General features: G+C 40.0%; 1 protein-coding gene and 2 long non-coding RNA genes across 5 annotated transcripts; all 3 read left to right on the top strand.

Moving 5' to 3' along the window:
- Positions 1–14,248: 14,248 nt before the first annotated feature.
- Positions 14,249–25,050, top strand: LOC125262793. 3 transcript variants are annotated; one of them, XR_007183610.1, is made up of 5 exons: positions 14,249–15,404; positions 16,368–16,453; positions 16,542–16,654; positions 24,305–24,379; positions 24,468–25,042. It is a non-coding gene; the product is annotated as an uncharacterized LOC125262793 (long non-coding RNA). The 3 variants fall into 3 exon arrangements; XR_007183609.1 differs by lacking the exon at positions 14,249–15,404 and having other exon boundaries at positions 16,200–16,453; positions 24,468–25,050; XR_007183612.1 differs by lacking the exons at positions 14,249–15,404; positions 24,305–24,379; positions 24,468–25,042 and adding an exon at positions 23,546–23,653 and having other exon boundaries at positions 16,221–16,453.
- An 8,990-nt stretch (positions 25,051–34,040) lies between these two features.
- Positions 34,041–59,910, top strand: LOC125262776 (eukaryotic translation initiation factor 2 subunit 2-like). The gene is made up of 9 exons (XM_048181662.1): positions 34,041–34,221; positions 34,511–34,688; positions 34,898–34,998; positions 35,896–36,028; positions 37,029–37,123; positions 37,238–37,386; positions 52,857–52,913; positions 53,000–53,085; positions 59,079–59,910. Exons 1-9 carry the CDS (start codon positions 34,207–34,209, stop codon positions 59,252–59,254), a joined length of 990 nt encoding a protein of 329 aa, XP_048037619.1. The 5' UTR covers positions 34,041–34,206; the 3' UTR covers positions 59,255–59,910.
- LOC125262787 lies at positions 41,579–43,603 on the top strand. The gene is made up of 2 exons (XR_007183608.1): positions 41,579–42,397; positions 42,689–43,603. It is a non-coding gene; the product is annotated as an uncharacterized LOC125262787 (long non-coding RNA).
- Positions 59,911–72,089: the final 12,179 nt, after the last annotated feature.

The following is a 72,089-nucleotide window of genomic DNA, read 5'->3' as shown; positions in this document are numbered from 1 at the left end:
GGCAAAGGGGGAGGTGTTGCTGTAATTTATAGTAATATATTCAGAATCATTCAAAAGAATTTCAAATATAACTCCTTTGAAGTGATGGTGCTTTATGTAACATTATGTAAGTTGACATTTGTGCTGGCTACTGTATACAGGCCACCAGGACACCATACTGACTTTATCAAAGAATTTGCTGATTTTCTATCAGAGTTAGTACTGGCTGCGGATAAAGTCCTTGTTGTTGGTGATTTTAATATCCATGTAGATAATAATAAAGACGCATTTGGATTGGCATTTGCAGACATTTTAAACTCTATTGGAGTTAGACAACACGTGTCAGGACCCACTCATTGTCGTAATCATACCTTAGATCTAATACTGTCGCATGGAATTGATATTGATGCTGTTGAAATTCTACAGCAGAGCGATGATATATCAGATCATTATTTAGTGTCGTGTATAATACAATTAGCCAAGGCTACAAAACCACCACCCAGCCATAAATATTGTAGAACCATCACGTCTACCACTAAAGATTGCTTTATAAATAATCTCCCCGAGCAGTTTCATCGCCTTAGTATACCTGACAACTTAGAAGAACTCGATGCTGCAACAGAAACTATTGGCTCTCTCTTTTCCAGCACATTAGATGCAGTCGCTCCTTTACGTCTAAAGAAGATTAAGGAAACTAATCCAACGCCGTGGTATGATGAGCACACTCGGGCTCTAAAACGAGCTGTTAGAAAAACTGAACGTAGTTGGAAGAAAACAAAACTAGAAGTTTTTCGCCTTTCGTGGAAAGAAAAAATGATTGAGTACAGAACGGCTATAAGAAATGCTAGATCTACTTATTTTTCAAATCTCTTAATAGAAAACAAACATAATCCTAGGTATTTATTTGACACAGTGGCTAAATTAACTAGAAACAGAGATTCAACTGCTGACGTTTCCATAGAGCACAGCAGTAATGACTTTATGAACTTCTTTACTTGCAAGATTGATAATATTAGAGAGAAAATTAAAAACATGCAACCGTCCACAGTTTCGCTTCAGACAGTGCACTGTAGTGTCCCTGAGGTAAAACTAGAATCATTCGCCGCTATAGGAGAGGAAGAATTATCTAAACTTATCAAATCATCAAAATCAACGACATGTATGTTAGACCCAATGCCGACTAAACTACTGAAAGAAATGCTTCCAGAGGTCGTAGGTCCACTTCTTGATATAATTAATTCATCCTTAACACTAGGATACGTGCCAAAAACCTTTAAGCAGGCTATTATTAAACCTCTTATTAAAAAACCTCAACTAGATCCGAGAGATTTAGTAAATTACAGGCCAATCTCGAATCTACCTTTTCTGTCAAAGATACTAGAAAAGGCAGTTTCAACACAACTGTGCTCCTTTTTAGAAAGAAATGGAATCTGTGAGGATTTCCAGTCAGGATTTAGACCATACCATAGTACTGAGACTGCTCTCGTTAGAGTTACAAATGATCTACTCTTATCATCCGATCGTGGCTGTATTTCTCTATTAGTGTTATTAGATCTCAGTGCTGCTTTTGACACTATCGATCACAACATTCTTTTAAAAAGACTTGAAAACTATATTGGCATTAGTGGAATTGCTTTGGCATGGTTCAAATCGTACTTATCTGACCGTTATCAGTCTGTAGTAGTTAATGAAGAGATGTCGTATCGCTCACAAGTTCAATATGGAGTACCACAAGGCTCAGTACTAGGACCGTTGCTTTTCACTCTGTACATGCTGCCCTTAGGAGAGATAATTAGGAAGCATGGTGTTAGTTTTCACTGCTACGCTGATGATACTCAGCTCTATATTTCCTCGCGCCCTGACGAAACCTACAAATTCACAAAACTAACAGAATGCATAGCTGACATTAAAAACTGGATGACAAGAAATTTCTTATTATTAAATTCAGAAAAAACTGATATCCTAATCTTTGGACCAAAAACTTCCTCACGAAAAAACCTTGAATACTCCCTAACGCTTGACGGGTGCTCCATTAAACCTTCGTCCTCAGTTAGGAACCTGGGTGTGCTCTTCGATACCAATCTTTCATTTGAAAGTCATGTTTCTAGTATCTGTAAAACCGCCTTCTTCCATCTAAAAAATATATCTAAATTACGACATATGCTCTCAATGACAAATGCGGAACAGTTGGTTCATGCATTCATGACCTCAAGACTAGATTATTGTAACGCTCTACTGGGTGGTTGTTCTGCTCGGCTTTTAAACAGACTACAGTTGGTCCAAAATGCGGCAGCTAGAGTTCTTACTAGAACCAGAAAGTATGACCATATTAGTCCAGTTCTGTCAACATTACATTGGCTCCCTATTAAACATCGTATAGATTTTAAAATCTTGCTACTTACTTATAAAGCTCTAAATGGTTTAGCTCCCCAGTACCTAAGTGAGCTCTTAATGCATTATAGTCCTTCACGTTTATTGCGATCTCAGAATTCAGGCCAGTTGATAATACCCAGAATATCAAAATCAACTGAAGGCGGCAGATCCTTTTCCTATTTAGCACCTAAACTCTGGAACAATCTTCCTAGCATTGTTCGGGAAGCAGACACACTCTGTCAGTTTAAATCTAGACTAAAAACACATCTCTTTGCTCTTGCATACACATAACACATTATCAATACATTAACATTTTTCAAATCCGTTAAAGGATTGTTACGCTGCAATAATTAGGTCGGCCGGAACCGAGAACATTTCCTATAACACTAGATATACCTGTACATCAGAATAAGAATGGCATCTACGCTAATATCTGTCTCTCTGCTTATCCTGAGGTTTGCCGGGTGCTGGATCCAGGCCGTATCCAGATCAGATGGAGAACCTGTGTCTGGACCTGACTACAACGTAGCCCAGGAGACAATGGGCCTACAGATCCAGTTCTGGCTGCATCTATAATTCAGATTTTTAATCCCCGTATCCGCTTACATATATTTATATATAATCTATTTTTAATCTCTATAATAAAAATGTATAATTCAGATTTTGATCTCCATATCCATTTACATATATTATATATATCTTCCAAGGGGTTTTTTCCCTCCTAGGACTTTTTTCCCAGTGTTAGCACGCTGGGTTTTTCTCCTAGGGGGTTTTTTCCACCCCTGGGAGTCAGCCGACATTGGCTTAATGTAGCACCATCTTGTATATGTTACATATTACCACGCTTGTTTGTACAGCTTATTTTTAACCACTTCCCTTTTTTCTGTGCTTCTAATATGTAAAGCTGCTTTGAAACAATTACCAATTGTAAAAGCGCTATATAAATAAATTTGACTTGACTTGACTTGACTCTGATAGGGGGTATTTGTTCATGTTATTTTTATCTAATTTTCATTTTATTTATTTTCATTTCATTTTAAATTTCATTTTATCACAGGTCAAGCAGATATATTTTGGTTTTGCAAAACATATTACTTTACTTTACTATTACATATTACACACCACTTTTTCAATAGATTATGGATAAATTCAAAATTATATCAATCAAAATCAGAGGTCTTAATAGTCCAAACAAGAGAGCCAAATTCTTGATTTATCTGCGTAGGAAAGCAATTGATATTGCTCTAATTCAGGAAACCCATCTAAAGAGAGCAGATGTTCAAAGATTACAGAATAAATTTTATAGAGTTGCAGCTTTTTCTACTGATAATACAAAAAAAAACTAAAGGTACTATTGTTTTGATTTCTCGTAGCTGTAACCTTAAGATTGACAGAGAAAGTCAAGATCAATCTGGGGTGAGTTTCCCGAAAGCATCGTTGGTGAACCATGGTCGCAAGTCCCATTGAACTCTATTGGTAACAACGGAACTTGCGACCATAGTTCGCTTTGGGAAACGCACCCCTGGTAGGCTTGCTTATTTCTGTACAAACATTAAGGGAAAGAACATAGAATTTGTATCAATCTACGCCCCTACAATTTTTGAGGCAAATTTTTTTCCACAGGTAACTAATCATTTGCTTTCATTGATAGACTATTTTTTGATTATCGGGGGGGATATGAATGCAGTGATAGACCCGCTGTTGGATAGATCTTCCGCCTGCAATCAGGATCAGCTCAATTCCTCTGCTGACTTTGTAAAAGCGCTAAATTTGGCTGATGTATGGAGATCTGGGAACCCCTTAAGTAGAAACTTTGCCTTTTTCTCAACACGACATCTCTCATATTCAAGAATAGACTTCTTATAGGAAATAGCAACTTTTGAACTCTTTTGATCAGACAACGATACTACCAGCAATACTTTCAGATCACAATCCTATAATGGTAGATTTTGAACGTAATTGGTTTGCTGAAAGATCTCCACGGTGGCATTTTAACATCTCTCTTTTACAGAATAACCAGTTCAATGAAGATTTCAAAGCCGGCTTGTCTGAATTCCTCTCATTTAATGTCTGGGAAGCTACGAAAGGTTTTATCAAAGATTTCTCCATAGCTTTTGCCACTAATGTAAAAAAGATGCAGAATCAGAGAATTGACCACTTAGAAAAAGAATGTCAATCAACTGAACTGTTGCTTAAACAGTTCTCACTCGCTATTTGAGACACTTCAGACCCTTAAGACAGAACTGAATGACCTTCTGAGAAGGAAAGCCGAATTTGTGATTCACAGAACCAGACAGACCTATTACTTCAGAATCAATCAAATACTTTGATTTACTCGGTCCTGTCTTCCTGACAGCCATCCACGCGGCAGTAGAGGTGGGTGCCTTTTACCCACAGATGAATACAGCACTTATATCATTGATACCCAAAAAAGGGAAAGATCATTCAGACTGTGCAAATTACAGACCCATTAATTTGTTAAATACAGCTATAAAAATGTATGCCAGAATTATGGCCTTACGATTGCAGCGGTATATTAATAAATTAGTGCATCCGGACCAGACAGGGTTCATGTCGGAGACTACTGCATGTCATACATGAATCCTGGGCTTGTCCCACTCCAGCTGCAGTTCTTTCTTTGGACGCAGAGAAGGCGATTGATAGGCTGGAGTGGGATTACCTCTGGTCTGTTTTGGATGCGTATGGCTTTGGCAAAGGCTTTGTGAATATGATAAAGGTTTTATATAAAAACCCCACTGCTTCTGTTATAACTAATGGAGTGCACTCTCTGCCTTTTAACTTACAAAGAGGTACAAGACAGGGGTGTCCTTTATCCCCAATGCTGTTTGCGCTGTCACTCGAGCCCCTAGCCCAACTGATAAGACAGGAAAATGTCGGTTCAATTTCAGTTAACTCTTACAAACAACACATATCGCTCTATGCGGATGATATATTACTGTTTATTTCGGATCTTCAAGTTTCATTCCCCCAGATACTGAAGGTATTTGGAAAGTTCAGTACGTTCTCCGGGTACAAAATCAATTGGGGTAAATCCTCTTTGCTTCCACTTAACCCTCTACCGCATAGTGTTGCCATATGGCAACATACTCTTTGTGTTCATTTCCTTGCCACCGTCTCTTTAAGAGAACATTCTAGTTTTTTTTTGTTGGTAAGAGAAGACCTTAGTTTAGCCAATGATGTGCTTTGGTTAAGTCACATGACATGCAATTTTTTTTCTGTGACGCGATATCTGACAGACTGCCGTCTCTTGTCGGTAGTTGCTGAAAGCAAACTAAAACGTCAGTAACAAACAAGGACCCGCCCATGTCACATTCACAAAATTTTTTTTAACATCATCTCAGGTAAGGTATGATGACATATTCACCACTCAAAAAAGTTTTTATGAAATTAGTTTTTGGTAAATTGAGAAAATGTCTGTGTTGCCATATGGCAACACTGCGCAATAATGGAATGACATTATTATAATACGTTAGATAGCTAGCAAATGTTAGCTGCAGTCTGTTAAGCTGTAACAATAACAACATTAATGCTAGTGATATAATGTTGATTAGTCGTATGTTATGGACTGCCATGGCATTTGTATTATGGATTAAATCAACATCAGAGATCTGCCATCACAGCCAGTATACTGGCCCAGACCAACCACTGGCCTACCATGGTGTCTCAAAAAGGCAGGTGTAAGTGGATGTAAGTGTATTGTTAGGGTGAAGACCACCAAATATGATGTCTACATGTGTCTCACCTCTGAAAAAAAAATGCTTTTTGAAGTTTCGTACAGAAAAAAGGTGAAGTTTCAAGGATTATGGGGGTTCATGTTCATAACCTTCCTCTCATAAGATTGCGTAATGTTGAATTTTCATGAACTGCAATGTTTTTGGTTTTATGTCAATGTTTTATGATACATGATGAACAGTATTAGATTTGTTTTTAAGTGTCTACATTTGCAATTTAAATAATATTCATGAAAAATGTAATGAAATTTAAAGAATATAAAGCATTATTTAGCAAAAGAGAATGGAAAAGCACAAGATGTTGGAAAATAAGTATAAGGTATTGTTTATAATTACTGCTAAAGCTTATAATAGCACCAATTGATTCAATACAAACAACATTTCTGAGGAAAAATATTAACTATATACACTTACACTTATTCTAAGTTATTTCCACTATTGTACGTTGTTGCCATATGGCAACATATCATAAAGTACCTTAAAATAATATTTTTTTCCAAATTTTTTTTTACAGCACTTTAAGTTAAGCCATTCTAAGAAAAGAAAAAGAGTCAAATATTTTTTTTTATAGATTTATCATAATGCGTGCGGTAGAGGGTTAATAGTATGGCTAAGAAAGTTAAACTGCCTTGTGATATTCCCGTACAAACTTCAATCTGTTACTTAGGCATTGTTGTTCATTCATCCCTCCATGTTATACCTGATGCCAACTATCTACAAATTCAAGCAAGGGTCGAACAAGATCTCAGAAAATGGACCTCGATGCCACTATCATTACATGCCAGAATAGCGTGTGTTAAAATAAATATGTTGCCGCGAATCAATTTTCTTAGCCCCATGATTCCGCTGCCTGCTCCTAAAATTTTTTGGCACAAACTTAATTCTACAATTCGTAAATTTGGAACGGTAAACAACCCAGATTAAAATTTGGAACACTGCAGCATGAAAAACATAATGGGGGATTAGCACTTCCAAATTTTGATTGTATCATAGGGCCTTTCAAATAAAATGCATTAAGGTTTGGCTTAACCCGCTCTCTAAGGTCTCTTGGCAAGAGATAGAAGAGAGCCAAGCAGGCAAATATAGGTTACAAGATATACTGTTCTCTGGGCTAAATAACAATCAATGTATGCAAGCTTTCGGTCCAATCATCGCCAATACGATAGTCAATTTTAAACTGATGGAAAAATGTATTAAATATTCACATAATTGGCACACCTACACTCCCATTTGGTATAATAATAAAATTTGTTCAGGAGGTGCACCATTTTTCTCCAGAGACTGGATGCAGAAGGGCATTTATACACTGAAAGATATTTCAGGTCCTAAATGCATGTTAAGCTTTCAAGAACTGTGTGAGCTGTCACGGGCACACAAGAACAAGATGTTGAGATCCAGTTGCAGCGTTAGCATTTAATGGAGAGTCCAGAAACGTAAATCCAAAGGCAGGCAAGGGGTCAAAATCCAGATAATCAGTCCACAAAAACAAAAGCCAGAAATACAAAAGTGCACATCACAATACAACAAACCACAACCAAGGACAGAAACAACTGAGTATAAATAGACAGACACTAATGATGAAACACAAAACAGCTGGGTGCAATGACAATGAGATAATGAGTCCAGGGAAGTGTCTTATGGGTAATGTAGTAGACAGGTGACAAAAGTCCTTGTTGGAGTGCCCTCTGGTGGCTAAACTTGGCACTCCAACTCATGATCATGACAGTACCCCCTCCTTACGGAGCGGCTACCAGACGCTCCAAGAAAAAAAACAAAAAACAAAAACACAACTCTCAGGAGGGAGGTGGACTGGAGGAGGACCGGGGGGGGGGACGGCGGGCCAGGACCAGAGCCCCCAACCGAAGGCCAGGGGGGAGCCGGAGGAACAGACCAGGCGGGTACACTGGGGTCTGAAGTCCTGGCTGGTTGCCAAGGCGGCGCTGGAGGAACTGACCAGGCGGGTTCCCGCGGTTCAAACGGCCGAGGCAGTGGCAGCAGGGCAGAAAGCCTGGACGACGGTGGCAGGACAGAAGGATTGGTTGGCGGCGGCAGGGCTGGCGGCCTGGGCGGCGGCGGCAGCACAGTGACGGCCTCCGTGGCCGAATCAGGGAGAGCAGGCAGCTCGGTGATGGCAGAGGGCTTCCGGCGCCACCGAAGCGCCTTGCCCTTATGTAGTGGACCCATAATGAGACTCATTATGAGATAATGAGTCCAGGGAAGTGTCTTATGGGTAATGTAGTAGACAGGTGACAAAAGTCCTTGTTGGAGTGCCCTCTGGTGGCTAAACTTGGCACTCCAACTCATGATCATGACATGAGCAGTATGGAACAGAACACTCTTCTCTGTTTTTATATTTGCGCTTAAGGTCGGCCATGAAGGCCTATGGGGTGCCCTGGGGGGAAACTCTTCCCAAACATCCGATCATCGCTTGGTTTGATTTGTCCTCTTCTAGTCACTTCACTTCATGGATGTACAGGAAGGCCTTAGAGGCTACAGCAAGTCGTTTAGCTATACAGCATACATGGGAAAGAGACTGTGAACAAGAGGAAGGTATTATGGATTGGGAAAGAGTGTTTTTACTTCATCTAGAAATCCCAATCACCAAATGATCCATTATAACTTCTGTCACAGAACTTATTGGACCCCACTCAAAAAATATCATATTGACTCCACTTTTAATCCCTTCTGTGATAAGTGTCCTGACCAACAGCTTGGATCCTTTTTCCATATGATGTGGGAATGTGAAAAAGTTCAAAAATTTTTGGAAGGAAGTATGTGCTATTTTATCAAAAATGCTTCAATGTCCTATATCAATGTATTATTACTGAATGACGACTCTCAGTTGAATTTCTCTAAGCTGCAAAAAATTGTCTGGCTGGCCAGTTTAACATCTGCAAAAAAAATGCTAGCACAAGATTGGCTAGTGGTTGTTTCAACTTTGGGACATTATAATGTTGGAATTATTGGTATGTTTTCATACTTTTGTCTGTTGTAAAAAATTTAAAAATGCAATAAAAAAAATTAAAAAAAAGATTGTGATGTCACTGCAAATTGCGTTTAATAGAGTACCTTTTTGTAGGCCAAGCCGGAAGTTAGCGGCGCACAGGTTCCCTCAATCGAAAGCCTATGCATTTTTCCCATAGATTTTTGGAAAATCGCAAAAAATAAGCTCTATGTTTAACAAAGGGTTATGACACTTACACATTTTGTCTATCCAGATAATCTTTACATTTATACATTTTGAAGCCTAAATATAGTCGTCAGATATAAAAAGCTAACAGTAGGCTATAAACGGACTACAGCACACCATGGTTGCGGATCAACGTCACCACCACCAAGCTTCCTCAAACTTTATTTGAAAAATAACTTTATTTAAAAACATACTCGCTGATTATGATCTGCGCTGTGTATGAATACTTATCCACTTTTTCATGAGAAATGCTGTACAAATGTCCTGTTTGTCATGATGACGTCTAAAGTCCCCGCCAAAGGAAGTAGTCCCTTTTAGCAATTTGTTAGAAACCGTCGTTTTTAAGACACAATAAAGGTTTAAAAAATCACAAGTGGATTATAAATGGTGTGTTTTATGTCATAGATCAAAACGTAAAAATATTTAATCACAGACCATATTTCAGGCGATCCATAGACTTTAGGGCGATGGAACCGGAAGTCCTAAAATGCTAACTCACTTCCGGGTTTTGCCTACAAAAACATGTCATCCCTGAGGTACTCTATTTACCCCACCACAAACAACTCTATGATATATTAATTCTTTTTTTTAAATATCTAAGACAACCCAAACACACCTGTATACATATAGAATGCTGCATTAAACAGTTTTGTAAGGGGAAAAAAATTAAATAATAAATCAACTCCATAGCAGATTCCAAGTGGTCAAGGGCATAGGACGAGACTGAGGTAAGTTAGCGAGGAAAGGGGATAAAAAACGAACTGGGCTGCGTTCCAGTTCATTTTTTTTTTTTATGCCCATCCCTCGCTAACCTCCCTCAGTAACGCAGCCTGAGACGCAGAGCAAAGAATATATACAATAACAAGAATCGAAACTCAATAGAACGTTCCTTTGCAACCCCGGCGCCCAGCAGCATCTGTGCATTTCCGCCATTTTGGCGTGAAAGCAACTCGTCGGTCCACTAGTTTTTATGGCAATATCAGCTGCTTTGTTAAAAAAAATGTACATTAAAGTTAAAATCCAACCTGAATGATGACAACACAGAATACAATACTATCACTACTAATCATCAAATCCTTTTAACAGTTTATTTTACAGACTTTGTGTTTAAGTCTTCCAATTTTTTTCACAAAACCTTTGCTCTATAGAAACCCAGTCAGTTTGGGTTAAAATTCTTTGAAGTTCAAGTATTAGCATTATAAACACTGAATTATTACCAACATATGAAATTAAACTAAGGACATGCATCAGAAAAATTGGGAATGTTGGACAATAAATATATAACAGAAAATGACAGCTTGTTTTTGCAGTGTTGTATGTTAAAGCAAAAGTGTCCAAAATAATGTGATAATGGACACAGCAATGCATCATGTATTATAAGATCATTATGTTTGTAGTGTGATCCATTAAAACGTACAATATATATATTTCAGATAGTGAAGTAATACTATTATTATTCCATTAGGTCTGATTTATATTGTTCGCTGCAAACATGATGATCTTAAATGTATTAATTATTAATTTACTATTAATAAATGTGTAAAGTTGCATAAAATGGAAATGCTCAAAGTAGGCTAACAACAATCCAACCGTCTCCACCGACCCGCACTGAGCGAGGCCGCCCCAGCAAACACAGTAGCCTACAGTTAGTCGTCATTTGGTCAGCGTGACATTACTTTATGACAACGTTGTGAGGACGTCGTGGTAATGTTCCATTTTTTAGAATCTTGGCTTCCAGAAACGTCGCGGGCACGTCCTCAAAAGATGTCGCTGGTTAATACCAAGGAGAACGTTGTAGCGACGTGGTCCACTGGTCTCCTGATAAGTTTATAGATATTGCATTAAGCCAACATTATGTTTGTTAATATGGCATTTGGATATTATGAGTAAATTTAATTGATTAAAGCTTTTTAAATGAATCGACATAGTTTTATTTATATTTGAGATATACCTAATAGCCTACATATTCATAAAATATTTGCCAGCAAAACTACCTAACATTTTACTTAATAAATTGTGATTATTCATATGTTTGTGAACAAGAGGTTTACTGAATGACAACGTTGTGAGGACGTCGTGGTAAAGTTCCAGAAACGCGGCGGACACGTCCTCAAAAGACGTCGCTGGTTAATCCCATGGAGAACGTTGTAGCGACGTGGTCCATTGGTTTCCTGATAACTTTCCAGATATGTAACTTTTGGTGTTCAAAATTTACAAAAATTATACAATAGGAATGTACAGCATGAATACATTTTCCAAACCGTGTTTTTGTTGTACATTGAATCATTATGGTACACCTAGAATAAGTGTTTATATTCGGACTATTTTAGACCAGTCTGGTAGGAACCGCTGCGGAGTAGCACAAATACCTGCATGACTAGTCATAGACTTAAACAGAGAGAAGTAGCTCCGGCTACAATGTTCTTCCGCAAGATGCAGAGTAAAAGGTAAGCCCTACAAATCTGCTTTTATTCATCGTTTTTGCCCATATGACACTAATGCCGACTTCAGACTGCACGATTTTAGCCCCGATTTTGGCTCGCCGACAGGTTTTGAGAAATCGCCGACAAATGCCCGAAATCTCAGGCAAATCGGTGCTCGTTCACGCGAGTGACAATCACGCAGTGTGAATGAGCAAAGACGCGATCTGAGAGAATCGCCGACGAGTCGCCGACGCCCGTGAGATATTTGGCATGCTAAATATCTGGACCTGTCGGCGATTCAAAATCCTGCAGTGTGAAAAGTGTTCTGACTGAAAACTGCATCGGCGATGACCGACAGCCAATGAGAGAGCAAGATACAGAGCAGCGGGGAGTTCGGGGAGGAGACCACAATATCAGCAAGCATGGCTTCATTCACATAAACATTACAATTCTATCAAACGGAAACAAAACACAAACATTTGCTTGACCATCCGCAACAGCAGCACATTGAAAAGTTATTTATTTACCTCCAACTCACGATGCAGAACACACAATCCACAGTCTCCCCAACTATTTCCTCCTCCATATTCTTCTTTTCTTTTTCTTGTTTTCGCTGCAAATCAGCGCACAGGCAACTCGTATTGCAAGCTTGCGGGCTACCGTTTTAATAATAATAATAATGATGGATCCGAAATGGTCAATATTCATATTCATGCACTTTTGTTAATATTTATTTTTAATCATTTATGGCTTATGACTTTTGCTTTCATATATTTATGTACTCATACTTTATAGATTAATTCTTATCATATTTTCAAGTATTCACTGGTGATTGTACCCTTATGGTTATTTTATATTTAAGAGTATGATTTCTATGTTCAATTGTTCTTCAAGTGTTCTAGTGTGACAGGTCACGCTGACACGTTTGTGGTTAGACATTGGACGCCTGCAGAATTAACCATTTGAATTCTGATCAAAATATGTCTGTTATTTTTCCTGATGACATTTAAAAGGGTAAGATTTGCAAAATTCCCTATAGGGGATAAAACAACTATTTTTGACACTGGACCAGTGGATGACGTAGTGGGTGAAATTAACCTTTTCTTTTAGAACAAAAACATCAATTTAGAACAAAAACATCAGTTTGTGTGGGTTGGGAATTTCCCTGTATGCTTATGGTATAATATGGACTGAGTTGTTGATAATTCAGCTTTTTCCCTCCTTTGCTCTCCTTGACTTCTACTTCTTGTCTCTTATCTGCAAATGTCTTAATTATTGCTCTTTTTGATCTTCATCTATTAGATACAATACTCTGGATTTTACAATACTCTAAATTTTATTAACTATTGACTAATACTTTATGATGGTTATTTTACCTTTTGGTTTTATTAAGTATTTTCATTATCGATTAAAGTTTGCGTGTGAGGCTAAATTTAATTGTAATGAATAAATAATTTTTCATCAACTTTATTTACTGCCTGGATCTCATTTTCACAAGTTTTTGCATCAAATAATAGGCTTGTTTGAGATGCGCCTAGCCTCGCCTGAAGTTCAGCCGAGAGTAGGCGGCTGCAGTTAGGGGAGGAGTGAAAAAAGTGCAGGCAAGACGAACAGTTCTCTGTTCTCGTAGTGGATCAGAACCTACGAGATCAAAGGCGGATATCGCGGGTTTCACACTCGTGCGCTGTGTTGCTGATAAACTGGATGTAATTTAAGTTCTGTTGCTTTTATATGAAAATAAACATAATGAACAATACACCCAAAGTACTTGTTATTTATTTCCATTCGAAAGATGTGTGTATCAATCATTTTTACTTTAATTATAGACATGTTTTTATATTTTTTTTTTTTATAAATGACAACGTTCGCATAACCCATAGAGAGATCACTGTTTCAGAGAGTTTGGGAATATTCACACATTATTTTTACACATAAAAACATGATATTAGAGTTTTAAAATCAAACATTTTAAATCGGATCAATACATCACGGTTGTTTAAACCAATAAGCTTTAAGCTGTGTCGTCAGCAAGTCGTTTCCCATCGTGCTTTTGGTCCGCGCAGTCAGTGGAGAGCAACTGCGCTCGACTGCAGAATCCGACACGTCCGCCTCGCACTCGCGAGAGGTTTTTGACACACGTCGGCATGACATCAGAGCAAGGCGGCCCACCCTCGGACACATTTCTAACCGGCATGCATCTCGCGGTGATCACCGGTGATCGGTTCTGCGCAGAATTTGCTCATCTCAAACAAGCCTAATAACTCCGGTCCTGCACGCGTGATATCGCGTTGTTTCCTTGTCACATCTCGCGTGTGTTTGGTTGTGAAACGTAGTTTGCGTGCCAGACAGAGTTGTCGGCGATTCTTCCTATTGTAAAGTCATGCAGTGTGAAACCCTCTGTCGCCGATCCATCGTGCAGTTTGAACACTGCAGCGACTGAATGCTGGCCAAGATAGTCATGCAGTGTGAAAAGAACAGTGACCCGACTACTTTGAAAATCGTGCAGTCTGAACTCGGCTTAAATATCACCTGTGATGAGTAATGTTAGTGCAGTGATTTTGGTTTTCTAAATTTATTTCATAAATAAATCCCTGTGAGGCGGTCTGAGGTAAAGTTAACGTTAAAATCTGAGACACAGTTTTATATTTTTATTTTAGTTATTTTAAGTGTAACGTTAACTGTTTAATGCTATAAACCGCAGAATAATCACTTAACGTATATTCGTTAAACGGCACCTGTAGTAGAGTGTTTGTTAATTTTAGACTCTGCCTGGCCTCCCTGAAGCTCACATGAACCATACTGAAAATTCAATAAAATCTATATAAAACGGTTAATCAGACACGGTTAATTACTTCACGGGTTGTTAACTTAAATTCTTTTGTAATGACAGCCAATGAACCAGCCAAATCAGTGATTCCCCCAACACCCTGTTCTCACTAGACTACTACTTTAATGTAAAGAGTAATTTCCTATTACTTCCTATGATAAGCAAGCATACTAAATCACAGAATATTTAAGTTCTCATTCTGTTTTATTTCAGAACTTAATTAACACATGGCTCAAACTTACAAAACATTGAGTCAAACAAGTTCTGTAGCTTTACAAAAGGAATATGAGTTTGTAGAAAGGCGCTATATAAAATAAACGTATTATTATGAATATCCAAAAACTTCTATAAAAATAAACAAATAAAATATTTTTAAAAATGTGTGCTTCGTCCTGCCTGCTTCCGCTGCTGCTTTAACCATCCTTGGCGGTGGCAAAGTGAAAGTGGTTTTCCAGCCTCAACACGCAGTTGCACGGAGTATTTTGCACCCACTGTCATGTAACACACCGGGAAACTGCTTCGCGCGGTCTTTTGCGCTTATTTTTATTGGCAAATGAGAATGATTTGTGTGCTTCATCATGGTTACATGGTTTGCAGATGATGTTCACGTCGCGTAATTACGTCACTTCACAAGGTTCCCATGGCAATAGGGGGAAAATAATGGCGCTTTACTAGTGTGAAGCAAAATATATGCTAGCCCCGCATATATTTTGCTTGCTGAAATCGGCAATTTATGCGGCGAAAGTGCGGCGTATTTGAAAAAAATGCGACCCCCGCATAAATATGCGGACGTTGGCTGATTATGCATGAAATCAGGCGATCGCATAATCGCGTTTTTCTGGAGGGACTTATAAGCAGGGGTGGGTATTAAATTAGTTTCTGACTTGTTCAGTACAAATACACTGTAAAAAAAATCCCGTTGTTTCTACGGAAAAATCCCGGCAGCTGTGGTTACCAGAACAATACTGTAAAAATGACATCAAACCGTAAACATACTTACGGAGTTACATGTGAATTTTACATTTTAATTATGTATATTTAACATTGGATTTCAGTACACTGTAAAAAAAAATCCCAGTAAAATTTACGGTAAAATAACATATTTCATTAACTGATATAATGTTAATTTACCAACCTAATGAAGTACTAATATCTGTTTTGTATCTTTATAATACACTGACAGTCACCAAACCCAGTGGTGATAAGAGTCACATGATGAATCAAAATTCATCACAAGCAGCTTTTCCACAAGCTGAGGAGGACAATACTAATATATAGAAGGTGCACACAGTGTCATTCACACACACACTAAACACCATCATGGTAACATGCATGACATTTTAAAAATGCAATAAACATTAATTTAACAACATTAGACATACATAAAACCCTAATGTACATAACTGATTAGAAAAAAATGAGAAAAACTAAGAAGAAACAGAGTTATTTCAACAAAAATATATCAAATGTGAAGTGTCACGCAGGGAATTGTGGGAATGTCAATTTACGGTTTTTCACTGTAAATTTTACAATGAATTGTTATTTTTCACTTTCAAAAACTGTGAATTTAACGGTATTTTACCGTAAAATTACATTAAATGTACCGTTAGATCTATTACAGTTATTCACCGTATATAGTACGGAAACTTTCTGTAAACCAATTAACAGTTTTTAACCGCAGCATTTTTACAGTCTTTTACTGTTAAAATCACGGTCATTTTTTACAGTGTAGATATAAGGTCCTGGACTAATGGTGCTGCTATCGGTATGTATGTAACGTTCAGTCATTAATTACCCTTTATATACAACCACATATCATTCAGATAATCTCCAGGTGGACTGCACGGGTCCAGAATCAAGAGATCATTCATCATGCAGACCATGTTCCAGGAGAAGCAGCGTATCCTGGGTGAACAACTAAGCCTCATTTTTCCGATATCACTTAGGTAAGACCAAATGGATTTAAAGTGATTTCAATCATGGGTCATTTGTTTCAGGTCTGCTTGATCATTTTGTTGTCCTGGATGTGAGAACATGGTCAAAAGGTGTGTCAATCAGCATCCAGCCATAAAAGCAGCCTTCTCGTTAAAAGGCTCAGGAGGACAAACGGGTAATTCACAGGGTTGAATTTCACAATTCAATTACTCACCGAGACAAGGTGTTGTTAATAATTCTGAATTTGAGGGGTCAGCAATTTTACTGTTTGATACATTTACACTTTTTATTTAATTCAGAATGAAATCATTGTGATTGATGAATCTGAATATAGTTGATGTATACATTTATTTAGAAATCGGATTTGATATTTTAAAATGCACTGTCTGTCCAAAATTACAGACTTTCCCGCTGTTTGTGCATATTAACCATCAACCTGTCATTGCTTCTTTTCTGTTTCAAAAAGCAGACTTTATATTTATCATTCCAGGTCCTGATTAGGAGACACAGAGAACATGAAGCTATGTGCTGTGCTGCTTATATTTATCAAGCAGTAAAAATGCTTAAAACTAAACAGAAGCATTTTGAAATTTTATGACAACAGTCATTTATTACACTGCATTCATTCAACAACAATGGTTAGTTTCGTGCGTCATTGCGTCATTTCTACATCATTCCACATGCTTTACACTTTCAAATTTCAGTTTTTAATCTGATCAAGTGTTTACATGTCCTATCGAACAGATTAGAAAAAGTTTAAACCACCCCTTACAATCAGAATGAAATTTTAAAATCTGATTTGGCACATTTATTCTGAATGACATGGTTGCATGTGACTTAAAGGGATAGTTCACCCAAAAATGAAAATTGTCATCATTTACTCACCCTCAGCTTGTTCCAAAGCTGTATACATTTCTTCTGTTAAAAACGTACTCGGTTACTAACGTAACCTCGGTTCCCTGAGATATGGAACGAGTACTGCGTATGGGGGAAAAGTCTCCCTTTTTCCCCGCTACTGAAGCCTTTTCAATAACGCAGTGTAACTGCACCGTCATTGGTTCACTCATAGACAAGTTGTTGAACCAATGGCGGCGTGGCTCAGCTGGGCGGCCTATGGGAAGAGAGTGCGCGAACATTCCCGTCAAAAGGGGCGGGGTAAAGTGCTATATAAGCGAGCGTTTCGCCATAGGCCATCAGGCCATATCGACTGAAGCGACGACCTAAGCCGCAGCCTCGTGGCACGGCAAGTAACGCAGTACTCGTTCCATATCTCAGGGAACCAAGGTTACGTTAGTAACCGAGTACGTTCCCTTTCGATATTTCACTCGTACTGCGTATGGGGGAACGAATTCAACCGCGCCGTGCCACGGCTGGGGAACGACAGAACTTGAACGGGCACCATAAGGGGCCAGGGACAAGTGAAGGCCGAAGCCGCCGTACCCTGTTACACTACGGAGGTGAAAACTCCTGGGTTTGTGTTGTGCAAAAAGCGGAATACTTAAGGGCCGCGAATTTACACTGAAAGGACCTGAGCATGTAAGGTCGGAACGTCCAACTGGTAGAATCTGACAAATGTCTTTGATAGAGACTCCACTGGACCAGGCCCATGATGAAGCCATGCCTCTAGTGGAATGGGCTCTAACTCCGATGGGGCAAGTAGCGCCTGCAGAGGAGTAAGAAAGAGCTATGGCGTCAACGATCCATTGTGATAGACGTTGTTTTGAGACCGGAGACCCCTTGGTGCGGCCACCAAAACAAATGAATAGCTGATCAGACTGCCGGAAAGGCTGTGACCGCTCGATGTAGACACGCAAAACCCTAACGGGGCATAGTGATTCTAGCCCTGGCTCGTCCGATGAACGGGGAAGCGCAGAGAGTGAGATCACCTGTGCTCTGAACGGCGTAGAGAGCACCTTGGGAACATAGCCAACCCTTGGTTTAAGAACGACCTTGGAGTCGTTAGGCCCGAATTCAAGGCATGCAGGGCTCACAGAGAGTGCCTGCAGATCGACAACGCGTTTAACCGACACCAATGCAAGTAGCAGGGCGGTTTTAAATGTTAAGGGCTTGAGGCCTGCTAGACGTAATGGCTCAAAAGGAGGACCTTTAAGAGCCCTGAGGACCAAAGAGAGGTCCCAGGGGGGAACGGTGAGGGGACGAGGAGGATGCAATCGCCTGGAACCCCTCAGAAACTTAATAATCAAGTCGTTCCATCCTACTGATTGTCCAGCAATGGGCGAGTGAAACGCCGCAATGGCTGCTACGTAAACCTTGAGTGTGGAGGGGGCCCGCCCCGAGTCCAGACGCTCTTGGAGGAAGGTTAGTATGGAAGATACTTCACATTCCTCCGGGTCTATGCTGCGTGTAGAACACCAGCTAACAAATACCACCCACTTCTGGGCGTAGAGATGTCTCGTGGATGGAGCTCTTGCCTGTGAAATGGTATCTAACGTTCCTGGGGAGGTCAGACGGCTCCCGTCGAGGATCCACAGATGTAGAGCCCAAAGCTCTGGCTGTGGGTGCCAGATTGTTCTGTTCGCCTGAGAGAGGAGGTCCCGTCTCAGGGGGATTGGCCAGGGGGCTTTCGTGGAAAGCCGAAACAGCTCTGAGGTCCAAATCTGGCTCCTCCAAAGTGGGGCCACCAACAGAACTTTGTGTCCATCCTCTCTGACTCGTCTGATGACCTGAGGGATCAGGGCGATCGGAGGAAAGGCATAAAGAAGGATATTGGGCCAGATGTGTGCCAATGCGTCGTCTTTCTTCGAAAAATAAATTGGGCAATGAGAGTTGTCTTCTGAGGCAAAGAGGTCCACCTCTGCTCTCCCGAAGAACTCCCATATGGTTTGAACAGTCTGGGGGTGGAGCATCCACCCGTCCGAGGGGATGTTGTTCCGAGACAGCATGTCTGCTCCCAGATTGCTCTTCCCAGGTATATGAGTCGCCCTGGGCGACCGAACCCTTGGGGAAGCCCATTCCAGAAGGCGCTGCGCCAGAGTGCATAAGCGGCTGGACGAAAGACCCCCCTGGCGATTTATATATGAGACCACTGTCATGCTGTCCGATTGGACTAAGACGTGGCGACCCGTCAGACAAGAATGGAAGGCCTGGAAGGCTCCTATCACTGCCAGTAATTCGAGGCAGTTGATGTGAAGGTGGCTTTCCTCGTGTGTCCACGAGCCGAAGGCCGGACTGCCCTCGCACAGGGCGCCCCAACCTGAGTTGGATGCGTCTGTCGAGAGAACCGTCCTTCGTGTTACCGCCTGCAGGGGTACTCCTAGAGTGAACCAAGTGGGGTTCATCCAAGGTTTCAGAGCCGTTATACAGGCCTGATTGACCTTGAGGCGAAGGCGTCCGTGACGCCAAGCGTAGGGAGGGACCCGGGTTTTCAGCCAGTACTGCAGGGGCCGCATGCGAAGCAGGCCAAGCTGGAGAACTGGGGAGGCGGAAGCCATGAGCCCTAGCAACCTCTGGAAGAGCTTCAGAGGGAGGTAGGCCTTGTTCTTGACGGAAGCCGCGAGCTGCTGAATGGCCAGAGTGCGCTCTGGTGAGACTACGGCCGTCATGCGGACCGAGTCGAACACTGCACCCAGGAACGAGATACGTTGAGTGGGGAGCAGTGAGCTCTTGGCTAGGTTGACCCTGAGACCCAGGCACTGTAAGTGGCTGAGGAGCACGGATCTGTGGTATTCTAGTTCTGAACGCGAGCTGGCCAGGATGAGCCAGTCGTCGAGGTAATTCAAAACTCGTATTCCCATCTGCCTCAGAGGGGAAAGAGCAGCGTTCATGCACTTCGTGAAAGTGCGGGGAGCCAGGGAGAGCCCGAAGGGGAGGACCGTGTACTGATAAGCCACACCCTCGAATGCGAATCTCAAGAATCGCCTGTGATGGGGGGCTATCTGGATGTGGAAGTAAGCGTCTTTCAGATCCAGCGAGCAAAACCAATCCTCGTGGCAAATCTGCGCGAGGATCTGCTTCAGCGTCAGGACTTTGAACTTTCACTTCATAAGGGAAAGGTTCAACAACCTGAGGTCCAAAATGGGCCTGAGACCGCCATCTTTCTTTGGTACCAGAAAGTAGCGGCTGTAAAAGCCCGACTCGCTCTCTGGAAAGGGAACTGTTTCTATAGCCCCTTTCTTCAGCAGAGCTAAAACCTCGCTCTCTGGAAAGGGAACTGTTTCTATAGCTCCTTTCTTCAGCAAAGCTAAAATGTAGTACTGAAGCGGCTTGGCCTGCTGAGGCGTAGGCCCTTCCTGCCAGGGTGGAAGTCGTCCTGCAGGGCTTGGATGGGAGGGCTCTCTTCGTCTTCCACCCCACAGCCGCGGGAGGACAGAGGTGAGCGGCCACTGCTTCGGGCCGAGTAAGGGGCGCGCCACGACTTTGTGAGTTCCTCGTGAACTTCTGGGAAGAACGGGGCGGAGCGCTGGCGAGGGGCCTGACGACGACCTGGGAGGAATCACTCGTCCAGGCGGCTCCGCGATGGCTCCTCTGGGGGGGCCCAGTCGAGGTCGAGATCTTCAACGGCCTTGGACAGGACACGGAAGAGCTCGGCGTCAATGCCCGTACCGTGGTCGATGGGCTCCAAGGAAGACAGGGGGGCGGGGTCGTCCAACTCGCCAACCCAGGCTTCTGGCTCAGAGGCTGCCATAGACATGGAGTCGAAGAGGGGCTCTTCGTCGGATCCACCAAATGAGACGAGGTCGCTCGCATCTGCTGAGGGACGCTGGTCAGGGCTGGAGAACAAGACGGGGGATTGCTCTCTGTTGGGAGAGGGCGAGGCACGCGGGTGCTGAGCCGGCGTGGGCTCGCCCATCTCCGTGCGCTGAACCGCTCTGCCCCGCGGTCTCTCCCTCACAGGAAGCGGCGGGTTGTTCTAGCTTGAAGAAGGCGGCCCGCGAGCACAGAGACGCGAGACTCATGCACACGCAGTGCGGGCATGAGCCGCCGACTCGTCGTGCCCATCTCCTTCGTGCAGAGGGGCTCTGCACATACCACAAGAGTGGTGTGGCATTTAGAAATGCCGTGCGCCGTGAAAACGGCGATTGGGAGGCTCTAACGGCGAGGGCCGGTGCTCGAAGCGGTGAAAACCGCTGGAAAGATGCTCTGAAAGCGGTTAATATAACCGCGGGAGGACGCTTAGAAGGGCGCGGCGGATGGCGGCAGGAGACCCGCTGAGAAGCGGCCGGTAGCAGGAAGCGGGAGGCGGCGGCTCGTCGACGGCACGAAGGCGGCAGTCGGCGAGGGCGCGGGCGCTGCGGGAATCCGGCGAGTCGGCTGGGTCCACTGCAGGGCCTTTTCTACGGCGGCGGAGCATCTTCTCAGGCGGCGAGCTTCTTTCCCGGCGAGCAGGCTTCGGCGAGGATCAGCGAAGAGAAGTTCAGTTGTCGCTGAAGGAGAAAGGACTGATGGCCTATGGCGAAACGCTCGCTTATATAGCACTTTACCCCGCCCCTTTTGGCGGGAATGTTCGCATGCTCTCTTCCCATAGGCCGCGCAGCTGAGCCGCGCCGCCATTGGTTCAACAACTTGTCTATGAGTGAACCAATGACGGTGCAGTTACACTGCGTTATTGAAAAGGCTTCAGTAGCGGGGAAAAAGGGAGACTTTTCCCCCATACGCAGTACGAGTGAAATATCGAAAGGGAACCACCATTGACTTCCATAGTTTTTTTTTTCTACTATGGAAGTCAATGTTGGCCCAAAGCATTCATTTTTTGGTGAACTATCCCTTTAATTCGACTGTCCGATTACAAATGAATTATTAGGGTCCATGTAAATAGTCCCAAATTATACACAATCACATCACATAGGCTGCTTGGCAACCCTATAACTTTTTTTAAATCTGAAGCTATAGCAGCAACATTAGCTGTGTTTACATGGGCTCTAATAATCAGACTTTAATCAGACTAGTAGCACAGATGGAATAAAAAGTCACATGTAACCACATTAGTTGAAATGAATTGGCCGGGTCCAATTGACATTTTTTTTTTAATTTGTTCGATACTATCAAATAAAATCCAAAATCTCCTTCCTCTCATCATCTCATCCGCAAGCTTCTTGTTTTGGGCGTTGAAAGGGGCAGTTTTACTGCTTGATAAATATAAACAGCATGGCACAAAGCTTAATGTGCTCATCGTCTCCTAATTAGGACCCATAATAGATAAATGTTAAGTCTGTTTTTAAAACAAAGAAAAGCTGTGTAGTGCAGTCGTGCAATGTACCAACTGCTTTGACATGATTATCGGGTTAACTAACTTGTATGCAAGGGCTCACAAACTACTGAGTGTTCGAACTTACAAAGTGTACGCCTGCCTAAAGGGTTAGTTCACACAAAAATGAAAAAAAAATGACTCACCCTTATGTCATTCCAAACATGCAAGAATGTGTTGTTCATCTTCGAAACATAAGTGAAGATATTTGAATGAAATCTGAGAGTTATCTCCCTCAATTTACAGACCATGCAACTAACACTTTGACACTTCAAAAAGTTCACAAAGAGATTGTAAAACTGATCCATATGAATGGAGCAGTTTAGTCCAAATTTTCTGAAGAGACTTGTTCGCTTAATGCAATATACAGTTTGAGTTTAGACTTATTTACATATAAACATTAATTTGCGAACATAAATGGAAGCTCAACTGTACTTATTTGTATGCACTTGTGTATTAAATTTGTTCATTATATAAAGTGATCGAGTTTATTCAGAAAATTTGGACTAAACCTCTCAATTCATTAGATTAGATTTACGATCTGTATGAACTTTTGTTTTAAACATCAAAGTGGCAGTTGTGTAGACTGTCAATGGAGGGACAGAAAGCTCTCAGATTTCATTAAATTATCTTTATTTGTGTTTTGAAGATGAACGAAAGTCTTAACAGGTTTGGAACGATATGAATTCATGTCATGATAAAAACAAATAATGTTGTAACTTACAATATATACATGATATTTTAATGATTTCAAAATACTATCAAAAATGTAAAAAAAAATCATCAATTCATTTAGGCTACATGAAATATGCCCTTACTGTATTTTTTCTTAAAATATTTTTTTCGTGCTTTCGTGTACAGAAAGATGTATTTTTTGAGGAGGCTGCAACAAGGACTAAAGCCAGGGACACACTTAACGACTGTAAGGCCGATTATAAATGTAATTTGATACTTTCAACTGATCTTGCCCAAACACGTCGAATCAGAGCTGTTCAGTTGCGTTCAGTCTGTTTATAATCTGTAAGTATTTAAATCCACTTCAGTCGTTCAGTGTGTCCCCAGCTTGAAGGAGTCAGCAGTGAGGGAAGTAATCGTTAAAATGTAAGTTCTTTGAGAATTTGTGCACTGTTTATTATCTAAATGTAATAATGTACACTGCCAGTCAAAGATATTGAGATTTGGAATTGCAAAATTTAATTTATTCCTTTGACGGAAAATTTTCGACATCATTTTTCTAGTCTTCAGTGCCACTTGATCTTTGATCATTCTAATATGCTGAATTGATGCTCAGACATTTCTTTTGAAATGTGCTGCTTCATATTTTTGTGTTCTTGAGCATCAAATCATCATATTAGAATGATTTCTGAAGGATCATATGACACTGAAGACTGGAGTAATGATGCTGAAAATTCAGCTTTGATCACAGGAATAACTTACTTTTAAAAATAGATTAAAATAGAAAACAGTTAATAGTAAAACTATTTTAGAATATTAAAGTAAAACTACTTCACAATATTATTATTTTACTGTATTTTTTCATCAAATGCAGCCTTGGTAAGTAGAAAATACTGCTTTTAAAAGTAAAAATGCAACTTCTAACAATGTAATTCAACCTTTCAGCTGCCAGAGGAGGATGATGATGGCAGTGGTGACCAAGGTGACTGTGCAGCTCAGGATGAAGAAGAGGAGGAACAAGTTAAACATGCTTTACTCATATCTTTCTAACAAACAATAAACCTGACTACAATAACTACTACAATAATTATTTTTTTTTTGCTTCCAGTTTGCCAAAATCCAAAGTGAATATACAGAGACCAACCTCCTATCCTTGCCTCAGAAGAACCTGAGAAAGACACCCTTCCTCTTCTCTCACAGCTCTCCATCATCTACCTCTGCAACACTGTTGGAAAGAGTGTTCTACACAGCTGAGGACACCGTAATGAGAGATCTCAAATTCTTCCTGAGAAAGTCCACATGTTCATTTTCTTGAACAAAAACTGTACATATATTTTTGGGTGGGCCAAAATATTATTTGAAGAAATGCTAAAAATCTCTATATTGTTGTTTATACATATCTTTTACTCTTTATGAATGTCATCTTCTGGATTTTTTTAGCTTTTGAGAAGCTCAAGGACTGTATGTCTTTGGTAATTGTGATATTGTCTGGCAGTAAAGCAGTATTAAAGCACATTACCTCAGTATATTTGTAGCAGCTGCCTCATACAGGACACTTAGGAAATGATTTATTTTTTGCAAATAAAGTAATAAAATATCTGCTGAATCTTTTTCATATCTTTGTCATTTTTGTGCCAAATTATGGATAGTAGTAATCATAAGAGTATCTATAAATATAATTGATAAAAATCATTATTTAACTATACCCATCTAATGATAAAACACTTTGTCAATTAAAAGAATAAAACATATTAATCACTGGTTACATTTATTTATTGATTGTATTGTTTGATCTATGAATTTGTTCAATTTATGAATTCATGTGTTCAATTTTCTGTACTCATAACTTGATAACACTTTACATGGTTGAAACATGGTTACATGGTAATGTTCAAATGTATTGGCTTAGTAATTGTACAAAGTAACAATGCTGATGATTTCATGGATGCAGTGTGTTTCTAGCCATTTTCTATCAGAATTTAATGAGGGTTTCTATTGGTTTCCACTACATATTTTGATCTGCAAATGTATTAACCAAAGCAATACAATTCCCTATAACAATTAGAATTTATAAGGTTTTATGGCAGAGAATGAAGTGTTTATCAGTTCTGCATGGATTTCAAGGTTATGGACGGTGCACATCTCCATTCCCTGGAGTAAAGGTGAGAAGCAGATTTTAAGATAAAGGTCGAGGTGGTATTTTGGTCTTTAGGACGTACCTGTCACGTTCCAGCAACGTGCCACTAAAACGTCGCCACAACGAATATGGGAATCGTACTCGGTTACTAACGTAACCTCGGTTCCCTGAGATACGGAACGAGTACTGCGTAAGTCTCCCTTTTTCCCCGTTACTGAAGCCTTTTTCAATAACGCAGTGTAACTGCACCGTCATTGGTTCACTCATAGACAAGTTGTTGAACCAATGACGGCGCGGCCTATGGCGACAAAGCGCGCAAACTTTCCCGCCGAAAGGGGCGGGGTTAAGGGCTATATAAGCAGCCGTTTCGCCATAGGATTTCAGGCCATATCAACTGAAACGACGACACTGTAGCCGCAGCCTCGTGGCACGGCAAGTAACGCAGTACTCGTTCCGTATCTCAGGGAACCGAGGTTACGTTAGTAACCAAGTACGTTCCCTTTCGATACTTCACTCGTACTGCGTATGGGGAACGAATTCAACCGCGCCGTGCCACGGCAGGGAACGACTGGTCGAGAGCACCTTGGGAACGTAGCCATGCCTGGGTTTCAACACAACCTTGGAGTCGTTGAGCCCAAACTCAAGGCAAGCAGGGCTTACGAATAGGGCCTGCAAGTCGCCAACACGCTTGACCGATGCTAGCGCAAGTAGCAGAGTGGTTTGAACGCAGTGGCTCAAACGGAGAGACCCTTTGAGAGCTCTGAGGACCAATGAGAGGTCCCAAGTGGGAACAATGAGGGGACAAGGTGGATTCAATCGCCTAGAACCCCTCAGGAAACGCACCACAAGGCTGTTTCGTCCCACTGACTGGCCAGTGATAGGAGCATGAAACGCTGCGATGGCTGCTACGTAGACTTTAAGCGTTGAAGGGGCGCGCCCCAAATCCAAACGCTCCTGGAGGAAAGACAGTATCGGAGATACGTCACACACCACGGGGTCTATGTTGCGTGTAGAGCACCAATCAACAAAGACCGACCATTTCTGGGCGTAGAGGCGTCTCGTGGACGGGGCTCTCGCCTGAGAGATGGTATTTATCACGTCCCCGGGGAGGTTAGCCGGCTCCCATCGAGGGACCAGAGGTGCAGAGTCCAGAGCTCTAGCTGTGGGTGCCAGATCGTCCTGTTCGCCTGAGAGAGGAGGTCCCGTCTCAGGGGGATGGGCCACGGAGCTTTCGTGGAAAGCCTGAACAGCTCTGAGGACCAAACTTGGCTCCTCCAGAGCGGGGCCACTAGGAGGACTCTGTGTTTGTCTTCCCTGATTCATCTGATGACCTGCGGGATCAGAGCGATCGGGGGAAAAGCGTAAAGAGGGTGTTGGGCCATGCGTGGGCCAGTGCATCGTCCTCCTTCGAAAAATAAGTTGGGCAGTGAGAGTTGTCTTCTGAGGTGAAGAGGTCTACCTCTGCCTTCACAAAGAACTCCCATATCGTGAGAACCGTCTGGGGGTGGAGCATCCACTCGTCTGAGGGGACGTTGCTCCGAGATAGCATATCTGCTCCCAGATTGGTCTTTCCAGGTATGTGCGTCGCCCTTAGCGACTGAAACCTCGGCAATGCCCATTCTAGAAGACAGAGCGCATAAGCGGCTGGACGAAAGATGTGGCGTCCCGTCAGGTGGGCCTGAAACGAGTGAAGGTCTCGCATCACTGCCAACATCTCGAGGCAGTTGATGTGTAGATGGCTCTCCTCGTGAGACCACGAGCCGAAAGCCGGTCTGCCCTCGCAAAGAGCGCCCCAACCCGAGTTGGATGCGTCTGTCGAGAGCACCATCCTTCGTGACACCGTCTGTAGGGGTACTCCAAGACTGAACCAAGCGGGGTTTATCCAGGGTTTCAGGGCTGAAAGACAGGCCTGATTGACCTTGAGACACAGGCGGCCATGCCGCCAGGCGTGAAGAGAGACCCGAAACTTCAACCAGTACTGTAGAGGCCGCATCCGAAGAAGGCCGAGCTGCAGAACTGGGGAGGCGGAAGCCATCAGCCCTAACAACCTCTGGAAAAGCTTCAGAGGGAGGTAGGCTTTGTTCTTGACGGAAGCTGCGAGCTGCTGAATGGTCAGAGCGCGCTCTGGCGAGACTACTGCCGTCATGCGGCCCGAGTCGAAAACTGCACCCAGGAACGAGATACGTTGGCTGGGAAGCAGCGAGCTCTTGGCTAGGTTGACCCTGAGACCCAGGCACTCGCGAATGGACCAGAATGAGCCAGTTGTCGAGATAATTCAGAACACGGATTCCCATCTGCCTCAGTGGGGAAAGCGCCACGTTCATGCACTTGATAAAAGTGCGAGGAGCCAGAGACAGCCCGAAGGGTAGGACTGTATATTGGTAAGCCACGCCCTCGAATGCAAAGCTCAAGAATCGTCTGTGATGGGGGGCTATCTGGATGTGAAAGTATGCATCTTTCAGGTCCAGCGAGCAGAACCAGTCCTCGTGACAAATCTGTTCGAGGATCTGCTTCAGCGTTAACTTTTTGAACTTCCATCTCATGAGGGAGCGGTTCAAGAGTCTGAGATCTAAGATGGGTCTGAGACCGCCATCCTTCTTAGGGACCAGAAAGTAACGGCTGTAAAAGCCCGACTCGCTCTCCGGGAGGGAGACTATTTCTATAGCTCCTTTCCTCAGCAAAGTCATGACCTCGGCCCGGAGGACGTGCGTGTCGCCCGAGTTTACTGAGGTTTGAAGCACCCCGCCGAAGCGTGGGGGCCTTCGGGCAAACTGGAGCGAGTAGCCCCGGCTTATGGTCCCTAGGATCCAACTTGACACCCCGGGGATGGCCTGCCAGGCCTCGGCCCGAGTGGCAAGGGATTGAATGGTGTCGGATGACGGGCCGCCGGACGGGGGAGTTGAGTGGAAGAGGAAATATGCTCTTTCTTTGAGAAAATAAAATAGTGTTCACCTTGAAAACGGCGTTTTGTGAGGATGCAGCATTTGTGGGCCCAGTTACAACACAGAGCATTTCTCCCGCGCCCGGAATTAAACGAGGCGGAGGGGAGACTGCTTTTGGGGTGGTCCATTCGCAACGAGACATTCCCCAATCCTCTTCCATCCTGGTGGATCAGGACGACTTCGGAGCGCAATCTTGGGCCGGGGTCCCTGGCGTCTCGGGAAGGAGGAGTGCTTTGCGGGGCGTGAGCACTGGCGATGCTCCTTAGGCGGCGCTGCCTGAGAGGTAGAGGGGGCAGGCTTGCTCTGCTGAGCCGGCGCAGGCCTGGGGTGGCTTGAAGCAGAGGCGGAGCTGGAGCGCTTGGGCAAAAAGTGTCTCATGGCCTGAGACGACTTTTGTGCCACGGTGAATCGCTCTGTGAAGCCCTCTACCGCTGGCCCAAAGAGACCGGAAGGGGAGACCAGGGCGTCCAAGAAGGCCGTCTTATCCAGATCCTTGATCTTAGTCAGATTGAGCCACAGATGGCGCTCGAGTACAACCAGGCTGGCCATGGACCGGCCAATGGACTGAGCTGTGGCCTTCGTGGCCCGCAGGGCTAGATCGGTGGTGCTGCGGAGATCCCTGAAGGCAGGCGCGTCAACGCCGGACTTGTCCAGGGAGCGGAGGAGCTTAGCTTGAAACACCTGGAAGATTGCCATGGTGTGGAGCGCTGAGGCAGCCTGGCCTGCGGAGGTGTAGGCTCTTCCATCCAGGGTGGAGGTGGTTATGCAGGGCTTAGAAGGAAGGACCCTCTTCGTTTTCCAGCTCACAGCCGCGGGGGGACAGAGGTGAGCTGCCACTGCTTCATCCAGTGGCAGAAACCGGCGCGCTCAGCTGGGTCGGCTGCAGGAGCCTCTTCAACGGCGGCGAGAGCTTCTTTTCAGGCGGCGAGCTTCTTCAGGCTTCAATGGAGATCAGCGAAGAGATGCGTTGTCGTCGCTGAAGGAGAAAGGACTGAAATCCTATGGCGAAACGCCTGCTTATATAGCCCTTAACCACGCCCCTTTCGGCGGGAAAGTTTGCGCGCTTTGTCGCCATAGGCCGCACAGCTATGCCATGCAGTTACACTGCGTTTTTGAAAAAGGCTTCAGTAACGGGGAAAAAGGGAGACTTTTCCCCCATACGCAGTACGAGTGAAGTATCGAAAGGGAACGTCGCTGGAACGTTATTCGGGACGTCGTTGCAACTAATATGAGCCGATCCAGTTAGGTTGTTACAACGTGCCAGCTTGGTCGTTGAGACCTACTGTCACGTTCCAGCGAGGTACCGCTATAACGTCGCCACGACGAATATGGGAATCACGAAGTTACATCCCTAATGTTATTTGGAACGTCTAATTCTCATAGTAATATGACATGTCGCGCTCTGTCTCAAATGCCTGCATCCACTTTTTAGTCCCTAAACGCTCGCCCTTTGGGTCGACTGCTTATAAAAACCTCTGGGCTTTTGGTTCTGTTTTTTTCTAGCCTGTTCTCTGCACACCCTGCCACACAGCAGCTCCTAGACACCGCTCTGTCTTCCGCCACAAGTTAGAAAAGACAAGGAGGCAGCCCCATGCAACACAAAGTCAATGGAGATGGCTGAACAGGGTTGCGTTCAGCCCAGACAAAACGTTGCAAAACGTTTTTTAAACGGAAACAGAGGTGCGTTGAACACCCTGTTCTGATGACGCATGAGTTGCAACTATGGCAGCTGAGAAGGCCATTCTTTGTGTTCTTTTTGAAGAATTTGATGAAATCGGAATAAATACGTGTTTAATACTGCAAAATAAGCTCGATGTTACAGTCACTGCTCTTACCGTCCAGAATAAAAGAGAACATCCCAATCGAGTGAAGGGATTTGTGGAAACTTGTAATTATTGTGATACAACACTTGCCTTGCATTTCAGCATGAAAAGACAAATATTTCAGCTGAAGGATAATCCACTTCTTACAATTCTTTCAATATTATCAATCTTGCAAGTAAAGAAGTTCATAAAGTCATTACTGCTATGCTCTTTGGAAACATCAGAAGTTGAAGCTTTATTTCTTGTTAATTTAGCCACTGTATCAAATAAATACCTAGGGTTGTGTTTATTTTCTTCTAAAAGTTTTGAAAAATAGGCAGAATAGATCTAGCAGTTTTTAAGGCCTTTCTGTACTCAATAATTTTCTCTCTCCACGAAATGCGAAATACTTCTAGTTTTGTTTTCTTCCAGCTGCGCTCCATTTTTCTACCTGCTGTTTTTATATACACTTGCCGCTGATTGAGCTGACATTTCTGACACACCCACCAAACAAGAGAAAACGTATCTCAAACCCGTTGCACACCGTTTCCAGGAAACATGTCGTTTAACCCGGAAAACGTAGCAAAACGTTGCGCACCGGTTTGAGCTTGAACGTGCCCCAGGTGTTACAATATATTCGGTTCCTGAAATATTCTGTTCCACTGGGTGGCGCTTACGCGAATATTCATGATATCCTGCAATTTTGGGCGTGTCCTTGAGACAACGCGCAAGTGAATGGAACTGAAAATATTAGTACACGCTCCTCAAATTGCAGCTGTTTAATAGATTATTTCAAAATGTTAATAAAATATTCTTTTGAAATATAAACCTTTGGAGCTTTGTTTTGATGACAGTTTTCATGCCAGCAGCTACTTAAAGAATGCTATTTTTGTTTAAAATATTATAATTATGATAGGAAATTATAGTTTAGTTTCGGCAGGATATTGCAGCACAAAACCCTGAAATGTGTCAAACATAACACATACTCAAACAACCTTATGTAGCTTAATTTAAAACAATTTAAAAAGCAGTCAATTAAAATAATTCTGATAATAATATAATTTATTTCTGTGAGGTAATGCAGCACAAATGCACAGAAAAAATAGACAGCTACTTTACAAGATGACGTTATAGCCTACTTGTTATTATCAACAATGTCATAATATGGTCTTGTTTTGCTTTTGTGATTCCACATTATACTCATCATCTTGAAAGTCGCTGTCTGTTTCAGATTGGATGTGAGAGCTGAAGTCTTGTCAGTGTGTGATCTGGACATGCATGAAGGCTGTTCCCAAGTGTCAAGGCCCTGTTTTAAATATTTACCTCAGAAGCTCACATTTTGCATTGCTTCATTTCACACATTGTTTTGAATTTCAATTTGAGTTACATTCATAATTACTTCTGTACTTGTTATAATATTTAATGTAATTAATATTTATAAAGGCTGGATTTGTTGTTTTAAAAATTGAAATAAAAAACTAAGAAAAAATGAAAAAATCTTTAAAAAAAAGAAGTCAATTTTCAGGATAATATTTTAAAGATAATTTTGTACAATCCAAATAAGCTTTACAGATCTTTAGAAAGGGTTTTAACAATGTTTGTCATGTTTTTCAACTGCACATGCACCTATAGGTCAATCAAGGTCAGTTACAATAACTTAGGACACTAAAGAGACCTTTCTACTGACTCTGAAAAACACCAGAATAAAGATGCCCAGGGTCTCTGATCACCTGTGAACATGCCTTAGTCCTGCTGCAGGAGGTATGAAGACTGCAGATGTGAACAGAGGAGCAATAAACTGCAATGTCTGTAAGATACCTGAGACAGTGCTACAGGAAGACAGAAGGACAGCTGATTGTCCTTCCAGTGCCAAACCATAAGTCCCACCAGACATGTTTGAGAATGTGAATTGCCTTGATGGAAGAGTGGAACATCTCACAGCAAGTTCTACCAAATCTGGTGCTGAGGATGAGATGCTCTGTAAAATAGCTGGTGCCACATCAGACTTTCAGATGTTCATCAAACGTCTATGAAATTTGTTCAGTTTATGTCTCAGTTGTTGAATCTTTTTGTTTGTACAAATATTACACGTTAAGTAATTTGCTGGAAAACAGTTGAAAGTGAAAAACTCAATGTGCACCAATATTGATTGAATAATAATCAAGAAATTAAGGTTGACATCGAATATTCACACCAGTCTACCTTATTTTTATTAGGACACAGATACATTTGAGGTTTATTTCATGTTGTCAACACTATAGTGTTGATATGCAGTACTGTAGTCACAGAATGACAACGAAGAAAGCAGACTAATCAAACTATTCAAATAATACTATTACTAATAAACTATTACTCAAATAATATGACTAACATTGTATATTTTATTATCTTTTCGAAATAATCTATTAAACCGTTGCAATTTGAGGAGCGTGTACTAATATTTTCAGTTCCATTCACTTGCGCGTTGTCACAAGGACACGCCCACAATAGCAGGATATCATGAATATTCGTGTAAGGGCCACCCAACCGAATGGAGGGTATGCACGTGACGTCACCGTCGACCGTTACGACTGCGGTCACGCCCGCTAAGTAGCAAAAGACTGAGTGGCAGCATTGGTTTTCAGCGTGAATGTCGCGAAAAACACACAAAACACATCCAAAACGGGAAAGAGCTTTGCGATTCACTGTACAAATAGCTTTGACACAAAACCTGAGGTATATATTTAAAGGCTTCAGAAAGCAACAGAAAAAAGAAGCAAATGGATCACTGCAATTCACAGAAACAGCTGGACTCCAGCAGAGAAACATGGATTTGCAGTTATCGTTTTGTGTCAAATTGTTGGATTTTGAGGTAAAATCATACCGTATATATTGTATTGTTATATATTATGTTGACAACTCATCAATTAAATATTTTCGATTTATTCTGCATGTGTGTTTTTAAATAAACAACACTGACAAAAACTATACTATAAAACTATATATATGTTTTAGGGCTGGACAATATACGATATAACATTGATATAAGTGATTACGCGGATTTAAACCTACCTATATTGTAGTTATATAAAATATTCACATGCAGATTTGCTTTATGTATTTCCCCACCTTCGAAATCAGGCACACATAAATGTCATGAAACACGACTCCTGGCTGCATGTCAATATCCATGGATTAGTTTTATTTGACAAGTTGTAAGGAACACATTCAATTCCAACCTTTAGTGTAATTCGTTTTACTCGCGTTTTCTCAGTTCCTCTATTAAATCCAGTCACGCAGCAGGTTCTTTTGCCACTCAGTCCAGCTGAGGGAGCGCGTTTTCGGCGGGACCCTCTATATATTGTAACACCGCCCTCCCCCCGGTGGGCGTGGTCCTCGGACCATGACGCGTGTCGCTCTGTCTCTTTTTTTAAAAAAAAAAATGTTATTACATTTTTATGTAACAACAATTAACATTCAAACCAACAACATATAGTTGAATTCAACAATTAAAAGAACAAATGTCTTGGTACGAGGTGCATAGAGTATTGACAAAGTAAACAGATAATATATAGAAAAAAAAATATAGAAAATAGAAAGATGGGGGGGATAGAAAGATCTCATCTAAACATTGTATCACAGGTGACTTTATAATCTTATTTAATATCTGGAATATTTTAATTGCTTTTTTTTGTTTCTTTTAAATTTACATAGGGAATCTGCAAAAGTTTTTAATTCAGAGCAAAATACAATAAAGTTTGGTTTCGAAGCTGTAAATTTAGACTGAGTTCTATACTCTTTGCGCAGGTGTCATGGAAAGTCGCATAGTGTTGTCGTCGAGATGATGTAATCATTTGTCGTCGGAAGTACGCTTGCGCGCTAAGCTCATTGCTTCTGCTGATGCAAGACAGTGGATGAGAGAAGTCACGTAAACCGTGTGAACGATATTTAACAGGACGAAAAATATTGATTTTTAATTCAGTCATCATGTCAGAAGACGAGGTATTGTGGTGGTCTATTTGTATATTTTGTTAATTCTCACATGTGAGTGGAAATATTCAATCATGTTGTGACTAGATTTAAATGCAGCCTCCAAGCTGCATTTGGTGTTTTGTTTTGTTTTGTTTTTTAAACTACATTATTACGAATTATTTCTTGTTGTATAAAATGCAAAAACTAATAAAGAGCACTCAACATTGCTTGAGCAGTAAAAAACAGGTGAGTATTATTTTCTTCAGGACAGTGAGGCATGCTTGACTAAATGAGCTTGGTGCCTTATATTTGTCCTTAGATTTTATTCGACCCCACCACAACAAAGAAGAAAAAGAAGAAAAAGAAGCCCTTCATGCTTGACGAAGATGGAGATGGGCTTGGAGAGGAGGCCCAACAGGTTGAACAGAGAGAAGTTGAGCCTGAAGCAGGAGAGGAACGAGAAATGGACCCTGAAGATGATGATGTCAAGACAAAGGGTGAGAGGATGCAAGTATGATCATCAGTGGTCATTTTATTCCCATAAACCATTAAGTGTTTTGCTTTTCTCTTTTACCGTGACAATGGATTTAGTCATGTTTCTCATCAAATGTATTTAAACCAAAACCCTGCAGTGTCAAAGAGTTTGTCTATAATGTGGAATTTGAAATTGGTCCTTTATGACACTGTTGTCCAATTATCTTCACAGAGCCTTTGGATGATTTAGATGATCTGAACTTCTTTAATCAGAAAAAGAAGAAAAAGAAACAAAAGAAGGTGTTTGAAAATGACATTGAAGAAGGCGTGAAGGTTAGTAGTTGTTTATAAGGAAATTGTCAGGGAATTGTTTTATAATTCATTCTGGTAATCATTTGATATTGCACTTATTAGGGATTTTCACACTAGAAATAGTTAACCCTGGTAAATCGAATTCAGGTAAATCGAATCCTGGGTTATCATTTCTCATAATTTATCTAGGGTTAACAATTAATCTTTATAGTAATTATTCATAAACTTCAGTTTCACACTGTACATTCCTAATCCATTGGTTAACATTCTTATTTGCATATGCAGTTTCAGTGTCATAAATTGGACGAATGCAGCTTGCACACCTTGCATTGCGCATCCTCATTATAGGAAAAGGAAAGAAGGAAACGATCTCTTCTTCACTCCAATTGTCATGTTTTCTGTCACTATTTGAAAATTTTCCTCTCTTGCTGAAATATAGCCTTATTAGCCTACAGTTTATACAACACGCTGGGTTTCTGTGACTGTAAAATACACATGAATATGAGGCATGTGATTGGCTGTCTATTGATTAGCATCTTGCCATAACAATCTAAGACCACTTTATTTCACACTACACGTTTGGCTCCACAATGCGGGGTTAACACCACAAAAGCCCGTAACCCCGGGTAAAACGCGATGCTAACCCCGCTTCTAAAACATGTGACGTGTTCCTTTAGCCTGGGTTAAAAGCAGGGTTTTAAACGATGATAACCCCCCTGGGAGCAGTCTGAAAATCCCTATTGTGTGCATTGTTTTTTTTTTCTTGTTTTTTTTTAAATGGTTTATTGAAACTGACTGTCCAAAAGAACCAGTTCGCGGAAACAGAATTGGACTTACCATCACCAATGTATGTCCGTATTTTTTTGTATTTGATAGTTCTTCTAATGGCTGTTGACTCTTCATTTTATTGGTGGCCAGGAGCTGAAAATTGAGGGAGACCAGCAGGAAATAATGGAGGAAGATGATTTGGGCTTGATGCTTCCAATTAAAAAAAAGAAGTCAAAAAAAGTGGAATTTGTTGAGGAGAGAGACGCTGTGGAAACAGATGATGGTATGAACTTACACTTCATTTAATTTGAATGTGCTGCATAATTAGTTAATAGTTACAGAAAAATATTGTGTTAGCTATTCATAGTTAGTTATTCAGTTAGCATGAACTGCCATCTACAAGAAAATTTTACTTTAAATTCATATCAGCCTCAAAACTAGTTTTAACAAATTAAAAAAAAAAAAAAAAAAAAAATCTCAGCTCAGTTACATTTGACTTTTTTGCAAGACACATTTTGTTCCATATGTCAGCAAAAATAATTCAGATCCAGTTTGTGTTACTTAGATTTATAATGTCAGGTTTAAGTTTCTTAAGTTTGATATACAGTGCAGCTTGCTCTATATAGGAATTAGTCAGGCTACTCTTTCTAGGCTACAAGTGGTACAAAATGCAGCTGCTAGGCTCCTGACTGGTGTCAAGTAACACTAATTTCATTACACTGTTTGCAGGTATGCTACAGAATTTATTTTAAAGTTCTTTTAACTGAGACTAAATGGCTTAGCACCATCTTATCTCACTGATCTCTTGTCAGATCATTGCTAGGGGAGGTCTCTGAGATCCACAAACCAAGGACTATTAGTGGTTCCAAGGACAAAATGAAAACTTAGAGGTGACTGGGCATTTGCAGCAGCAGCGCCAAAACTGTGGAACAGTCTGCCTATTACTATTAGAAGTGCTACAATTGTAGATAATTTTAAATCAAAACTTAACTTAAATCTTATTTGTTTTCCATTACATAGCTTTTAATCAATGATGCAGTGCATATTCTGGTTATTGTTTGTTGTGTGTCAATCTGTATTGAGTTCTATATTATACTATGTATAAATAAAGTGACATTTATGTCAGAAAAAAATCATTTTTCCCCCTCTTAAGGCTTTTAATGCACTACATGATGTACTGTTTCAAATTATGAATTTAATATCTGCTTATCTTTAAATTTATGACAGATTTTATTATTTAATTAAATATTTGATCTGAATTTTTTACTTGTATTTTACTACAGTCATCGAGGATGATAAAAGCACAGAAGGCATCACATTCAGTTCACAATCGGGCCCAGCATGGGCAGGTTCAGAGAGAGATTACACGTATGATGAGGTATGATGATGAGTACTTTCTCTATTCTTCTATCTCACACATCACTCTACCCAGTGCTTGTGACGTAGTTTTCCTTAAATTTATTACATTATTTACTTGTCTGCGTCTTTACAGTTGTTAAGCCGGGTGTTTAACATCATGAGGGAGAAAAATCCTGATATGGTTGCAGGGGAAAAGAGGAAGTTTGTGATGAAGCCGCCTCAGGTGGTCCGAGTTGGGACCAAGAAAACATCTTTTGTGAACTTCACTGACATCTGCAAACTGTGAGTGCAAACGTTTAGCATGTCTGCTGAATCTGGTTTCCAAAGAAAAATAGGAATGCTTATGGTCTTTAAAAAAAAAAAAAAAAAAATGCATAATGCATCTATTCACGTTGACAGCACAAGTAGTTAACATTAGTTAATGCATTAGATAATGAACTAATCATGAACAATGCCTGTAAATAGCCTTAATGTTTAAAGGTTAACTTACTGTACATATTTACATTAGTTTATGTAGCAGTGGACACACTAAGGGTGAACATGTCTAACTCACCATCTTACCCTAAAGGTAAAAATGCCATTGTGTACCTTATCAGCATTATTTATTAACAAAGGCATTGATTTGGGCTGTAAAAATAATTCAGAAGTGGAAACCTTCTGAACATTAACGGATATGTTGTTCATGTTTATATGCACTTTACTATCATTACTTACATTCAATAAAGCATTCATTAATGGAATTTGCGAACCTTATTGTAGTGTACACTATTTCAACATTAACTGATGTGTTAATAAATGCTTTGTTAATGGTAAGTCATGTTAATAAAGGGTGTACAAATGTTAGTAACACATCAGTTAATGTTGAAATAGTGTACACTTTACAATAAGGTTCACAAATTCCATTAAAGGTCCCGTTTTACGTGGTTTTTTGAAGCTTTGATTGTGTTTATAGTGTGCAATATAACATGTGTTCATGTTTCGTGTGTAAAAAAAACAGTATTTTTCACATAATTTACTTATCTGTATACCGCTGTTTCCACTGTCATAAAAACGGGCTGATTACTTCCTTGTTCTATGAAGTCCCTCCTTCAGAAATACGTAACGAGTTCTGATTGTGCCAGCGGTTCCTGTGTTGTGATTCGACAGCTCTGAGCACACCGTGCCCGGAAAAGTCACGCCTCTTACCATAACGTGGAGATGCATGCGCTCAGTGTTATTGTAAACATGTCTTTAATTTTACCCTATCAATTTGAGCTGGAATCAGACCCGGTGATTGGACTGCGGGATGAAAATAACAGCGTTTCGACGACATGGCGACAAACACACTCTACAAACGCAACTCTTGTGTATTCCTGTGGGCGGAGGTTAGTCAAAAAACTGTTTTAGTGACGTCATTAAAGAAGGAAGTAGAGGGATGTAGTCCAAACTGGCCGTTCGATGTAGGCGACTTCTGTTAAATAAAATATCTCGCTTGGCATTGAACTTTGAGCTTTAAAATTTTACAGATTTTATTTATACTCTAACAACAACATTACACACTAACTAAAGTTTGAAACATGGGATCACATAGAACGGGACCTTTAAAAAAGCATTGTTGAATGTAAGTAATGATAGTAAAGTGCATATACACATGAACAACATACACTATATTGCCAAAAGGTTTGGGACATCTGCCTTTACATGCACATGAACTTTAATGACATGACATCCCATTCTTAAAGGATTAGTCCACTTTTAAATAAAATTTTCCTGATAATTTACTCACCCCCATGTCATCCAAGATGTTGATGTCTTTCTTTCGTCAGTCGAAAAGAAATTAAAGGTGCCATAGAACGTCTTTTTAAAAGATGTATTATAAGTCTAAGGTGTCCCCTGAATGTGTCTGTGAAGTTTCAGCTCAAAATACCCCATAGATTTTTTTTAATTAATTTTTTTAACTGCCTATTTTGGGGCATCATTAAATATGAGCCGATTTAGGCTGCGGCCCCTTTAAATGCTCACGCTCCCCACCCACGGAGCTCGCGTTTGCCTTTAACAGCATAAACAAAGTTCACCCAGCTAATATATCCTGGTTATACTGGTTATACTGCCCTCACAACATCCTGCAGATGTTGTGAGGGCAGTTTAGGGCAAGGCATTTTCCTTTGCTACTTCTTTGAGATCTCTCCAGATGAGTTTTATTGCTTTATTGCAGGGCACTTGATCTCAGTTTTTGTCTGAGCAGGAAAATCAAGTCTCACACACGAATGGACTTATTGCTATTGTTATTGCTAACATTGGATTCGGACGTGCCTTGATGCCTTCCTACCTTGAAATGTGTCCTCAGAAGGCAGCATTTTCCAGTTTTCGGACGCAGCCAGTGTATCTGTTAATGTTCAGATGGTTTCCACTTCTGAATTGTTTACAGCCCAAATCAATGCCTTATTAATAAATAATGCTAATAAGGTACACAATGACATTTTTACCTTTAGGGTTCTCTTGGTGAGTTAGAAATATTCACCCCCAGTGTGTCAACTGCTACATAAACTAATGTAAATATGTACAGTAAGTTAACCTTAAAACATGAAGGCTGTTTACAGGCATTGTTCATGATTAGTTCATGTTAACTACTTGTGCTGTTAACGCGAATAGATGCATTTATGGAAGAATATTCCAGACCATTTTCAAAAGAAATTGCAAATCTCGCATTACCTTTTGCGCTTTCGCTGTCGCAAATGCACAATGACTGCCAAATTTCAAATGGAAAAGCAAAGTCCATTTGCATCTGTTTTTCCCATGTCTTTCGAGTTATGAGCCCGTCATATTTAAACAGCAATCTCAATTACCACGTCTGCTTTTTCATTTTCTCAGCATCGCGTATGTAGCCTGCCAAAACTCAAATGTAATCGCAATTCATTTAGCATTTGAATTTCCAATGCCTTACACGGAAACCTGTCAATCAGTGTCAAAGGTGGGACCACACTATGGGGCGTGTTTGTGTGGTAAGTGACGTCACTCACAGTCGAATGTCAAGAGGGTAAATGTCATGCCGATGTGTACTCTATACAAAAAGCTGTATATCATAAATGTCATCTCTGTACTGTTTGCAGTCATAATAATAATAATAAAGAAATGTCATGCCGAATGCTTTAAACAATGTAGGTAATCTGTGAAATTGTGGAGGAATTTATGATGTTCGTGCAGCAAGTTGACGACGCCTGGAGGATCTGAGCGAACCATTTGTAGAAGACTAGAACAATGTGGATTAAGGTACATACAACTTTCATAAATGTGTGTGTGCTTTATGGTGATAAAAAGCATTTGGAATGTATGGCACTGTACATATAATGAATATTACATACAACATAAAACAGATATGGCAGCTACCTTTGGCTCTCCAAGCCAAGACTTCCCTTACGAAAATTAACCATGGTTTTATTAAGGAAAAAAAATATGGCTATTGTAGTTATTCAATGGTAACCACAAATTAACCACTTTAACTTAGGTATTTGTGTAGTTATACAAATGGTAATCAATACACACACAAAAAACGATAAAAACCATGGGTAATTTTCGTAAGGGTTGTTTTTAAAGGATTGCTTTTATTATTGCCTTATACAAAAATATACAGTACAGTCCAAAAGTTTGGAACCACTAAGATTTTTAATGTTTTTAAAGTTTCGTCTGCTCACCAAGGCTACATTTATTTAATTAAAAATACAGTAAAAAACAGTAATATTGTGAAATATTATTACAATTTAAAATAACTGTGTACTATTTAAATATATTTGACAAAGTAATTTATTCCTGTGATGCAAAGCTGAATTTTCAGCATCGTTACTCCAGTCTTCAGTGTCACATGATCCTTCAGAAATCATTCTAATATGCTGATTTGCTGCTCAGTAAACATTTATGATTATTTTCAATGTTGAAAACAGTTGTGTACTTTTTTTTTCAGGATTCCTTGATGAATAGAAAGTTCAAAAGAACAGCATTTATCTGAAATACAAAGCTTCTGTAGCATTATACACTACCGTTCAAAAGTTTGGGGTCAGTAAGAATTTTTATTTTTATTTTTTTGAAAAGAAATTAAAGAAATGAATACTTTTATTCAGCAAGGATGCATTAAATCAATCAAAAGTGGCAGTAAAGACATTTATAATGTTTCAAAAGATTAGATTTCAGATAAACACTGTTCTTTTGAACTTTCTATTCATCAAATAATCCTGAAAAAAAATATTGTACACAAATATTTTGTACAATTGTACACATTAAATGTTTCTTGAGCAGCAGATCAGCATATTAGAATGATTTCTGAAGGATCATGTGACACTGAAGACTGGAGTAATGATGCTGAAAATTCAGCTTTGCCATCACATGAATAAATTACTTTGTGAAATATATCAAATAGAAAACAGTTATTTTAAATTGTAATAATATTTCACAATATTACTGTTTTTTTACTGTATTTTTAATTAAATAAATGTAGCCTTGGTGAGTAGACGAAACTTCTTTTAAAAACATTAAAAATCTTAGTGGTTCCAAACTTTTGGACTGTACTGTATATCATCTGACAATCTGTGGTATTAATATTCGTTATATATTATGTACAGTGTCATGCATTCCAAATGCTTTTTTTATCTCCATAAAGCACACATTTGTGAAAATTGTATGTACCTTAATCCGTGCTGTTGTAGTCTTCTACGAATGGTTCACTCAGATACTCCTAGCAGGCACACAAGCTGGACACATTAGTAACCACATACAACGTAGTAGGCTACTTAATCGTCTCTGGTGGTATGTCCATCAAAGGACATCCTGGTCTTTTAGTTGTTCTGTCCCTCACAAAAAGCATGACTTCTGAGTAAGAGGAAATCTGTGGAGTATGAACTGTTGTCAACTTGCTACGTGAGCATCATAAGTTCCTCCACAATTTCTGTGTCTACACCAACCAGAACTGGTGTACGGACACCAAAATTCTGTCACGCAACTGTTCACCGGACCTGGAGTATCTCACAGTTAAGTGTATTCCCTTTTACTCGCCAAGAGAAATCTCCTCCGTCATACTGTGCGTTGTTTACATTCCACCGAGCGCTGCGATGACACCAGCAACACAGCAATTGGCTGATCACATCTCCGCGGTGGAAAACTCCAACCCAGACTCTGCAATCCTGGTGTTAGGAGATTTTAACCACGTCACTATGAAGAAAGCTCTTCCCAGATACAAGCCCCGGATTCATATTCCCACAAGGCTGGATAAAACACTGGACCAGTGTTACTCCTCCATTCCATTCTCTAATCAGAGCTCCAATTGGTGAGTCTGATCATAACACTATTTTTCTCATCCCTAAATATCGTCAGAAACTAAAAACATCCAAACCAACGATAAAGTCGGTCAGGATGAACTCTCCCTCAGCCATAGACATGTTACGAGGCTGTTTTGATATTACTGACTGGAGTGTTTTTGGGCATGATGATATAAACATTTTCATTGACACTGTAATGTCAATACCACAAGGGTGTGTCCTGTCTCCTCTTTTATACTCTCTTTATACCAACAACTGTATGTCCCTTTCAACATCTGTTAAACTGTTAAAATTTGCAGATGATACCACTGTAGTAGGTCTTATCTCTGATGGGGATGAATCTATGTACCGGGACGAAGTGGAACAGCTGGTCAGGTGGTGCGAAGACAATAACCTAATCCTCAATACATCTAAGACCAAAGAGATGATAGTGGACTTTAGAAAGAAGACAGTCCAGTATCTTCCCCTCTCCATCAATGGTCAGGTTGTTGAGAGGGTCTCCTCCTGCTTCTTGGGCACTACCATACACCAGTCCCTTTCATGGGACCTGAATATTAGTCTCATTGTAGGCAAAACTCATCAGAGACTCTTTTTTCCTCCGTCAGTTGAGGAAATTTGGGGTTAGCCAGGAAGGCATGACTCATTTCTATCGAGCCGTCATAGAAAGCGTGCTGACCTTCTCTATCCTGTCCTGGTACGGGAATGCGACCAGCCAGGATAAGCACCAGCTAGAGAAAGTAGTGTGCAGAGCCTCCAAGATCATTGGCTGCAGTCTGCCTACCATAGCCTCACATTACGTCACCAGAATTATTAGGAAGGTGGGAAACATCACCAACGACCCCTACCACCCAGCACATCACCTGTTCAGTCTTCTGCCATCAGGGAAGAGGTACAGAAGCATCACCAGCAGAACATCACGCTTCAGAGATAGCACTTATCTCCAAGCTATACGATATTTAAACATGGCTTGATGCTTGAATGTTTGATTTAGGTTATAAACTTGTGGACTGATTTCTGGCTGTGTTGCTTGCACTAAGCACTTTATGGTCTGGTCTATAACCAGTTGACACACTTAATGTGCAATATGTGTTGTTCATGTCTGTGTATATGTGTGTGCTGTGCCAGTGCATTGTTGTTAACTATGTGAGCATACCAAGACAAATTCCTATCCACTGTATTGTTGAAATGGCTAAATAAACTTGACCTTGACCTTACCTCCATTGTTCAAAGCATTCAGCATGACATTTCTTTCTTTCTTTTTTTTAATCAGGTTTATAAACAAGTACACAAAATATAACCCTATTGACAACAAAATCCCAAAACAAAGAGTAAAATAAAGAACAAACAAAAAATAAACATAAAAAATATATAAAAATAAATTACATTATATAAAGTAAAAGTGTCCCAAAAGGCACTTTTTTAACAGCCAGGCAAAAGGTCATAGAGCATACTGTCAACTGTACATTATAGGAAACGTAGAACCAATATTATAAGATGCACTCAATGATATCGATTTTAAGGCTTTAACATTGCTGGAGGTAGATATTGTATCCAAGTAATACTTCAAATCTTTACAAAATATAATAAATAGGGGCTTTACAGAGAGACAAAAATGTGCAATCATGTAAAATAGCTTGTAAAATAAATAATTTATTAGAAAATATTTGTCCTTTAGATTCTTATCAAGATGATTAAAACCAAACAAAACATCCTTGTTACAACAAAGGAAAATTGTCTAAGAGAGAAGCAGATTTTTTTCCAATCGGCATGACATTTACCCTCTTGACCAGTGGTTCTCAAACTTTTTAGAGTGGAGTACCCCCTGAAGCATTTAAAATCTTTCTGCATACCCCCTCTCTTCCACTTAGACTGCACCTTTTCCATTAAGGGACAGTAGTTGACCCGTTAAACATTAAAATCAAGAACTCACAGGGTTTTTATATTGAGTTTTAGTCTTAAATCGATCTCTATGCACAGCCTGTGTTTATAGGCTATTTGTTCTTCATGTTAGTAAGTGTTAAATCCCCACTTTTACAAAGTGTAATCAAGCGCGTTCTCTTTCATCATCTCGTGTTTGAGATCCACCTATGGGTAGGGCATCCGTACTTGACCTCTGCAGAAGCATCCAATTGCACCAACTCTGGCTAGACGGACAGAAGCGCATAGCCAATGCCAGGTAAGGCCCCATCCCCTTACCTGAGAGCATATAAGGCCCATACGTGCAGCTATTCTCCAGTTGTCATTCGCTTCTTGCGACCTCGGTTTAATATTCTCACAGCTCGTTGGATTATTTGTGAATGTTCGCATTTGTCTTCAGGAGGACATATCACTCTGATCAGCCTCCGCCGGACGTGATCGTCTCGCACTCTATTACAGCTGTCATTCTGCAAGCCACCCACGCTGCACTTCTTTTTAGGCTGTCTGCCTTTCTCCTCACTTCTTACCTCTGTCACAGTTGCCAACCGTTTGCATTTTCTGACACATTTCTATGGCACTCTCCAAATCTGCTGCTTCCCCCGGCGACTACCTTTCGCGTGCCTGCCTGGCAGTGTGTGGCGCACTTATTGCTGCCAGGAATTCTCACCCATACTGCGTAGTCTGCATGGGCCTCAAACATGCGCAGAAAGCTCTGGAATTCCCCGAAAATTGTAGCCACTGCCTTGCACTTCCCAAGAAGCTCCGTCACCGCAGACATAAGGTGGCCGCTACTCAAAGTTTGGATTTCGACCAGTCTGACTCTGACGGGGTAAACGACAATGATGGCATGCGCCCAGGGAGTGCCAACTCGAGCAGCTGCTCGCCTCAATATCAAATGGTCACCTGACACCTCAATCCTTCTCAAGGTGGGCTGCTCAACCCTTCCAAGCCCGTTCTTCCTAGCAAAATGGACCGCTTCTCTGCATCCATCCATCAGGCTTCCTTCAAGGCTTCAGCTTTAGCAGTTAGAGCCTTAAACATTTCCTTGCTCCTCTCGGCTTACCAGGCCGAGCTTCTCGAGGACATGGGTCAGCAGTTGGAGAAAGGCCTGATGTACGGCCACGGGGGGCTTTGAGTCTGTGTTCGCGGGCAGACAGCCCACTGAAAAGCCCTTGCGCTACTCATATACGTCAGATATCAATGTAGAGAGAGAGAGAGGGGTGCACAAAGCTGCACGATTAAACTTTAAATGATCACGTTCTCCATTTTATCACCCACATGATCTAATTCCTAAATGACAACAATTCACCCATGTATATTAAACCTTTGACAAAAATAAAATTGTGACATTCAAATCTGCGTTCGCGCTGCCATTGATCTGAAGAGTTGTCATGTGTAGATATAAACAGCTTCACAAACAATCTTTTCAAATGCACAGTATCATTATTTCTGTGTGACAAATATTCCAATTATAACAGAAGTATACAAAAGTTTATTATTTAGATAGAAACGCTGATGTTACCGATCAAAATATAATAAATTACCTTCTGAAAGTAACTGGACTTCAAATAACGACTGTATCGATTGCATTGTTATGCCACTAGGTGGCAACAAATTACTGTTAAAAATGTGTATCACTGAATCATTCTTTCAGAAACAAGTCTTACAAAAAAATCAGAAACTTACAAAAATATTGTTTCACCTGTCTGGATCTTACATGTGTGTTCAAGCATCTCATCTAATTTTTGGTAACACTTTACAATAAGGTTCATTTATAAACTAACCATGAGTAATACATTTGTTAATGTATTTGTTAATCTTTGTTAATGTTAATAAAAATATAGCTGTTCATAGTTTGTTCATGTTACTTCACAGTGCATTAACTAATGTTAACAAATACAGCTCTTGATTTTAATCATGTACTAGTAAATGTTGAAATTAACAAAGATTAATAAATGCTGTAGAAATGCAGTTCATTATTAGTTCATGTTAATGTAGTTAACTTATGTTAATTACTGAACCTTATTGTAAAGTGCTGGCGAATATGAGGTTAACAGTCTGTTAAATTCCTTTTACAAGAATAATAAACACAAAAAGGACTGTTTGAGCCAAGTATTGTGCATTTTTCCCTTACTACTATTTTTTTATTAGTTGTTTAATTATTTTAATGGAACCAGAACCGTAATCGTTAAGCAGATCCGGAATCGGAACCGGAAAATTTCTTATGACTCCCAACCCTACTTACATCTCACAAGTTCAATAAAGGCTTTGGCCCCAGTGTTCGCCAACACACAAAAAATAAAAACCTCAAAATGTCTAATGAATCATATGAATTCGTTATTAAGAGAGAACCTCTCTTTGCAGAGAGAGGAAATCTCTCTGAACCCCTCCGTGTCGCCCCTAGTTCGTCCACTAGATAGCGCCATTGCTTCAAAAATGAGCCAGCCAGGCACACAGGAAGCCATCAGCGCCTCACCGGCTCGGGCAGGGACACTCGCGAGTTACAAGTCAGCTTGGCAGACTGTTTTGGCTCCTGAGTGTACAATAGCGCAGGGCTACAGACTGCAGTTTGTAATGAAACCCCCGCATTTCAATGACGTTCTCTCTTCACACACGGAGGAGAGCGCCGCTCACATTCTGAAAGAGGAAATCTCTTCCCTTCTAGACAAGGGAGCGATTCAGGTGGTGCCCCACAACCTGATAAATCAGGGATTTTATTCTCATTATTTCCTGGTCCCAAAGAAGGATGGATCTCTCCGTCCCATTCTGGACCTCCGTGTGTTAAACAAACATTTGAGGAAATACAATTTCAGAATGTTAACGCCACACAGGAAGTTTCTTCGTTTCTCCTATCAAGGCACATGTTACGAATTCACAGTTCTCCTCTTTGGGCTCGCTTTAAGTCCAAGGATTTCTGTCTGTGTGCGGAAGTGGTTTAGCTCCCCTGAGATTGTCAGGTCTGCGGATTTTGACATACATAGACGATTGGCTCATAATAGATGAATCGAAAGAGAAAGTGCAGCGGGACACCCGCTGTGTGCTCACGCACATCACATCTCTCGGATTCAGTGTGAATGTAAACAAGAGCAATTTTACACTCAGAGTGTGATTTTTTTTTTTTTTTTTTTTTTTTTTTTCTGGGTTTGGAGCTGAACTCAGTCTCCATGCGAGCGCGTCTATCTCGAGTGCGTTCTCTTAATGAACTGTCACAGTTCAGAGAGGGAGCGAAAATGCAATATTGCACATGTCTCAGACTGCAGGGTCTAATGGCCTCATCTATCCAGGTTTTGCCTCTTGGTCTTTTGAGAATGAGAGAGCATTCATGAAATGGGTTTTGTCACTGCATTTCAGCCTGTTATGCGATCTTTGCTGCTCTGTAACAGTGATGCGCCTGCATGGTGGCTCTGTACCACTGGAGGAGCATGGACTTTTACGCACTGGAAACCCTTTTGGGGACATGGGGATTCAAGTCATGATGACAGATGTGCCCTTAACAGGCTGGGGAGCCACCCAGGAGGGCAGAACGTTGTACGGTTTGTGGCCGAGCAGACTTCGTTCAGTACACAGAAATTATTTAGAGCTTATGATCATATGGAAAGCTCTAAATTATTTTTGGCCCTGCCTGCAGGGACATCATGTGCTCGTACGCTGCGACAATACCACAGTGGTGGCATACATCAATCGCCAGGGCACTGTGCGCTTATCGAAACTTCATGCTCTAGCTCATAACTTTCAGTGTGGAGCAGGCGGTTTTTCCCCCTGTCATTACGCGCAACTCATGTTCCAGGTATTCTGAACAGAGGCGCAGACTTTCTATTGAGGGGGAACCCATTCGGAGATTGGCGCCTCCATCCTCAGAAAGTGGGCTTGATATGGATGAGATTCGGACAGGCAATCGTAGATCTATTCGCCTCGTGCGAAAACAGCCATTGTCCTATGTTCTTCTCGCTGATGGACGTGGACGTGCCCCTCGGGTAGATGACTGGCCCACCCATGGCCCAAAGTGCTGCTGTATGCTTTTCCTTCCCTGTGCCTGATAATTCCCAGACTGGCCAGGGTGAGAGAGAAGGGCCTGTCTCTCATTCTGATAGCACCCAGGTGGCCCAAAGCAGAGATAATTCCTTTGTTATACGCCCAGCCATAGTGCCTCCCCCTCCGCACAGATCTATTATCTCAAGTGAACGGGGAGATTTATCACCCACATCCGGACAGGGTGGCTCTCTGGGCCTGGCCCGTGAGAGGACAAACTTAAATGCGCTAGGGCTTCCCCCGCGTGTGATTGCTACTGTACAGAATGTCAGGGCCGTTTCTACACGACCCGTATATGGTTCTAAGTGGTAAGTGTTTGAAGGGTGGTGTGATGGGCGTGGTCTCACATCATATCAGTGCTCAGTTTCTGATATTTTGTGTTTCTTACAAGACCTTATGGATAAAGGCAGGTCTTTTTCCACTATTAAGGCCTACCTGGTAGCTATATCTGCCTGTCATGTGGGCTTTGAGGGTTCAACGGTTGGGCAGCATCCTCTAATCTGCAGATTTATGAAGGATGCCCGTCGTTCCTTGCCAGTCATCAGGAGAACTGTTCCTGAATGGGACCTCTCCACACTGTAAAAAAAATTCCAGTAAAATTTACGGTAAAAAAACGGCAGCTGTGGTTGCCAGAACTTTACCGTAAAAAATACAGTAGCAACGTAAAAAAAAAAAATGTTAAATTTACGGTAAAATAACGTATTTCATTAACTGATATAATGTTAATTTACCAACCTAATGAAGTACTAATATCTGTTTTGTACCTTTTATAATACACTGACAGTCACCAAACACAATGGTGATAAGAGTCACATGATGAATCCAAGTTCATCACAAGCAGTTTTTCCACAAGCTAAGGAGGACAATACTAATATATAGAAGGTGCACACAGCTGACGAGCTGTCTTAGCAATGTGGTCCTTGAAGGTCAGTTGGTCATCAAGGATTACTCCAAGATTTCTGGCCGAATTTGATGGGGTAATTGAGGATGTACCTAGCTGGATGCTGAAGTCATGATTTAGAGTCGGATTGGCAGGGAAGACGAGAAGCTCAGTCTTAGCCAGGTTGAGCTGTAGATGATGTTCTTTCATCCATGCCGAGATGTCCGCCAGACAGCTTGAGATTCGTGCAGCTACTGTGGGATCATCTGGTTGGAATGAAAGGAAGAGTTGTGTGTCATCAGCATAGCAATGGTAGGAGAAACCATGTGCCTGTATGATGGGACCAAGTGATGTAGTGTAAATGGAGAAGAGGAGGGGTCCAAGAACTGAACCCTGAGGAACCCATGTGGTCAGTTGATGAGCTTTGGATACCTCCCCTCTCCATGCAACCCTGAACGACCTTCCTGAGAGATAGGATTCAAACCAGAGAAGTGGAGTACCTGTGATGCCCAGTGATGAGAGGGTGGACAGAAGGATCTGATGATTCACTGTGTCAAAGGCAGCAGATAGATCGAGCAGAATGAGAACTGATGATTTAGAATCAGCCTTTGCAATCTGCAAAAATTCAGTGACTGACAGCAGTGCAGTCTCAGTCGAGTGGCCACTCTTGAAACCAGACTGATTGACATCCAATTGGTTGCTCTGTGAGAGGAAAGATGACACCTGGTTGAAAACAACTCGTTCAAGTGTTTTTGCTATGAATGGTAGGAGAGAAACAGGTCTGTAGCTGTCTACAAGAGACGTGTTTAATGTGGGTTTTTTAAGCAGTGGGGTTACCTGAGCCTGCTTGAATGTGTTAGGGAAAGTGCCAGTGAGGAGAGATGTGTTGATAATATGTTTAAGTGCTGGTAAAAGTGTAGGAGCAATGGATTGTAGAAGGGGATGTGTGAGGGGATGGGATCTAGAGGGCAGGTGGTGGGATGGCTGGAGAGGAGAAGTTTGGATACTTCTGTCTCAGTGAGGGGGGAGAATGAAGAAAGGAGATGTGTGGCTGTGTGAGTGGTTGGTCTGAGTTCCTGTGTGTGTGGAGCGGAGAACTGACTGCTGATGGTAGATGTTTTGTTAGTGAAAAAATTAGCAAAATTATCAGCAGTTAGGGATGAAGTGGGTGGTGGTGGAGGGGGACAGAGGAGAGAATTGAATGTTTTGAAAAGTGTGCGTGTGTTAGAAGCGCTGTTGATTTTGTTGTGGAAATAGGAAGATTTAGCAGCATGAATTTCAGCAGAAAAGGATGAGATCAGAGATTGATAGATCAGAGGCCGAATGCTCTGTGTCCTGCACGTGCATTGCAGACATATATTACCAGGACCAGTGCTTTCCGGAAGAAAGCTCTTTATTTCATGGGCGCCCCCTCACAAGGGGAGTCCCATATCTAAGCAACGCCTCTCACATTGGCTTGTGAATGCTATTGCTTTGGCATATGAATCTAAGGGAGTGCAGCCCCCAGGTAACATCAGAGCTCATTCCACGAGGCTCTTGGGCTTTGTTTAGAGGAGTGTCACTGCAGGACATCTGCACTGCTGCCAGCTGGGCCTCTCCCCATACATTTGTGCGTTACTACCAACTGAATGTTACCAAAACTAGCATATTCTGTTTTAGGGGTGGGGTCTTCATAGTCCTCCTTGTTACCTTCTTTTCTCCCTTCCTATTTACACATTGTTGTAAAAGAACAAGGGGTGTGGGCCAGCAGGCCACGCACATTCCTGTCACCAAGCACGCATTTACATTCCTGCCTGGGTGTTTATATTTGTATTGCTGGGTTTATTTACATATGTGTGCTTCATACAGGTTTCATGTCCTGCCTCTGCACAGCAGTCATGTGTGTGCGACAGGGTTGCAAGGTGCATGATTATGGGACATGTCAGGCACCGCTCCCTTGGGGTGACCGTCCTTCTCTGGCTTACAGAATTTCACTGTGAGTGTATTGGGCAATCGGGGAGTTGTCCATGTCTCTCCCATAGGTAGATCTCGAACACGAGATGATAAAAGAGAACAATCCGTTACTGTCGTAATCCCAGTTCTCTGAAACATCAAGTGGAGAGATCCACCAGCTTTGCCCCGCTTGCTGCACAAGAAGCGAATATGCTTACTGTGCGTATGGGCCTTATATGCTCTCAGGTAAGGGGTTGGGGCCTTACCTGGCATTGGCTACGCACTTCTGTCTGTCTAGCCAGACTTGGTGCCATTTTGTTTGCGCACCCCAGTTTGAGAACCACTGCTCTTGTCAGTCAACTGCGAGTGATGTCACTTACCACACAAACACGCCCCATAGTGTAGTCCCACCTCTAACGCTGATTGACAGGCAGCATTGTAAGGCATCGGAAATTCAAATGCTACATGAATTGCGATTTGCATTTGAGTTTTGGCAGGCTACATACGCGATGCTGAGAAAATGAAAAAGCAGATGTGGTAATTGAGATTGCTATTTAAATATGGCAGGATCATAATTCGAAAGACGTGGGAAATACAGTTGCAAATGAATTTTGCTTTTGGCAGTCATTGTGCATTCGCGACAGCGAAAAAGCAAAAGGTAATGCAAGATTTGCAATTGCGTTTGGATTATGTCACAGTTTATGCGTCCACATGTCAAGCGCAAATGTCAAATACAGTTTGCAATTTCTTTTGAAAATTGTCTGGAATATCCTTCCATATGCATTTATATATGCGTGAGTTAACGTTAACAAAGATTAACTAATGCATTAACTAATGTTAACTAATTGCGCTTTTAACATGAATAGATGCATTAATATATGCGCAAGTTAACGTTAACAAATATTAACTAATTCTGAATGGAGGTGTTGTTCATGATTAGTCCATGTTAACTAATGTTAACTAATACAATTATTGTAAAGTGTTACCGTCACATTACTCTATTTTTGTCCTGTTTTAGAGCTGAACAAAAAATTCATACTAACAATGACTTGAATACAAACATGTTTTGTAATTTCTTGAAGCATGTTTTTTTTTTTTTTACTTCTGAAAATTACATATTTTTATTTCTGAAGATTCAATTTAGAGGGGCTTGTCAGGTTGATACAACTGTCCTAATATCATAATAAAACAAATCCTCATTAAAAGGATCAAATTAATATTTGAAAAATATTTGTCTGCCAAATCAAAATCAAGTGGACTAAAGTGCAAAAGAAAAAAAAACATAAAAGAAAAACAAAAAACATAAAAGGTCTCTCAAGGTCGATTTTAAAATGTTCAAGACAAGGTTAGTTCAGGTTGTAAAATGACAAATCTTATATTTCTGTATTAATAAATAACTGTATATATTAAATATACATTGAAATATTAAAAAAATTGTAAAAAAAAAAAAAAAAAACTTTCTGCATTGAAAAATGTATTTAAAATCTTGAAAAGATTACACTCATGTATTCAGTCAATTACAAAAATGGAAAAGTTTGTGGGTTTATGAAACCAACATGGTGCAAACAATAAGATTTTTCCTTTTCTTTCATTTGCACACTTTTTGTTGACATTGACCAATATGTGAATTTAATCAAACCAGTGATTCTAGTTTATTGGCCTAATTTTGTCTATTAAACCATTGCATGTTTACTTTTTTTCATCTTCAGGTTGCATCGACAGCCCAAACATCTTTTGGCATTCCTGTTAGCTGAGTTGGGAACAAGGTGAGTTTTTAATTGCATTTCCATAATTGTCAGATGTGAAAAGGTGATTTCTTCTGTAACTAAAGAGATGTCTTTTTTTTTTCTAGCGGCTCCATAGATGGAAATAACCAACTTGTAATCAAAGGACGCTTTCAACAGAAACAAATAGAGAATGTCTTGAGAAGATATATAAGTAAGTAGAATATTTGAAATGTATGAATATGTAGTACTACATGCCAATATACAGGGGTTGAACAATGAAATTCAAACACCTGGTTTTAGACCACAGTAGTTAATTAGTATGGTGTAGGGCCTCCTTTTGCAGCCAATACAGCATCAGTTCGTCTTGGGAATGACAGATACAAGTCCTGCACAGTGGCCAGAGGGATTTTGAGCCATTCCTCTTCCAGAACAGTGGCCAGGTCACTATGTAATTTTGGTGAAGGAAACTTGGCTCCTCCAAAATACCCCAAAGTGGCTCAAAAATATTTATATCTGGTTACTGTGCAGGCCATGGGCAATGTTCAACTTTCATGTTGTAAGTCCCGCCCAATCAGCCCAACGGCAGTTTCCCATCAGATGGGGAAGGTTTCTTGCGCATCTTTTCAGTGTGGCAAAGTAGTTTCATTCAAATTAAACTTTTATCTGACTTTAATTTTTCATTATGAACTCAAATTTAGGGTAGAATGCTGTAGCATCTGCACAGGATCACTATCATCAACACAACTTTAAATTTAAAGAAAGCTTTTAACATTTGACCTCCTTCCATCTTTGTTGACTCATAGAAGCTAAGCAGAAGACCTTCTCACCAGCTCCGGGGACTTCAAAAGAGTCACCCTTAGCCATTAACCCAACATGGAGTGCACAGACACTGGCCAAAACCCCAATACACATCACACACACACATACAGACACACACAAACAAGCATGGAGGCTCTATTTACATTTAACCTGAAAATATGTGTAGCGGTTGTACAGTTATTAATTAATTCATGAGTTAGATATATGAATATAATAAAGCTTTATGATTTATTATTATGCATATATCGACCCAAGGGGGAATTAAACATATATTGTGAATTAATTACAACGAATTATAATCAATTACAAATATGATTAGTTCTGGTTTAATAATTATTTAGAGAAACCGTCGGTTTGTCCAGCAAACCTTTAGCTCCTCACAAATTATTGAAAGGAAGATTTTTCTCTGGCCACGCAAAAGACTTCCTATTCTAGCATCCAAACGTAAAGCAAGGATATAGGATCGCAATGTTAAAGTGACCTGGTTTTTGTTGAAATGAGCAAAAAGAACAATCGAGCATGAATAACGTGTTTAATATATGCAAACTACGACTACAGAGGTTATACGGCTATACAGAATATACACATATATACAAGAGTGAAAGTCAAGAGAAGGAAAGAGAGAATGCAAGTAGCAAAACCTAACAGTTCTTGAAAGCCAGCACAGAAATCAGTTTCATTATCTAAGATTCAGAAACGGTACTTGCGTCAGTTTGCTTGCTGGGTTTCAGTTCAGTGCTGCTGCAGTTCATTGGCTTCTTCCGTTTCCGCGGGAGGGTTTGAACTGAGGACGTGAAAGTTAGTTTCGCCGGAGAGATGGTGGTCCCGAAAGATGAGCGCGATGGAAGCGCGTCGCCGTGACGTCCGAGAGAGACGTGCGTGAGTGGGCGATGGATGATTCAGGGCAGTCAGGAGAACACACAAAAATCCTGGTGCTCCTCTTTTATGACAGATAAGCCGACATACCTCCTTGAGGTGGAATAGCCAATGACATAGGTGCAAAGTTGGCGGGCAAGCGTTTCCTTTGTCTGGTCTCCTAACTGAATTTGCATACTTTATGACTATCAGATCGGATTTCGAGATGGAGTACTTTCTTCACAGCATCATTAAACAAATCGAACAATGCATTTGACAGCCATGTAATATACATAGGTGAATGAGACGTGGAAATAGCTTTAAAATGAATCTAAACTTGACATATAAGAAAAGCATGTAGAAGTAGTTATGGTTTACAGACAAAATTCCATCATTAAAACGAACACTAGCACAAATACAGTCATTTAAACTAAGTCTAAACACTAGGAAGCATATATGCACTGTATATACGTGACGGGTACACATTGGCACAGTCATATTCTAAGAGTAGCTGTGCATACAATCTCTAAGCATGTTTGTGTGTTTTTGTGTTTTTGTGTGTCTGTGTGTGTGTGTGGTGTGTGTGTGTGGAATTTGTCTGGTCAGTCTCTGGGCCCACAAAAGGGGGGGTGATCCTTTTGAAGTCTCCAGAGTTAGGAAGTTGGAGTTTTCTGTTTAACCTCATGGGTCCACAAACATGCCAAAAGTCGCAGTCGGCCGGAGCCAATTTAGTGATTTAAAAACACAGTTCATCAGGTTAAAAGCGTTCTGAAAATTCCAAAGTTTATTGACTACGAACGGATCCATCCAGACGTTACATATGACTATGCCAAAGTGTACCTGTTGTTGTATTCAAGTGTGCATACATGTATCCATATTATATAAGCTTAGCTATGACTCTAGTTGTGTTAGTTTCACTCTAAACAGTATGTTCAAGTATTAAACTGCATCTCTCCCTTAATGTCCCTTAACCTCTCTGAATGTTCTAATTAGCAATGTATGTTACATTACTGTAAAATGCATTTTTCTATTTTTAATAGTACTTCGAAGAAAATGTAATCAGATCTGACACCTCATATACTATGCAAATTAGGTCGTAAATGGAGACAAAGAAAAAGTTTGCCCGCCAAAATTGCACCCTCTCCATTGGCTGGCGCATCCTAGGAGGCGTTTTGGTTGGTTTGTCCTTAAAAGACAACCACACGCATGTTCCTTTGTCTTTCGATTGTTTCTCGATATCTCACGCACATCTCTCCCGGACGTCTCTCGGCGACCACGCTTCCATCACACGCTCGTCTCCTCTTCGGGACAACCACCTTTGGTAAAACAAACTTTCAAGTTCTCAGTTCAAACTTCCCGCGGAGACGGAAGAAGCCAACAAACTGCAGCCATGGATGCACTGAATCTTCACATGTATCTTTTTGAAACTCAGCACGCAAGTACCACTTCTATCTATCTTAGATGCGCTAAGTTACACAACCTAACCAAGTGATACTGATTCTTTGCTGGCTCTTAAGGAACTGTCTGTAAGTTTTGCTACTCTTTGTCTTCTCTCTTTTCCTGTCTTTACTTTAGCTTCTGTATATAAGTGTATTCGTTGTGAATATTTAGCCGTATAGCCTATGTATTCGTAGTTTCATATATTAAATCCATTATATATTCATGCTCGATTGTTTCTGTTGCTCATTCAGAAAATCAAGTCACTTTTACGTTTCGATTTTGCAAACTGCTTTACACTTTAATGCTAGAATAGGAAGTTATTTCTCGTGGCCAGAGGAATAATCTCCTTTTATAATAGTCAATAAGGAAAACTGATAGTTTGCTGGACAAACTAGACCAGTCTTTCTAAATGAACTATTAAACTAGAACTAATCCTGAACCATATATGTAATTAATTATAATCTTTTGTAATTAATTCACAATATATGTGCATAATTCCCTTTTTGGTTGATTTATATTATAATTGATCATAATGCATTATGATTTAATTATATATTTCACCCATAATTTGAGCTAGTTAATTAATTAATTCGTTACAATGCCAATTTATTATTGACCATTTATATGATAATTTATCTAGACATTTGATTATTCTATTTAACTCTTTACTCTTATTGTCCTTGTTCATTCAGATTCCTATAATGCTTTGAGTCTCGCACCGGCTGGGTATATGATCTCATACTCACAATCTCGTCAGTCTTGGTCATTAGACAGAGGCGATGACTAACATTCTAGAGGCCGTACCCACTCTTTGCTCATGCTAGAATGTTTATTTAGTCCCCATAGATCTGAACACACTGAATTAAGGTAAGATTACTTTTAACCAGATCCATAATCAGAGGTTGAGGCCCACCCTATTTAGACTGGTCTAGCAACACTCTGTTGCTCTAAAAGGAAAAACCCATTATTAGCCTACACAGTCTAAGTATACATAACTAATGCCAATGTGTTAGTCGGAGCTCTAAAATATCAGTTGGTGTGCCCCACTGCTCCACCTAAAGACGATCAATACAAAACATCAGATGCTCAGAAATAGAGTAAAAGATGAATACCTGATATTCGAAAAATGATCTGATTACAGCACCCTGAGCCTCCTGCAACATCTCTTTAAATACTCAGACAAAGACAGAGCCTTCTTTCAAATGGAAACATGAGTTCACAATGGGAATTTGCATTAATCAGGGTCCTAGACTGAGTAGATTACACCTTTTGGGGACATTTGCATGAAAGACCCTGTGAAGGTGGACACACCCATTACAGAGAGCAAAATATCTCTAAAATCTTAAAAGCTTTATTGCCTTCTGGTTTACTTCTGTGGGAATGAGACATTTGTACCAGTCGCACTGAGACATTTCAAATGATACCAAACATGAATAATGTTGTATGATAACTGTTCACATTAAACCATATAGATTTTGGGTGAATTTCAGGTCATCTCTGCATGTAGAGAGAAGAGATGTGGGAAGAGGGGCTAAAGGAAAGTAAATGTAGATTAAGGCAATGCTGAGGTGTGATTGACTCCGTGTGATTGCTTCTCAGATGGGGATGCTAATTTTGCAAGAGAGAGTTCAAATGTTAATTTCCTTTGTTTTCTCAAAGAGTAGCCCTCTCTTGGTCTAGACAGTCCAGCATCAGCCTTACAATGTTTATCAAATCATTCTGTCACAAGTATTCTGCCCTACAAAGCAAAAAGCCAGAAACTGCATTTTTGGTCAAAAATTAGTTATTGTCATTTTCATGACATTCAAGGCATCCTTTGTTATGTGACAAAACATCTTATCTGAAATGTGTGTCGTTTTGGAGTAACATAACAGCAACATGTCCAATAATCTACCTACAACTACTTAGGCTGGATGACAGGATAATTTTTAAGTCATTTTTCTCAGTTCTGCACTCTGCGTAGTTACTGCCTTTTTGCTTTGTAGGGCAGTATTGCTGTGTGTATTGGTGCATTATCGTGCTTATACACGGCACCACCTTCAAGATACAATACTTGAGCTATTAGGTGCACATGGTCCTCCAGAATGGTTTGATAGTTCTTGGCAGTGCACATCAAGCACAGTAGGGAATGCAGCCCAAACCATCACTGATCCACCCCCGTGCTTTAATCTATGCAGCACGAACAATATCAGAGAACAATACATGTTTCACATTGTCCACAGCCCTAGATTTACACTGTTGGCACCAATGAAACCAACATTTAGAATTGGCACGAGTGACCTAAGGTTTGGCTGTAACAGCCCGACCATGAATATTGACTCTGTGCTCCCAATGAACATCTTTGGTGGAAACGAGGTGCACATTTAATTCTGCAGTGAGTTGGGCAGTTGTTTTTTGGATAAAATACAACAGTTACTCCTGTTGTATGTGGTTTGTCCTGGATACCATGGCTCTTGATACACCACAAAGACTTGCTGTCCTGGTCACGCGCACCAACGATTTGTTCTCTTTTAAACATTGATAAGTCTCCCATTATGTTGTGTGGATTGCAATATTTTATGTACAGCTGTGCTATTGCTCTGCTAATTCATCCTTCACACTCTGCTCTTACTAGTGGAATGTACAATCAGTTGAAGTTTTGATCACCAGACCGTGCATGTATAGACCTGAAACTTCTACAATATATTGGCCAGTATTTCAGTATTATTGTTCAGCACCTGTATGTACTGTTCTATTACCTCTCATCAAACACTCCTACGCACTTGCAGTTGGCATAATGTTAGCTTGATCATTAGCACTTGATCGATGTAACTGTCCATGCAAGTGATACACCTTTGTCATTTGCCAGTGAGTCAAGAAGCATACATCTTTCCCTATGATTTATGCTTTGCAATCTTGATTAAATAAACAGTAATTGTGCAGACATAGTTTCATGTAAATGTCAATGTGACCTTTTCAAATGTAGTACGTGTCATATGATAGTGTTTAGATCACTTTACTCTTGGTTTACAGGTGCACTGTTTTCTGCTAGTACATTTAGTTTACCTAATAGGTTTTGACAAGGCATTTTCTCTTTTCTCTGTTTCACAGAGGAATATGTGACTTGTCATACCTGCCGCTCACCGGATACAATTCTGCAGAAGGACACACGTCTCTACTTCTTGCAGTGTGAAACCTGTCACTCACGTTGCTCTGTAGCCAGCATCAAGACTGGCTTCCAGGCCGTCACTGGCAAAAGAGCCCAGCTTCGAGCCAAAGCAAACTAATGCAAGAACCCTATTCTGGCCTCTTCCCCACACTGATGCTCTGCTCTGAAGCTCAGCGGAAAGGCTTGGACTTCTGGAGTGACCTGTAGAAGGTTTTGAGTGTAATTTCTATTAATAAATCTCACTCTGAAGCTAGAGTGCTTCAGTGAACAGGCTGCCTGGTTTGCTCATCTTACTTTACCTCCTTCCTTCAGAAATATTATGTAATTTCACTCTCAGAGCAGTATTTTTTTTTTCAAAGAAAAATATAAGGATATTATTGGATGGAAACCAGAAATTGGCATACATCCTCTTCCTTGCTTTTAAAAAATGAACCACAGCCTTTTATGTCAAACTTTGTTTTATCAAAGGAAAACTGATTTTCCAAATGTCAATGTATGTTTTTTATGGGACAGTCATTGCACAAGAATGCAGGAATGTTCAGACTGGATCCAAGCAAGTGTTTGGTGATCCAGGCATCCAGCAAAATTGTAACTTCAAATCTCCTTTGAACTCTAACACAGTTCATATTTAATTACACAGACAAATACAGATTGCCCTGTTTTCTTTAGTAGAACATATGGACAGCTAATGTTTGGGCATGTTTCGCAGTGCTTAGATGGAAATAAAGGCTTTTTGTTTGCATAATTGAAATTCGATAAACATGAAAATTTAAATTTTCGTGTGCTTGTTTCTTGCTTGTCATTGATCCTTTCATGAATTATTGAATTAACACCACATTATAGAATTGCTGCATCCAGTATCAGCCAGTATCTGAAACCATGCTGGGAAGAAACCCAATCTTGCTGTCAAAGAAGATGATAAAGTTTTTTTGCCTCGCATACTACCGAGTAAGATTTTTTTTTTTTTTTTTTTAAACAAATTAGTACTTTTATTCAACAAGGATACATTAAATTGATAAAAGTGACAGCAATTTCTATTTCTATTTCAAATAAATACTTTTGTTTTAAACTTTCTATTTATCTATTTATATTAATTAATTTAATTTAATTTAATTCTACATTGATAATAATAAGAGATGTTTCTTGAGCACCAAATCAGAATGATTTCTGAAGGGTCATGTGACATTGAAGACTGGAGTGGTGTTGAAAATTCAGCTTTGCCATCACATGAATAAATTACATTTGAAATATATTAAAATAGAAGACAGTTATTTTAAATTGCTATTTTTCATAATACTATTTTTACAGAATTTCTGATCAAATAGTGATAGTTTAGCTCCAACTGTCCTTAACACACCTGCCTGGTAGTTTCTAGTATGCCTAATTAGACCTTGATTAGCTGAAAAAACAACAACAACAACAACAACAACAACATAATTTTCTGTCAAAAATGACCAAACAGCACCAGAGGGATAAAAGTAGGAGAAACAGTAGAAACAGTAGAATAATATGCCTAATTCTATTTCAGGACGTCTCCAATCTACTGAAGTACAAAATATCTTTAACACAAGGAAGGCCACAGAAGTTTTTTTTTTTTTTTTTTCATTTACAAAAACAAATAATACTAACCAAGTTCAAAAACCTCAGCTAAGAACACAAATGTTAATATGAAGCCTTTCTGTGGCATGTTACATGGGAAACTATTGTAATGTTTCTTCTCCTCTCTGTGTACAAATGTGCTGCTTATGATTGTTTTACGGAGTCTTTCTGGTCACAACAACCTTGAGCTGAAAATGCTCAAAACAGTGAAAATGATAGTGAACTTCCGAAAAATTCCCTCGCACTGCCCCCACTATCTCTCAGTACCCGAAGTGGGATGCTCACAAAGACTCTGTGAAAAAAGACATTGTGAAAAAAGCCCAGGCAGAGACTGTACTTCCTTTGCCAACTAAGGAAGTTCAACTATGGCCACAGGAGTTGCTGACATCTAACTGTAATTGTCTATTGTGTATTTTCTATATTTATATCACTGTATTGTATAACGGTGTTACTTTTTTCAGTAACGAGTAATCAAACAAATTACTGTTTCCACCTTTACAACGCCGTTACCATTACTGACAATAAAATGCGCCGTTACTATAATTGATCTCACTGAAGCAGTTTTCATCCGAGTAGGCTCTCTCTCAGCCATAGGACCTGCAAAGTTTTTCTCTCTGGTGTGTGTGTTGGGGTGCGGATACATAGGCTAATTGGTGTGTGACTAGAGATGATAGACCTGCAAAGCGTTTCGTTGTAAAGAAATAGTACAGGTTAGTCATACGTAAATATAATTTTAATATAATTTTGATAATAATGTACGATGCTCTGTATGTGTCTGTGTAGAAGCATGTGAGCGGAGCGCAAGCTCAAACCAGAATACCCTTTGTGACATGCTGGATCGAAAATAGCCTATGTGAAATAGGTTTTTTTGTAGTCGACTAGTAGTTGTTCATTTAAGCCATTAGTTGACTAATCACATTTATATTAATTTAATTTCTTAAATACTGTAGAGAATAAACCATAATAATGAGCGTTTACATAATAGCACTCAAGTGCACACATAAAGCTTGCCGTAAAGAACCGGCAAAGGTAATGATTATGAATGTGACAAAAACAGCAAGGAGACATTTTAATTGTTTATTAATAAACTAGTGTTTTCTGAATCAGTGTCGGCTGCGAAGATGTTGACATTAAAATGACTCTCATCGTCTTGCATAGTGGACGTATGCACTTTTTATTCGGATTACATAATCAGAGCGTAGCCTATTTCTTTTCGTTTTTAAAGGTCCCGTTCTTCGTGATCCCATGTTTCAAACTTTAGTTAGTGTGTAATGTTGTTGTTAGAGTATAAATAAAATCTGTAAAATTTTAAAGCTCAAAGTTCAATGCCAAGCGAGATATTTTATTTAACAGAAGTCGCCTACATCGAACGGCCAGTTTGGACTACATCCCTCTACTTCCTTCTTTAATGACGTCACTAAAACAGTTTTTTGACTAACCTCCGCCCACAGGAATACACAAAAAGGGGGCGTGGTCTTGTTGCGCTCCCACGGAGAAGAGCAAGAGTTGCGTTTGTAGAGTGTGTTTGTCGCCATGTCGTCGAAACGCTGTTATTTTCATCCCGCAGTCCAATCACCTTTGTTTGGCCTTCCCAGGGACACTGTACTTAGAGATCAATGGTTACAATTTATGTTTAACTCGTTCCCGAAAATTATAATCCACTGAGCGCATGCATCTCCACGTTATGGTAAGAGGCGTGACCTTTCCGGGCAAGGAGCGCTAAGCTGCTGTCGAATCACAACACAGGAACCGCTGGCACAATCAGAACTCATTACGTATTTCTGAAGGAGGGACTTCATAGAACAAGGAAGTCATCAGCCCGTTTTTATGACAGTGGAAACAGCGGTATACAGATAAGTAAATTATGTGAAAAATACTGTGTTTTTTTACACGCGAAACATGAACACATGTTATTTTGCACACTATAAACACAATCAAAGCTTCAAAAAAACACGAAAAACGGGACCTTTAATTATTTCGTTTAAAAGTAGACATTTCAAGCTTTCTATAGATAAAGGTGTGCCTTTAGCCCTGTTGTACCCTAAGAAAAATATGCTTTTCATTACTCCCATAGTGTATGATTACAAACATATATATTTTTCTGCTTTGAACATTTATGGAGCAACAGATGTTGTGTGAAAATAAATCATATAAGTGGTTTATTTTGTTTAAAAATCTTATGAATGTATAAGGTGGCGAGGGGGGCCTTTTACCCCTCACACGGTGGTAAAAGGCACACAGTATTGATACAAATACTTTAGCTAAAATAATGTTTTTAATAATTTCTAAGTTAATACTTGTTCAAAACAATCACTTTATCAAAGTTTGTACTATTTTCTGTTTATTTTGATAAATAAGAATACATTTTTGTTCAATAAATATGCTGTCATTAAAATATGCTAATATAGAAATATTTTTAAAAATATATAAACAAATCCATTTTAAAAAATAGTAAAGATTCTGAAAGCATTGAATGAGATCCCATAATAATTTAATACAGATTTACAGCAGTAACAATACATGATATTTTATAATATGATATGATTAATATCATGTTTTTAAATATGATGGTTTCATTATAAATATGGTGATTATAAGGTGGCTTTCCAGTTTGATATACATTTACCATCTGAATTTAACCAAGTCATGTCAACAAATGGAAAAGTCAGCTAACTATTTATTATGTTAAATATGGTGCCTTTTGCCACAACAGCAGGTGTGCCTTTTACCCCAAATACCATAGTACTTTTACATATTCTTACGTTACTGAAAAACTGTTGCTTTAATTACCTTGAACAAAATGAAAATAATTAAGAAGACCTTTGTCTTCAATATATATTCAATAAGTTTAGCAATTCTTATTTGCTACTTAAATCTGTAATATTTTTAAAACACATAAAATATAAGATTAAAGTATAACGCAGAATGAACTTTGCACTGCTGCCCGTGATCGCGTCAAGGATCAGACACCTTGGAGCCTTTAGCCCCGTTGTACCCTATATTTCTCATGTCTGTGAGGCATGCAGCCTATACACAGAGTTTCGGTTTATCTAGCTTATAAGTTCACGTGCAAGTGATCGAGCCGGCGCCTCCATGTCATGATTATAGCGTAGAGCACAGAATTTTTTGAAATTGCGGTTTTATTTTGCACCTGCAGTTCTAGGGTTAATGCAGGAAGTTAAGCCCGAAAGAGAAGCAGTTAGAGTTTTAGTTAGTCTGATGTGCTTGTGTTGCAGTTGTTCTGCGTTGTCTGTCGTTCTTCTGACATTACACTGGTGTCAGAGGTGGGATGTCGGAACGCGAATTAAAACGCATCCCGCGCGATCTGAGCAGTCTCGTGGATGAGATGCGAGATGAGGTGCGAAGCCGCAGCGGAAAAAACACTGCGTCTTCCGCGATGTGGACATCCGCGCTGAGAGAGAGAGAGAAGTGGCTGGGGCCAGTGCACAAACTTCTCGCCCACAGGAGTGCAGCGATCGTTTCAGCTGGTGAGAGTGAATATGCTGGTTTTGAATTGTTGAGAAAGTGCCATCCTCCCATAACTGGAAGTCTGGGTGCAGCAATGGAAATTCTGCCTGGAAGGGAGGTGAACAGGGTTGATTGTAGCTCAGCGCAGTTCCATGTTAAGCTGCCCAGGTATGACGGATCTGTGTGCTGCTTGATCTCACACCAGCAGAGCAGAGAGACTACGAAACAGCGGTTTGGGGCGCGGCAGACAGTAGAGCAAAGATGGGAACAGCTGGCTGGTAGACGGAGGAAACAGGGGGAGAGTTTGGGTGCTTTGGCCGCGGATGTGCGGTTCTATGTGTGGCGAAGGTACCCGCAATGCGCCACAGCTGCCCAGGAGGAGCTGGCTCTCCTGCAAGCTTTGCTTCCGGAGAAGCTGCGACAGTATGTTTACTTATCTGCCCCACGAACACTGGCTTAAGCATTGGCAGAGGCTGAGCAAGCAGAGTCTGTATTTATGACGACACGAGTAGCGGCCCCGAACACTACGTCCCTCGAACACTACGTCCACTGCTGCGACGCATGCACAGCCAAGAAGGGACCCACACGGCGACCCCATGCCCCGCTGCAACAGTACCTGGTTGGGGCTCCCATGGAGCGCGTGGGGGTTGACATCCTGGGCCCCTTCCCGGTCTCAGAGGCTGGGAACCGTTACATCCTAATCGCCATGGACTACTTCACTAAGTGGCCAGAGGCATATGCAATACCCAACCAGAGTGTGGCCACCATGGCAGAGAAGCTGGTGGAGGAGATGTTCTGCTGATTCTGAGCCCCAGACGAGATCCACAGGGACCTGGGACATAAAAAGCAGAAGTGTTCCAAGAAGTGTGCCGACTCTTGGGGAAGATGCGCACTCCCCTTCATCCACAAAGCGATGGATTGGTGGAACGACAGACAGAACAGAAGCAATGTCCACAGTAATGACAGAGACTTTGCTTCCGGTAACAGGGTTTGGGTTTACCCCCCAAAAAGGAAAAAGGGCTACTCTCCAAAGCTTTACAGTCACTGGCATGGCCCATGTGAAGTGCTGGCCAAGATTTCTGATGTTGTGTACCGGGTCAAGATGGGAGGGCGACGACGGCGAATGGTAGTGCTCCATCGCGATTGACTTGCTTCGTATCAGCCCATGGTCATGGAGTGTTCGGAAGAGAATCCAGAAGAGGAGACACCACAGACAAGCACAATGCCATACGCAGTGTATTCCCTGGCTAGCCCACCTGCTATGGTGGGGGAAGGATGACCACAGGAGAAAGCCAAGATCCTTACAAGACTACGTCTGTGATGCTGCTCATATATAAGTACTGATGGACTAATGTTGTTGCAACTGGAAGTTACTGTGCGCTACTGAGTTCTTTTATGGACACTGGGACAGTTGTCTTTTTAAGGGGAGGGGAGGGTAGTGTAGCACACAGAATCTTTATAATTCTTTTTGAAATTGCGGTTTTATTTTGCACCTGCAGTTCTAGGGTTATTGCAGGAAGTTTATAAGCCCAGAAGAGAAGCAGTTAGAGATTTAGTTAGTCTGACGCACTTGTGTTGCAGTTGTTATGCGTTCCGATTAAAAGTTCAGAACAAAGCCTCCCTTGTCTGTCGTTCTTCAGATATTACAATATTGTCTGCTATATTTGCTTCTTATTTATTAAATTCAGGCAATTGGTTGATGAAACATTGATTAAAATTAAGATACAATTTTTACAAAACAAAATTCACTTTAAAGAAAGGCTTTCTACAAAACAAAACTTAATGAAGTGGTCAAAATCATGTCTGACCTACTCCATGTCTCCCGAGTCCCGACATATTGCGCATCTTATGATAGCCTATCTTACTCTATGCTGTTCACTTTTCATAATCAAATAGATGAATAGATATACATATATACATATATACATATATATATACATATATATTACAATAGGCAAATTTAAACAAATTTGAAAATAAATAGGCCTACATTTTCTTTAAAGGCTACATGTGACCTACCAGCGTCAGTTGCGTCACTTCACTACCATTCTCAAATCATCTCCCGTGGCCTCATGGAATAGTAAAGTCAAGTGTCCATCGTATGCACACTTCAGAATCTTGCTGGTAGAAGTAGGTCATCCGGGTAACTTTGTGCCTACTCTTTTTTGAATTCACACATACTTTTGTCACATTGTCTTCTTCTCTTGGCTCTCAACGAAGGCGGTCGCATTTTTCTTCCCTCTCCTCCCCTTTACCTTCCCTGCTTTGCTCCTCTCGTCTCGTCTCGTTTATTGTCTATACTTTGAGAGACTCTCTCTGCACTGCTCTCCAAACATCTAAAATCATGGATTTGATCAACTGGTCTCTCAACGCAATTGACACCATCTTCTCGACGAGAAGTTTGGGTTCGGAGGAACCTGACTGCCCTGCCGGAACGTTCGCAGCTGGCTACACGATGGACGCGTGGGAGAGGTGGTGGGTCGTGTGTCTGGCGGCTCTTTCCGTGGAGGACATTGAAGATATCTACCTATTCGGAACCATGATAACAGGTCTTCTGCTGATTGGAGTAGTAAATATACTACACTAAATGACAAAATATTTGATGGATCGTGACCTCTGACCTCTGACGTGACCTATGATCTGACATTTGACCTTATGAATTATGATATTAGCCCTCGGGATATTACCCCTCCCTCCAAGGTTGACCTTTGTCATGGGTTGTGAATGTGTCCATTGATTCCCGGGGATTTTGAAATACCTCTGGTGTTGACCCCCAGGGTCATTAATGATGTGGAACAAATTGATAATTTTTGAACTATGACCGTGCAAATTGTACATCATTAGGGTTGATTTCCGGGGGTTGAGGGTCACATGTGTTGAGCAGATATCTGCATTCTGGCTCATCTCTGCGTATGTGACAAAAATAAGATTTTAATGAAGAAACAGCCAGATCAAAATAACAAAAGAATAAACATGGTACATTTTATAAAATAGAATACATACACACACACACACACACACACACACATACACGCATTTCAAAAAGTGAAAAACATTCATATCTCCAAAAGATTATAACACGCCGAATAATAAAAAACAAAATTATTTTTACTAAATTTACTGAAACTGATTATTATTTATATAAAAACTTCAAAGATGTCAGAATGGGTTAACAATTGCTTTTAGCTTGAAATATAAAACACCCAAAATGTGGACACATAAGTAAAGGTATATTCATTTTAACAACGCCATCGCAAAAGGAATTTTATGTGTAGACATGTCCAGACGTGTTGGAGTTTCCATGGTTTATGTAGGGTTTACATAGACTTTTTTAGTTTTCTGTATAATCTGTCCCCATATACCGTAGTAAACGTTTTCTTCTTTATATTTTCAAAAATATAATTTAGTATAATTTCAAAAGGTGTTTTGCAAATGGGGGGTGCACTTTGGTAGTTAATTAAAAAAATCAAAAAAAAAAAAATTGCTTTTAGTTTATACTGAAATCTCTCTCTCTCTCTCTCTCTCTCTCTCTCTCTCTCTCTCTCTCTCTCTCTCTCTCTCTCTCACACACACACACACACACACGCACGCACAGACACACAGAGCCTTGCGTAAGACTCAAAAGTGAAAAACATTTGTATCTCCAAAAGTTTCTAGCAGACTGAATAATAAAAACACTTACTAAATTTACTGAGACTTAGTTTATAATAAAATAAAATTAAATGAAAATTCAAATAAATTCAAATAAAAATATCTTACAGTTTTCAGTGAGTAGGGTAAAGTGTTCCTTCTTGATGTCCTTAACACTAAATGGTTTTCTCATTGTCTCTCCAAGTGACTTGCAACAATGCATGATAGTGTCAGAGACAGAGGGGGGAGAGCACTGGTCAGTGGGGGGTAGATGAAACAATATTTTGTTCAAGCTAACTTTTATTTTTAAAGCATAAATGTAAAAGTTTAAATTACATCATTTAAAATGAAACAATTGTTCAAATTAAATCTTTTTAGTTTTTAAATTATATTTTTGAAGTCTTAATAAATCAAACATTTGACATTTTATTATCAGTGTATGTGTAAAAATGTATGGGTCTCACAAGCCATCTCTCACATTGTGTAACATTTTCAATAATTCAATATGAAAATCACCCAGCATTTTCAGAGAGAAACAATGTTTTCATTCAGACCCTGTGATGCCTCGGGTTAGTTCTATAAAAGGAACTTGTCTCTATTTTAAAATTATTCTAAATATAAATAATATCAAATATGTTGCTAAAAAAAAATATTTAAACAATTGAAATATAGGCTAAATGAAAATATAAATTAAAAATAAATATATATTTTTTTAAAAACTTACATTTTCAGAGAGCTGAAGAAGTAGTTCACTTTTTAGTAGTTCACAAGAAGTTAATTTTGCAATGACAAAAAAGTAAAAATAAAACAAAAAGCATTAATAAAATAAAATCATTCATTAAACAGCCCCAGATCCTCCCAGGAACAAACTCCAGTGTGAATGAGAGATGGGAGGGTGGAGTCAGACAGATGAGGCTCTGTCACAGTGTGTGTTAAGACAGCTAACTCATTCCAGAGTGAGTGTTTTTGTGCTAAATTTATTTCAAAGCACAATCTTAAAAGTTTAAAAATAGTCTTTTAAAATTAAAATATTGTTTAAATTAAATCTTTAAAGATTTAATAAAAAAAAAAAAAAAAAAAATCAAATATTCTTTTTCTACAGTATCAGGATAACATCTGATGCCAATCAGATGATTTTGCTTAAATTTAACCTAAAGTATACTTTTTATTAAACAACATCTGTTCAAAAACCTGTACATAGTCATCTTAGATCTTGTTTCTCAAAGATTCAAGCAGAAGGGTTAGGGTTAAGTTTTTGAGAAAACAGCATGTTAAAAACACTATGTTAACTAGAAATATTTAATTTGCTTTGATTAAAAAAAAAAAAAAAAAAAAAAAAATCCAAATGTGTTTGACGACTCGCAGATGCAACTAACACGTCCCTGTAAAACCGAGGACTCAGCTTTGCTCTTATTTAGTTTAAGTTGCATCTTTAAGAAAATCACTATGCATTTTCAGAGAGGGACCCTCAACAATCATTAATGATGGCCTCAGGATATAGGCTGATGAGGTCATTTACAGATCAGTCACTTCTCTGTGCTGAGTCTGTCTGTTGCCCCTTGAGCATCCTTTGGGGGGAGATGACACTAGCAGGATACATGCCCCTTTGTCCCCCAACAATTTTGCATGGGTGTTAAACACCCTACTGGTAGTCATTTATTTCAACTGTGTTAATTTCAAAACAGCATTTTTTAATCGAGTGAATCTACACATCTGAGGACTTTCAGAGCCATCAAGATCAGTGGGTCTCATGAGAATATTTAATTGTGCTTAAAAACCAAAGATCAGGCCAAATCCCCTACATGACCGCGTCCACATCAGACTCGGTGCTTGAAAATATCTTTGCTGTTAAATATGTTTAAAAATCCTCACATGTAAACGTACATTTTTTTAAGGTGACGCATGTCTCATAGATCTATATGATTTACTTATTTCTATACCTTCAATTCATAATAAATATAAAGTAAACCAAAAGAATACTGCTAACAAATATGTTTGCGGCAATGTTTTTAACAAATAGATTACTTTATTCCAAACAGTTCCTCACACAATGAAACCATTAAGGATAGCCAAAGGCTCATGACAATGACACATTACTACGTAAGATATGTAAGATAGTTTTACCAAAAATCAAATACTGTATTACATTTAAAAAAAAAAAAAGATAATATTGTTTTAATAAAAAGTTAAAAGCAAGCGTATCTTCATACCATGTGTTCTGACACAATTTTTGCATTAGAACATTGACCGTTGTTATTTCTAGGTTCATGCTACCATTATCAGCCTGTTAAATATGAAGTTAATACATGATGAAACAAGAGAATCATGTTACCAAATTCTTTTGACACAAGAAATATGTTTTTGTTTGTTTGTTTTTAAATACAACTAAACCAGATAACACAATGTTTTTCTTTTTACAGACTATTACACAAAAATGATTTTCCCCAGTGGTTTTTGAACAGGACTTGTTTAAAAGTTTTGGTCATTTTCAACATGCATTATACAATATTTGTACCTTAGTATCAAGGGTCCACACCATGATGGTTTTAATAATGCTTTAGATCAGAATCCAGATTTTGGCACCCAACATGCCATTACATAGTTGTACCAGCGTGTCTCAACTGTTTATAACAATTTTTTTAGATTATAATTTTTTATTCAAACAGATATCGAATATAGCTTACTGACATTGCTTTTTCCCCTACAGAAAAAAGCCAAACATTTTCTATGTAGAAATTAACTCAATGAGAATATTTTATACAGTTATGATATTTTCAGAAATTGAAAGGACGCTGTTACAGAGAAAATAAATTGATAGATCTTGTAGTGCAATTATCCATCTCTTCGATGGGGGTTTGCGTGAAGCGTCGATGCGAAAAGTGAGTCTGGTTGTTTGCACTTGAAATGATTAAAACTGAGACATATCTAACCATTGCGCTGAAAGTTATGATTTCATCCAGTTTGAGATGGGTAAACAAAGTTACACACTGTAGTAAAGTTATAGATACATCTCAAACCTCTCGGGCCACTGTCAGTGTAAGTTTTTGCAATTCATGACATGTGTGATGAACACAGGCCATTCATTTAAGCATCTTTTAGATGTATGACTGAACTTTTGACAAAACCAATTCTGTTTAAAGTGTTTAACAAATCATTTCTTTCAACATCCCAGCATGACGTTAAAGAATGCGTGTACATATTATAGTACAGAGTTGTGTTAGAGTCTATGCCACGCTGTTGTAATGCAAGCTCATTTGAGAACTATAGCATTGCATACCCTTGTAAAGAAGAAATTCAAACAATCATTATACAGGTATTATATAATTTACCATGTGTGTACGACATGCAGTATAAGATACAATTAGCTGTAATGTAAACATAATACAGAAAAGCTCTCTTCTGATCTATTGCAAAAGATTGTAAATGCCATTTTCCCCACTCTCAGTCTATCACCCTGCTTCCAATTTTTGTTAATTTATCATTTATTAATTTTGTTAAAATACAGTTTTAGATGAAGACTGCTCTCTGAGTTTGGTCAAAAATGAACTTTCACTGTTTCACTCAAACCACCCTTGTTCACATTACTTAAAAAACTCATGTAACTACATGAACATAATTTAACTGCGTTGTTTCTACTAAAATTGAGTATTGTCAGCTTTACTTAGTAAGTGTTTGTTCAGTCAACTTAACATTGCTGTGTGAAACGCACACATTATTGTTGACATAATTAACTGTGCAGTGGATTCGTAGAGTAAATTTAGGGATTAAAGTGTTATTTTATGTGTTTTTCAGTAAAGGGAAAGATGTTGTTAATTTATGTTAGTGTTTAATGTTCAGTTATGTTGGACATTTAGAGTAGTTTCTGTAATGTTTTTGAATTTTGTGGTTACCATCATGCAGAAGAGTGTCGTCTGTGTTTAGGCTGTGAGCGCTCATATACACATGCTTATAGGATGAAATTCCTGCTCTCAATTCAGTTGAGTTTGTTCAATGAGTTATTTTTTGAGTGCATTTCGGGGTGAGGGGCTGCATTCTGATATGTTGTATCCTTTTTATTGAAATGATTATTCAAAAAAAAAAATGTGTTCACCTTACGTAATCAACATAACATTATTAAGTAAACTGCACATATAAATATTATGTAACAGTGACATTCAAATTATTTGTATTTACTCAAAGAAATGTTGTCAGCTTTATTTGAATTTCTTTTGTTCGTTCAACTAAATCGTTTTTTGTACAAATTACTCAATATTGTT

The sequence above is a fragment of the Megalobrama amblycephala genome, linkage group LG1, assembly GCF_018812025.1.
Source record: "Megalobrama amblycephala isolate DHTTF-2021 linkage group LG1, ASM1881202v1, whole genome shotgun sequence".
Lineage (NCBI taxonomy): Eukaryota > Metazoa > Chordata > Actinopteri > Cypriniformes > Xenocyprididae > Megalobrama > Megalobrama amblycephala.
Note: the sequence above shows the minus strand (reverse complement) of the source record. Positions and strands in the feature narration are given on the sequence as shown.

What these genes read in the sequence shown, in the direction of transcription:
- LOC125262776 (XM_048181662.1), top strand. An exon ending in TGATGATGTCAAGACAAAGG is followed by an intron (nt 34,689 to 34,897) that starts GTGAGAGGATGC and finishes TTATCTTCACAG; the next exon opens with AGCCTTTGGATGATTTAGAT. An exon ending in CGCTGTGGAAACAGATGATG is followed by an intron (nt 36,029 to 37,028) that starts GTATGAACTTAC and finishes ATTTTACTACAG; the next exon opens with TCATCGAGGATGATAAAAGC.